The sequence below is a fragment of the Tamandua tetradactyla genome, chromosome 9, assembly GCF_023851605.1.
Source record: "Tamandua tetradactyla isolate mTamTet1 chromosome 9, mTamTet1.pri, whole genome shotgun sequence".
Lineage (NCBI taxonomy): Eukaryota > Metazoa > Chordata > Mammalia > Pilosa > Myrmecophagidae > Tamandua > Tamandua tetradactyla.
The window spans coordinates 97,365,662-97,437,750 of record NC_135335.1 but is presented as its reverse complement, the minus strand read 5'-3'; the positions used below and the strand labels follow the sequence as shown (position 1 = coordinate 97,437,750).

The 72,089-nt window shown below is 39.3% G+C and overlaps 1 protein-coding gene, 1 long non-coding RNA gene and 1 other non-coding gene across 4 annotated transcripts; 1 reads left to right on the top strand and 2 right to left on the bottom strand.

Annotated features, from left to right (window-relative positions):
- Positions 1-4,865: 4,865 nt before the first annotated feature.
- Positions 4,866-5,029, top strand: LOC143647416 (U1 spliceosomal RNA). Its single transcript, XR_013158043.1, has one exon. It is a non-coding gene; the product is annotated as a U1 spliceosomal RNA (small nuclear RNA).
- Positions 5,030-24,717: 19,688 nt separating this feature from the next.
- ISL1 (ISL LIM homeobox 1) lies at positions 24,718-36,247 on the bottom strand. The gene is made up of 6 exons (XM_077117124.1): positions 35,975-36,247; positions 34,957-35,146; positions 31,874-32,133; positions 29,657-29,943; positions 28,229-28,396; positions 24,718-26,220 (listed from the first exon to the last, which is right to left on the bottom strand). Exons 1-6 carry the CDS (start codon positions 36,000-36,002, stop codon positions 26,104-26,106), a joined length of 1,050 nt encoding a protein of 349 aa, XP_076973239.1. The 5' UTR covers positions 36,003-36,247; the 3' UTR covers positions 24,718-26,103.
- Positions 36,248-42,859: 6,612 nt separating this feature from the next.
- On the bottom strand, positions 42,860-48,717 carry LOC143647286 (uncharacterized). Of its 2 annotated transcripts, XR_013157954.1 has the most exons (4): positions 48,504-48,717; positions 47,498-47,800; positions 45,453-45,573; positions 42,860-43,080 (listed from the first exon to the last, which is right to left on the bottom strand). It is a non-coding gene; the product is annotated as an uncharacterized LOC143647286 (long non-coding RNA). The 2 variants fall into 2 exon arrangements; XR_013157953.1 differs by lacking the exon at positions 45,453-45,573.
- Between the last annotated feature and the right edge of the window lie 23,372 nt (positions 48,718-72,089).

The window sequence follows — 72,089 nt, the reverse complement described above, 5'->3', positions numbered from 1 at the left end:
AGACTACTTCAGTTAACGTGTGACCCACCTCATTCACGATTGGCCTTAATGCCATTACTGGATCCTTTAAAAATGAAATGAATACAGAGAGAAAGAAAAGGCCCCAGAAGTAGGAAGCTGAAAGCAACAAAACCCGGAAAAGGAAGGGGAGACCAGCCGATGCCGCCATGTGTCTTGCCATGTGGCTGAGAAGCCAAGGATTGCTGGTAGTACGTCTTCGAGAAGAAAGCATCACCTTAATAATGCTGTGATTTGGACATTTTTTTGTGGCCTCAGAACTATAAGCTTGTATGCTAATAAAATCCCATTGTTCAAGCGAAACCATTTCATGGTATCTGCTTTAAGCAGCCTAGGAAACTAAAACCTGCCATCTCATGAACCAAACCATCTCCAAACCATTTAGACATCAGTTTTCCCTTTCAAACTACCTTAATCACTGCTGTCAGATTAACTATTTTTAAAAGCACTCCTTTGAACCTCTCACTCTTCTGATCTCAATTCCTAAGTATTCATTCACTCAGTTATTCATTCAACAAATATTTACCTATTACCTGCTAGATATCAGCCACTAATCTAGATGTAGGAAATGTAATCTTTAAAAATATGTACCAAGTGTCTGCCCCACAGGAGTAAAATTCTAGGTCAAGATTTTCCACAACAGGGGTTCTCTATTCTGACTCCACACAGGTCACTAAGGGAAGTTTAAAATTACATGCTGAAAATAAAAAAAAATAAAAGGCTAGACCATGCTTTTAAAGCATGGTTATCTACAGAGAGAGGAAACAAACAGGGCAGATGGGACAGACTATATCACTTTGTTATAACTTGTTTTGTAGGGTTAACTTTGGAATCATACAAATGCTCTACATAATTATAAAGCAAAATTAAATTTATAAATTAACTTCTAAAATGGAAATAAAATAAAGCATAAAACCTTAATGTATAACCAACTGGAGGGCTCTTCAACAGAGGGACAATTCAAGGTAAATTAAAACAGTAAGTTGACTGTATCTCCTCATTGCATATACACTAAGAACAAAAAGAATTTAAAATAAAAAATTTGAACAGTTTTCAATAATAAAACTATTAGAAAAAGTTGTAATATTTTAATCAGCAACTTTGCTTGAGTATTGTGGAATAATGCAAATGATTATATTTATATATACCCATTCTAATATTCTTGGTGTTATTGAGCACTGAGATTTGGGAGAGAGGACCTTAAGGAAAGGAGATACTGATAAAATTGGAAACCCACTGTACTCAATTGAAAGTATCCATACGAATTCACAGCGTAATGACATCTTAAAAAATAACATCTTCCCTAGTTCTATCCATTGAAAAGTTCCAACATTGCCCAATAACACTGAGAATCCCTAGCATCCAGATTACTGTCTTGAAATATTGTCTCCTTCTAAAAGGAAACAGAGCTCCTTGAAGAAATAACTGATTGAAGATTTGGAGCAGAAAATATATAAGGTGATCCTGGAACATCTTCTCCTTCCTGAAAGTAAGTAATGTTTTATATATTTTCAGGGCCATGTCAAAAGAACTCAGGAGCCAAACTTAAGAGCTTCCCACTAGGAAAAGAAAGAATAATTTAAGAATCAATAAGGATAGTGTTACAATGGACCAGAATATCCTGAATATGTTCACATCCACGAATTCATAATAATACATGAATGAATGATATAATTGGTCCCTAATGCAGGATGTTAATGAAAAAATACATAATTTAAAAAATTGGCAAATGAAGGGAAAGAATCATGTATCCTGCCTTTCCTATTTAAACTGTACCAATGTTTAAGCAAATAGTAGATGAGAGGAAATTTCTTTCTACAGAAATATTCTAGCAAATAAATGAAGATAAGATAGAATGTCATGCAATTTCTAATAAATTAATTAATGTAGGTATTGATCATCAGTGATTACTAACATCACAAAAAAGAATATACGTATATTATGTATTCCTCCTAATGGAAATAGTCATGAAAAAAAAATGTACCCGAACCTTATCAAACTTTAGATCCAACTATCTAAAGATGACTGGAAAATGTGTTACATGACACTAAAGGAATGTAACCAGTAAAATGGAGATTGAGGGAAACTCTGTAGGACAAACAACCTGACTTCCTGAACAGCAATTATAAGAAGAATGAAAAAGGAGAGAAAGGGAAAGGCAGCAGGTGGTACATCTCAATCAGCCACCTGTGTGGACTTTGTTAAAAATTTGATTCACACTTTTCAAAAAATCACACACATGCATACCTACATCTATGAAAGAGTTCAAAATTAGAACTCTGACACTCTATTTAATGATATTAAAAATTGTTAACATTTGCAAGGTGTTAAAAATGAGACAGTATATGGAAAAAATCAATCAATGCAAGCTGGAGTCTATAGGTAACAGTAGCATTGTAGCATCCTTCCGGTAATTGCAGCAAAGGTAATATACCAAAGCTAAATGCAGTACAAGAAGAGAGGGGTCTGGAATTCTTGGTGTTGATGTTGTTTCTCTTTTTTATTTTATTGTATTTTTTATGTCTCACTCTTTTTTCCTCTTCTTCTTCCTGTCCCCCTTTCTCTGTGGAAGTACTGGGAATGTTCTCAAACAGATTGTGGTGGTGAATGCCTAGCCACGTTATACCGGGAACCATTCATTGTGGGTTGTATGGTGTATGAATAAAACTGTTTAAAAAAATAAACAGAAAGATACAAGTGCTGGAGAACATGTGGAGAGAAGCATGTACTATTCCCTATTCACTGTCAGTAGGGAAGTAGAATGGTGCAACCCCTCTGGAGGGCAGTGTGATGTTCCACAGGAGGCAAAATACAGGGTTGCCATATGATCCCACAACACCATTTTTAGGCATGTACTTGGAAGAACTGAAAGCAGGGACATGAATGGACATTTGCACACTGGCGTATATGGCAACAGTATTCATGATTTGCAGTGGATGGAGGTGGCCTAAGTGTACATCAACTGATGAAAGGGGTGTATACACACAATGGAATATTGAGTGGCAGCAAGAAGAAATGAAGTCGTGAAGCATGCAACTAGGTGAATGGACCTTGAGGACAGTATGTTGAGTGAAATAAACCAGAAAAGAAAAGACAAGCATTGTAATGCCTCACTTATATGGACTAACTCTAAACTCTGAAAATTGAATCCAAGTACATAGGTTATCAGGGGAAGGTTTATAGTAAAGGTTCCTAGATTGTAAGCTCTTATAGCAGGCACATCTACTCCTGAGTTGTAATGGCTATTTCTAAATTCTGAGATGCTGAGCTCTTTGTGTATAACCTGGTCAGTCCCTGGAACTCTGGTTATCTGTGCAACATCTGGAATGCAGAGCTAGAGCTCTGTAGCTATGAAAGTCTGCATTATCCCGCACAGCAACTGTTTTAAAAAGCTGAAAAAGAGATCAGACTTCATTAGAGATATGAGTGAAGCAGCTCTGGTTAGGATTAAGGTAAAACAGACTAAAGGGTAAAAGATATTGACTGTGTTTTAAAACTTCAATTTCTGTGTGAGACCAAAGGAAGCAATGTTTTATTTGGTGCAAAATTCATACTTTATGTAGCACACTACCTAATTTAACTTGTATGGTGAGTTTATTTGAACACTGTAATTACATGGAACCTTGAATAAGGAGTGGGATCTTGTTGGTTTGTACAGATTAGTATGATGCAGGCAATTTGGGAGAAGAATAAAAGTATTTGCAAAAGTCCCCTCTAGGGTATGGGGGAAATATGGAAATATTAAACTTCTCCACCTGAGAAGTTCTTGATATTCTTGTAAGCATTGGGGACTACCAACTTAATAGGCTGAGCCTGAGATCTTGGGGCTTGCCGTTATAAAACTTACTCCTGTGAGGGAGAAGCTACACTAACTTATAATGATGCCTAAGCCATCCTCAGAGAACTGCTTTTTTTCTCAGATGTAGCTTCCTTCTTAAAGCCATCTCAGCAGATAAACCCACTGCCTTCCTCACTACGTGGGACATGACCCCCAGAGATGAGACTGGAACCAGCATCATGGCCTTGAGAAAGCTTCTTGACCAAAAGAGGGGAAGAGAAATGAAACAAAATAAAGTTTCTGTGGCTGAGAGATTTCAAATAGAGTAGAGAAGTCATTCTGGAGATTATTCTTATGCATTATCTAGACATCCCTTTTTAGTTTTTAATGTATTAGAATAACTAGAAGGAAATATCTGAAACTGTTAAACTGTATTCCTGTAGCCTTGATTCTTGAAGATGATTTTATAACTACATAGATTTTATAGTGTGAGTGCGTGATTGTGAAAACCTTGTTACTGATACTCTATCCAGTTATGGATAGATGAGTAAAAAATAAGGGCAAATAAATAAATAGTAGGAGGGGTATAAGAGGCATGGGATATTTTGGATGGTCTTTTTTATTTTTATTTTTATTCTTATATATATTTGGAGTAATGAAAATGTTCAAAAATTGATTGTGGTGATGAATGCACAACTATATGATGACACTGTGAACCACTGATTATACATGTTGGTTTATAAGGATCATGAGTATATCTCAATAAAACTGCATTAAGATGATTGTTTTTTTAAGATTATGTAAAGTACTGTGCCATTTTTAAATCCTTACTTAGAAACACATGCTGAAATCTTATAGACAAAATGCTGTGATGTCTGAGATTTGCCTCAGAATATAATGGAAATAGGGTTGGGGGGACTGGTAGGAGTATAAATAAACAAGATCAGTCAGGAGTTTACAATTGTTGAAGTTGGACAATAGATACATCAATGTTCACTCTACTATTCCCCCTGCTTTTGTACATACTTAAAATATTCCATAATAAAAAGCATTTTTAAAAATTGAGGTGATACTTACCTGGCAGGGGAGATACCATGATCAAATACGTGGTTTTCCCAGGGCGAGGCTTATCCATTGCACTCTGGATGTGCTGACCCCTGCGATTTCCCCAAATGTGGGAAACTCGACTGCATAATTTGTGGTAGTGGGGGACTGTGTTCGCGCTCTCCCCTGGTTTTGGTCAATTAATGTGAGGATGACACATAAAAAAAAAAAAATTGAGGTGAAAGTGGTGCAAGGGTAGCTCAGTGATAGAATGCTCACCCGTCAGGCTGGAGACCAGGGTTCAATTCCCGGATCCTGCACATGACAGAAAAAGAAAAAAAAAAAAAAAAAACTTCCTTTGTCTGTTGTTGCTCAGATGTGGCATCACTCTCTCTAAGCCCAACTCTGCAAGTGAAATCATTGTCCTTCCCCTACGTGGGACATGACATCCAGGGGTGAAAGCCTCCCTGGCTGCGTCAGAGAGGACTCCTAGGGACGAATCCAGACCTGGCACCATGGAATCACAATTCCATCCTGACCAAAAAGGGGGAAAGAAGTGTGATTGGTGAAGTGGCAGTGGCAGGGAGAATTCAGGTGGAGTTGGGAGGCTACTCTGGAGGTTGCTCTTGCACAAGCTTCAGTTAGACATTGTTACTTGTCATGACCTGCCAGACTCCAGCCAGGATCATTCCAGCCAATCCTGAAGAACACGTAGGTCAATATATAGGATTCCCCAGGGGTTCCATGCACTAGAGTAACTTTCCAGAAACCTACATCCTCCAGATGGGTACCTGGCCAGATAAGTCCTGAAACCTACAGGGCCCAACCTCTCCAGAACATCAGATAGTTCCATCTCCCTACCCCATATTAGTGACAGACCCTTCCAACACGAGGGAGTTGGAGTGGCCGTGGCCCAGACGTCCCTGGAGGGGAGATGGAGGGATCGGGGTGATGGTGGAGTTGTACAGAGAGGATGGGATTTGGCAGATGAGTGTGATTGTTGAATCATTAGATTAATACCTCTTTTGGTCTCCAGTATCTTGGAACAGCTGGAGGTAAAGACCTAAAATTGTGGAATTGTAACCTGTGTCCAAGTCTAAAATATGTTCTACATCTGGTTGTGGTGCTGTGCTTTGAAATGTATTGCTTTTTTGTGTATGTGTTGTTTTTCACAAAAAAGAAGAAAGAAAAAGAGTGGATTGTGGTGTTAAAAAAATATGTAAGTCTTCTAGCCTCCTATATTCCAGAGCAGCTAGAAAGAAAAATTTGAGAGGATTGTGTGGTGGCCCATGACAAACCATGGGATCTGTCTTGTGGCTGCTTGTTGAAGAGTGTTTTGAAAACGATTGCTTTTTTGTTTCTTTACTTTATATATTTGTTATACTATACGATGAAAGAGTTAAAAGGGAAAGGAGAAAAAAAATTGAGGTGAAAGGTACATTCTCAAGAGATTTCAGCTTATGTGTCCTAGGGCTCAGGTAGTAATATTTAAAGAAAAAGAGAGAGGGGGAGAAGGAAAGGCGGGAGAGAGAGAGAGAGAGAGAGAGAGAGAGAGGCAGTAAGTGAGGGAGATGGTGTGTGGGTCTCCTTGTGATCTTAGCCTGGGCTAAGAACCATTTGTCTTTCCTGCAGCCATTCCATTACTTCCAGCTATTCAGCTGCATCAGTAGTTTGCAGTGGTTCTAAGACCACCAGCTTCAGAATTAACTGGGGTCTGAATTAAATATGCTAATTCCTTACTGGGCCTCATCCCGCAGAGATTGAAACAGACTCTTTGGTGGGAGTGGGGGCTGGGAATATGCACACTGAACAAACTCCATAGGTCTTTGCAGGTGTTTCTGTTGCAAACCCAAGGTGAAGGTCACCCACAGAGTGGGGCTCTGCATTGTTCCCTGCACATAGCCATGTGCTTCGGTTCATTTTATTCCCTCGTTCTTCTACTTGTAATATCTTCTTCCCTTTATTAGAATCATATCTACTCTATAACCGAGTTCAAAAATCACTCCAACCAGAAAGCCTGATCTCCAGCTGAAGTGATTCCTTCTTCCCGTGAACTCAGCTTGTCTCCTCTGATGGGTGGTTTATTTCTGTTTATATCTAATGCTGCAGCTCACCTACTCAACAATAAGATGCTTTAGGACAAATGCCCACTTTGACATATCTTTGAAATTTCACAAAATTTACACATTTTTAAGAGTTCAATAAATGTATGCTAAATGAATAAATCAATGGAAGTATAACAGCTGTTGGTGACCAGAACATTTGCCCAGTAAACTCTATTCTCTTAAGAACTAGTAAACACCCCATTCCAGCCTCAATATGCAAAGAAGTACCTCTCAAGGGAAGATGGTACTGAAGGGAAGACTACCAAAGATAAACTATCAACATTTCTCAAGGATCAGCTAAATTGACTATAAAACCCTAACTACTTTCTAAATCAAAATGCCATGCTTAACAATTTTACAAACGAAAGAAATTTGTTTAAAGGAAAATATTCCAAAGTACTATTTTACATATAATAACTGCGTCTAAAATGTGTTGTATATCCTAAGAGGTCATGTTTTATAAGAATACAAATAAATATGCCTCTATGTATAAATGTGCTTCAATTTTGTAAGGCTTCTCAAGAAAAGTGATACATTTTTAAAGACCTCTATTTCACATTCCTAAAGGAAAGGGGTTTAAAAACTTTAAAGCATTGACTGGAAGTTTATCATTACAAGTTAATGAATGGCACTCGTTGAGTACTTACTATGTTCAGCAGTTTCTCATGTGCATTCTCTCACTTAGTCTTCCTACCAGTATCCTCATGAGTTAGGATTATCTATGGTTTATTGAGAGCACTGAGATTTGGAGAGGAGGGTAACTGCCCAAGGTCACTCAGCTGGTAGAACAGGGACTCAAGTCTTCACATGCCTGATTCAGACCTTTGTTTTCTTAGCACTCAATTGTATACTGCAAGTTAAAGCCACAAGCTGTTGGGGGTGGGAGGGGGTGAGCAGAAGAGCGGATGAGATAAGAGGGAACTGAGAGCTTTGTGGTCAGACAAACCCAAGTTCACATCTTAATGCCCTCTCTATACTCAGCCACTCCCATCTTCAGCTTCCTTTCCCCATAATGAAATTGACCATTTGGAGCTATTATGAGGATTGTGTAAGCTAATGCATAGGAAGCACCCGTCACAATAAATGGAAGGCATTGGTGGTAGTAGCCAGTCTCATCAACTCTGATATCATCATGAATTGGGTGTCCTTGTACAGTTCTCATCACTGTGCTCCTCATCATCTAATTTGGTGACATGAACTTACTGATTTTTCACTCTTTACTGATTCTGCTGAAATCAGAGAGATACCGTCTAATTTGCTGTTGCTGTTGTTTTGGGGAGTTTTCTTATCAAGTATCTTAAAGCATTACACATAAAAGAGAATGTAAAACTTAAAATTCTCTTAATCCCAAATCCATGCGGGAAACTGCTCTCAGCACCCTCATCTCACACAAGCTGCAATAATGTTGTAATAATAATAATAATGATAATAATGATCATTATTTTTTTCTAGAGCAATCCTTCCTAAAGGCTCAGACAGGCAGGAGCGAATGGCTCTGAGGACTCTAGGGCACTCATCTTGCCATTCCACCCACTAGTAATTTTGCTCCTTCCTCATCTATCCCTTGCTAATTTGATTTGGGATTTTTTCCCTAAGTGTGTTTGGGTGTCTACATCTTAGGATGTCTAAGTCAGAAAAAATAATTGTTTTTATGGAGTTTTATGGAGTGTTCTAAGTCTACCGTTATATGCTGGGGTGACCAGATACTTAGAAATGCAAATTTTTATGTCTTCAAATGGGTGTGGCATTTGAGTAACTGAGTCAATAATCAGAGGCACCAAGAGAGAGACTGAACCTTGCTGACGAATTATTATCATTTAATTGATCAATTATAGCTATAGCAATCATATATAGAATATTAAAGAAAAATGTTTACAGTCTCTTCATTGCTTGTGCAAAAAATAAATTAGAATGAGACATGAACCATTTGCAATTTGCTCTGTTTGTGTGCACTATCTTCACAAGCATCTGCCTGGACCTGAATTGAAGAAAAAAGTCATAAAATTCAGTGCTAATTATAACTTAGAAATTCCTTTACAAATATTTTGACAGAATGATTCAGATACTCTTATTAATGAGAATAAATAATTTTTTCCCTGGCAAATGGTGGTTCTCATGTCTCCACAATGGCTGAAAGAATCTTGCTCTCTAGGGAAATCTTTCATACACTAATTTATGGAGATACTTTTATTCTCTCTTTATTCACCAACAGCTAGGATTGAAGAGCCTACCCTTTAAATGTAGTGCATTTGTCAAAACTTAAGACCATTTATATTTTTCTAAAAGATACGTTTAATGTTTACACTTTTAATAATACAGTTATTTTTCACATAAATACAGAAAACATAAGGCATAAATACAATGTTAAAAGGAAAATCTTGCTATGGAGCCAGCACTAAAACAGAATTTTTATTGTTAAAATCTTTCTGAGAGCACTCTGCATTTATGAGATTAAGCTGCTATGAAATCTGTTTTATCTATCCCTGAAATTATTTTGTCAGTCTCTTTAACTATCTAAGTATTTTTTACAGTTAGAACTAAAAACCCAAACCTATCATTAGAATTCTTATAAATCTTTAGTAGAAAATCTGTTTACCAAAAAAAACAGAAAATTTCTTCTTAAGTAGTAGATGCCCTACAAGCAGAAAAATGAATAAATAGTGGAAATTATGCATTTTGCAAAATTTGTATTGTGTCTATTAGAATGATATAGGGGGGGAAATTATAGCCAAATATGCAAGGAAAGCTTGGTCATGCTTCCTACAAAGGCTTAAACTTTCTTCCATGCTCTTGCACCATTCTGCAATGGTTGCTGAGTAACATTAGCATAATCCTGATTTATTAAGAAAATTAGAGGTCAGATTTACTACGCAGTAGAATTCAACCTATCTGAATCAGGCCTGAGAAGGTCGTAGCATTCCAGATGTGAGCCTGGTGATAGGTGTAAAGTGCACCACATGTGGTGAATGTGCACAGTAAGGAAAAAGACAAATTACCCAGAGCTATTACTGTCATTAGTTCCATCAGCTTGGGAAAGCCCTCCCACAGCATTTTCAGTGCAGTGTGTGGAGCCGGCCTGAGGCTTATCACATCTCGCAGGGGGTCGTCTCTTGCAGCATAGTCACATAGCTTGACATTTGAGTTTAAAAAAAAAAAGTCTGGGCCCTCATCTCTGTGCAGGCTTCTGTTTCCCAGCTCTACAACCGTAGCTAAAATAAAGGGAGCCAGCCCACTGAAGGCTGCAATCATTTATCTGATGGCAGAATTGCTAGCCTTTCCAGAGGTGCATACTGCTCACTCACATAATCAGTTTTAAGCCAGGGACAATGAGCCTCTGTTACTGTATTGTACCAGAAGCTCCTTTGGGGGTTGTTTCATTAACCTTTCTAATATTTTTGCCAAAATTAAAAGGTTAGGAATCTATGCACAAGGATGTGCAATGAAATAGGAAAACGCACACTATAATGTTAGATGGAATATTGCATTTAGACTGCGCAATCATAATCAAGAGGAGTTTAAAGGTCAATTGATAGAGCAAAACCATTTTTACAAGATGTTCTTGATTATGGAAATGCAGGTAGATGAGCCTATTATTGATATTAAATTTAAAAAGAAGAATACAACATATATGTATACTATAATAATAATTACGTAAAAATCGTGCTTGTGGCAAGGAATGTGAAGAAAATAAATGGGTTGTGTGAAATGAAATGTTTCTTAAAAAAATACCTGCTAAAATCTCTTTAATGATGTCACATATTCCCCTCAGTGAAAGGAAGCCATAACAATATATGCATACAAGCAATCTCATGGAGAAATAATAATAAAAAACAAATGTAAAAATGTGAAGTACCACCTCTCTGCCTGTGGCCCTACTTAAAAACAAGAAAAACATATGGGCTTGGCATCCAACACAGTGGGAAAAAAAAGAAAAAAGATTTTTAAACTATCAGGTAAATTCCATTAAAGAGAATTATTTCACCCACACTTAATAATAATAATAATAATCCCATATACAGGGCTTCTCACATAGTAGATACACATCAGTCTAGTCCAACAACTCTTTCTTACATATGTGAAAATTATGGATCAGAGAAGCTGAGTAACATGCCCCAAATCGAACAGCAACTATTCCTATCCAAGCCTGCCTGATTCGATGCCCATAACCACTGCTACAGCTAGCGCTCGCACTCTCTCTCTGCCTTTTATCATTTTAAATCCCCCCCATCATCTGAAATAGCTCTCTTTTCTATTTCCTACCTTGCCTTTTTCTCAGCCTTAATAAAGCAGTGCAGTCGTCATCTGACCTGATTTTGGTAGGTATGATATTCTCTTATTCTTTATTGCATATGGAACAAATAAATATTTGAGTGGCTACTATACACTGTGCTGATGCTGGGGATACAAAGCTGACCAAAATGGATATGGTCTTTGTCCTTTGGAAGCTGAAAGATAAGGGGGGAGAATACAGACATGCAAACAGGCAAATACCATCCGTCATGGGAGCACATGGCTTGGGCACAGGACCAAGGCTTCTTGAGGAACTAGCACCCGAACTAAGAAACTAAAGGATGAGACAGGGTTAGGCAGATGAATTGTGAACTGTAGGAAATAGTCCCTATAGAGGGCCAAAGGGAAAGTAGAGAACAAGGAGGGGAAAAGGAGGAGAAGAACAAAACAAAAGCAAAAAGCATAGTGCATTCCAGAATTTGAAAGTGACCTATATACTGAATTGGAGTACATTAATAACCAAAAATAATCTACTGAAACCAAAACAGTCACTTTTTTAAGAGCTAGAAGTTTGCTTTTCCAGAAAAAAAAAAATTACGAAGGAGCTCAAAAAGTAACACATAAAACTAAAAAAAGTTTTTCCCTGTTTGTACCAATAGTAAAAACTGCTTTATGATTAAGCACAACTAAATTAAGTTTTGTAATGCAAATTACCAATACAATTTATTTAATAATTGTGCTCATATCCACAAATTTGAGTCCTTGGGTAAGTTAACTCTCTCAATTGGGGTTACTTTTCCCTTCTGCAAAATGAATCCATCTCACAAGTTAGTAGATGAGAATGAAAACAATCTCAGATTCTCATCTACCTGACTCCTGTACATAGAAAACAACCATTAAATGGTAGCTGTGATGAAAGGGTTTAGAACACCCAGTGACCCCTAAGTCTCAATTTAGTGACAAGAGGCAAAAGATCCATTTTCTCATCTGCCTTAAACTTGAGTCTCATTCCTCACTGCTGTTCAAGTCTACAATTATTTCACCAACAGTGAAGTTGAGCTTTGTTAATTATTCAGAAGTTTCTTGCCTCTCCCTACCCCATATCCACACATATTTGACACAAGAATGTGTGTTACAGATCGAGAGCTGCAGGTCAGAACAGAAGTTTTGACCCATTCGAGATAAGACGTGTAAGGACAGTTAGGACAGTCTTAAGTTTAGGAAAAATTGATCCCCAAATTCTCATTCACTGCCTGACTTCTAGTCACCCATCTGGCTGATGTGCAGTTGGTGTGGAGCTTATTCATTTATTCCCAAGAGGTTGGGGTCCTTTGCAGCTATCACAAATTTATCCTCATATCGTTTCTTTCTGAAAACAATGGCATTGCGCTTTACAAAATCAAGACCTATTGTTTAACCCCACAACTTTCCAGAATATTTTGCTTATGAATTCTTGCTGAGAATAATGAAGGATTGAGATAGTGGTAGTGATGAAGAAAATGATTTTCATTAACACTCAAGTATAAAATAGATTTTTCACATTCATTTTGAAGAAAAAAGTTTTCTCTCTCTCTCTCCTCTCTGGAAGAAAACCAATTTTCTGAAAACAAATGTAGTTTGAACTGTTGTGGTTCAACAAAATCTTGATTTTGTCTTTGTAAAACTATGTAAGTAACATTCAGTCAATTCAGTTACAAAAAGCAATCTACTTTTCCACTATTAATATACTTTGCACATGATGTGCATTTTTGGAAGCAAATGCTAACTCAGAAAAAGAAATCAAGATTAGATTGGAAAATATTGTATCTGCTAATTCTGGAGTCACAAGTATTGGAATAACTAATACCTTTACAATTTTGGAGATGCCTTGATTTTATTGCTATATGTATCTTAATATAATCTCAAAATTGGAGTTCAGGGAAAATAAAAGATGGAATCTGTATCATTTTGAGGGGAAATGATGCTAAAAACAGCAAAGGAATCAGATGTTTTAAAACTAATATATTCAAATATACTCACTGAAGTATTTTTCTTTGTCTTGGCACACTTTGCTGTAGTATCTCTTATGCATTTACCTACCCATTAGATGAACTATTCCCTACTATTTCCTTTAAATTGTCTCCCCAAAAATCTTCAAGTAATCCCTTCTTTTTTTTCTTTCTTCATTCTGACCATTACGAAACACTTACATTTTGTCTCTTTCTAAATTATTTTGAACTACCAACCTAGAAGATTTAAGTGTACTAGATTAGTCTTTCTTTCCCCCTCAATGGCTTTATAGCACACAGGTAGTAGGACACCTCCTATCATTTCTTTAAGGCAAAGTAGAACTAAGAAGAAATATAAATTCTTGGTAGGCATCATTCCAGGAAATCAAATTATGGCAGATATTATTAACAATTTTTTCTTATAATGGACACTTCAGTGATGCAAAATGATTACCACTATATTCCAATGCCTTCAGACTGGCAGATTAGTAAATGTATGATAAGTCACAATATAAAATACTTGAGGACTTTGGCTACTTCAAGCTACCAGAATGTTTAGGGCCTAGCTGTTGTTTTTTTTTTAACCTCATGTGGTTTTCAAATCTTTTGCTTTGTTTTCAAAGTCTGTTTCAGCTGAGTTTTTAATAGGATAATGCTATACAGTGAAGTAATAATACATTCTGATGAAACAGCACATACTTTAGCCTGTTGTCAACAAAACTAAGCAAATTTATATCAGTACTTTTACAATATTCTAATAGGTCTTTCCCCTTAAATTTTTGCCTAGACTTTTATAATCACTGGATAACTAGCTTCTACACTCACTTTCTATGATGCCTGGTTCTAGCCTCTGAAAGTTTAACATCTACTTGGTTTCTCTCTTAGATTATGGAGTCTTTGAGTTTTCTGTTCAGCAAAGCCAGATGGCCAAAGGGGTTAAAAACATTTTGGCTAGTTTTGTCCTCCAGAGCCCAACTAAACAGATTAATAGAAGTACCAGCCTCTGGTTCCCCTTCGTCCTTCCTAAACCTGGTAACTGGACTCAGTAAATACTTGGTTATCAGAGTAGAGTCCTATAGAATCTCTGCACTCAATAAATGTCTAATAACAATGGTGAAAAGTTAGAGGAACTATATTTAAAATATTTCCCCCCTAAATCCCCTCCTAAATCTGGCTTCCATCTTTGCCTCTTTATGGTATCCAATGACCTCCATTCAGCCAAGTTCAAAGGCATTTTCTCTGTCCTTATCTTCCTTGATCTTTCTGATGTTTGGGGCACAGCTTTTCATACCTGTGCCTTTGAAGACTTCTGGCTTCAGTTCTTGAGACATTTCTATTGTCTTTTATTTTTCTTCATCACCATCCTGATCTCTTCATCTATTTCTCACATTTATATGTCTCCTTATACCTTTGCAGTTAGTATTTTTCCAATGTATTTTGATGAATTACTATGTTGCTCATGCCCTCTTACTTTTTTTATATATACACCTTTTATTTTCACTGTTACCTAGAGAATAACTCACAGATAACTCTGTAATACTGACCCATTTCCCTTTGTACAATCTTAGATACATCAAAGGTACATAAAACTCAAATATACAATTTCAATATAGAATTGAAGGAGTGCATACTTTTCTCATTTTCCCTCTCTGGAATGTTCGCCATCTGTTCAAAGGCCACCTCCTTGAAGAAGCCTTGCATGATCATCTTACCTCAAAAATCGCTATCCTTTTTCTGTGCTTGATTTTTCTTCATCGCATCTATTGCTCCGTTCATTATAGTATACAGTTATTTGACGTTGTTTGAGTGAACCACAATAATGTAAGTTCCATGAAGGCAAGAATTTTGTTTTGTTTACCACTGTATATCCAACATATAAAATAGCTCATGGCACAGAACAAGTCCCAGATAAATATTTGAATGGACTAATAAATGAGTGGATAAGTGAATAAATGCATGACTCATTCAGAATCTGCCATTCAGATTTGGAATCTTAGAATCATCCTTGACTTCCTATCTACCTCCGTGCTCTTGTCTATATCCAGTGTATTAAGGTTAAATCAGGCTAAGTAAGTCCAACATTAACACAGTGACTTAAGGAAGATAAAATTTTATTTCTCACATACAGTTTGAGGTGAATGTTTCAAGTAAGTGGGTGAGCAGTTCCATTCTGTGAAGTCATTTAGGATGTTGGTTATTTCTAGCATGTTGTTCCACCATACCCTTAGGGCATTGTCATCATCTGCCTGGTTAAAGCTGGACTTTGTGGTCTCCAGCAAATTGAAAGGAAAAAGAGAGCTCAAAAGAAGCACCTCCATGTCTGTGGTCTAAGCCTAGAATAACCCACCATTGTTTTGGCACAGATTCCTTTAGCAAGGATGTAGTCCTATGGCCACACCCAAGAGCAAGGGATCCTGGGCTACGCTGCCTATCCCTGTGTCTATAAAGAAAGGGATAACAAATTCTGATGGACAACTATAAGTCTCCTCCACACAAGTCAATGAATCATAATAACTCTCAAGCATATCCCTTCCTTTCTCTTCTTGCCAACTATAAAAAGTTCCATTCCTGCGCTTGAATCACTATGATCCTTGACTTATCTTCCCAGCCTTCAGTTTTTCATCTTCTCAGCCTCTTACCTTCCAAAAACCAAGTTATAACTGTCACTTTTAACTTCTTGTCCCAAAATGCTGTGGCTAGTCAAGTCTATGCTAAGTCCAAATTCTTTTTATGGGCTTCAAAGTTTTCTACAGTGTTCATCATTGCCCCAATTCCACAAGGTTAAGCTCTAAAAAACAAAGGAGTCCAGCACACTTTACATATACTAGTTAACATTCACGTATCTCTGTTTCCTAGAGGTTTTTAGAAAGGATTCAGTTATATGGTATCACAATAGTTTTCTTCTTCAATGCCCATACAAGGGGCATTCAGATCAGCGTTTGATGATGGAGTAAAGAGTCACAAAATAAAACTGCATCCTGGATTTGTCTTAAAAACAAATTTATTTCATTTGAGCATGAGAGTAAACAAGTAAATTCTTTCAAGCAATACTTTCTCTGTAATCTCTTTCTAAAAGCCCATTTTTAAGGTAGCAGATCTCAGTGGTGCTTTGGGACCTCTGGGGGAGCCCCAGAAACCTATTCAGGGAATCAGCATATTCAAAATTCTTCATAATAATGCTAGGATATTACTTGCCTTTTTAAATTTGCATTCTTTCATAAGTGTACAGGGAGACCATATGATGTGTGATATTGCCAGAAAAAATTAATGCAGAAGCAGATATAAGAATTCAGTTGTCTTTTATTAACATAAATATTTAAAAGATTTGCAAAAATTAAAAAATGCCACTCTTCTCACTAATGTTTTGTTTTGTAAACTATAATTAGTTTACAAAATATATTCTGCATGATTTTAAATGAATTGATAAATATTTCTGAATTGTCATTATCAATTTATCATACAGTTAATATTGATTAGTGCATCTAAAAAAAAAAAAACTCGAGATCTTCAATAATTTTTAAGAGTAAAGGGATCCTGAAATCAAAAAGTTTGAAAGCCACTGTTTTAAGGAGACAAATTATAATTTTGCTATATTTTATTGAACTCCCTCCTCCCCTATACCCTTCAGCATCTTCCCTCAATTCCTGGAAGTCAGGAGATTGGACATTACTGAAAATACAGAATAGTTTCCATGCTCTGATCTAATGCAGTCCTCACTGAAGTCACCAAGGAAAACTGATTGCTCCTTTGATGTTTTGCTCTTGCACATATGAATGGAAAGGAAAGGAACTTAGAATTGTGCTGAGAAACAGGTACAGAGGTCATTAGGAAAATGGGCTCTGCCAGCTCTCATGCATAACTAATGATTCTAAAGTGCTTTACAAATAGGAAAGTGTTATGCCATGGCAGAAACAACTACTGTGCACCTCTTGCTCCAGAAGAAGCTGACTCCTCTTCTTAAAATATCCTTAGTCTATATAGTTATTCTAGAAGATTTTAACTCAAATAGCCAAAACAACATTCATGGCAAAATGTTCACCATTTATGCTCTGAGACCATCATTCAATTCTGTAATGTTACAGATTCTATGCCAATAAGTGTCACTTAGCTTTGCCTTGGAGAAAACTCTGTGCCATGGCCAAAGCTTGCTGTAACACACGTCACAAATGCATTCATTTATCCATAAAAGCAGTTCCATTTGATTCAGCACCACTAAAAAAAAACGAAAACAAATAAACAAAGATCACTCAGATTACAGCAAATACTTCAATAGAAACAACTTTCTGTACAGAAGGCAAATACATCTAGTGAGCAGTATATACCAACTTTGGTCCTAGAGCTCAGTACTAGGGAAGCCATACCATTTGCAGGCAGGAAAATTTCTGAGCTATCTGTTGTGTAAGGGTTACTCTTAAAATTCTAGAAGTGGGGAAAATATTCTCAGGACTTCTTTTTCTATAATGCATTTGTCCTTAAAATCAATTTTAATCCTATCATTTCATGGGCTTATTTCACCTATGAGGCTAACATATTATCTGGGCCTAGATGTGAGCAAAATTTGTTTTTAGGTAGTTTTAGCTCTAGTTTATTTACTACAAAGACACCCCCCCTCCTTTTTTTTACATGACACAGAAGGACATTTCTCCTTCACATTAATGAGATTATTAGTCCATACTGATGGGATAATACAACTCAAAGGTGCATTCATCAGTGATGTACCATCCTTCGTTCAAGTGTTTAACTCCTGTAAATAGGTAGAAATTGGGCTGCACATAAAATTCAGAATTGCCTAGGGTGTTGGAAGTTGTAAAGACTTCAATGCTACATTAAATATTAAAATGAAAAATACTTCAATATAAAATATTGAAAACTAATTAGTAGTCTCCAAAATATTTCCATATATTACTGAGAAATATTAATAAATGATCACAGACTTTACGAAACATTTTTCAGAAGCAGCTATTCCATATTTTCCGCAATTAACCTTTTAGATATCAGCCATTTATTGTTAGCTGAAGTAAAGTATTATATTTCACAAATAAAGTCAACATTTTGTTTTTTAGAATGAACTCTTAAATGTTATCCAGGTTACCAGACAAATTTTATTTCATGTTTTTTTCATAATTCTTCATTATAAACCCCCAGTATTTCTTCTTGATTATTGGTCTTGCATAACTAAAAGTCTTGGATCACTAATATAAAATTTTAAATAACCATCAGTTATATCCTGAGAATTTAAAATGAGGGTTCCACTATTTGGGCTTATAAGTATTTCTTCCCTTATTACTTAATTATACAGTTTCAAGGTGCATTATGTACTTTTTAAAAATCTAACTCATTGTTTTCTATTTCTTCTCATTCCTCCAAATTCAGATGTAGCTTTTCTTTTGTTAAACCCATTTTAAAAGTAAACCTCCTCTTTATTACTTAAAAAAAACAATAAATTACTAATTGTTTTAATAGCTAATTATTGAAATTTGGGAGACAAAATATTTTTACAGAGGGATGGGCAAATTAAAAAAAAAGAATAAATAGACAACTTACTTAGAAATATTTGAGAATATAATTTAAATTATCCAAATAACTGCCGAATAGAACCTGCATCAAGGAACATCTTGGAAATCATACCCTTTTTGTGTATTAAACAGCTAGTTTACTGTTTTATAATACAGAGCTGTGAGAAAATTGACCTAACATGTTGAAGAAATATTAACTAAAAGGCGATTGGGAAAAACTAAAATCCTTCACAGCCCTTAAAAGTTAATTCCCACCATATTTTACTTTATCACATTCAGTGGCCTGCCTGGTATTATCTCTATATACCTGCTAAGTTTAACAAGTTTCAAACAACACATTGTATTTCTGACAGGTCAAAATAAACAGCAACTCTTACCCATGAGAAAAAGAAAAGTCAGTGCCTGAGTTCCTGTTAAGGATTCTTTTCTGAGGGGAAAAAAAAAAATCTCCTTACAGAGATCCTTTGATTTAATGAAACTGGGTTTCCTCTTGTTTTCGATTATTTTTTTTTTCCATCCTGATATGAAGTTGTGATGCAGGCAGGAAATACCATGAAGATGTGACGCCAAAGCTGGGAGATGTGGGTGTTTGTATCTACACCACAGTATGCTCATCACCAAATCATCCTCACCTACATTTAAGGTTAGTTTTCAAACCACCTGAGGCAGTATTAGCTATTCTTTGACAACACACACACACACCATGTTTGCAAACTAGAATAGTGACTAACAAGACGTCCTCTCTCCGTTTAAAAAAAGATTTGTTTTGAAACGAGAGAAAAAAGTTCACAGGGAAAGACCAAAACTATGACCCTCTTAATAATTTGAAATGCAAACCACATAATTCTTCACTATAAACCCCCAAGGTTGGCTATTTGTTTTCCCCAAAAGGGCACTGCAAGCAAGATGTGACATAGTTCCCCTTGCCCGCAAGTGGATGGCCGTGCCAGCTTTATCTGTGGGGGAAGCCAGCTAAGAAGGATCAAGAAGGTTTTCATGGTTTGTCCAGTGACGTGGTCGCATAAACACTGGAAGTCATGCCACTTGTTTGTGCTCGTCGGGGAAGAAAAGGCGCTCGGCCGCTCAGGGTCACCCTGTCCAAGATGGTGACGCAGCTTTCTCGGTACGTCCGGGGGGTGGGGAGGGAGGAGGAAGACGAGCAAGAACAACAACAAAAAACAAAAACCCAAACAAAGAAAGGAAGAAACAAACAAACAAAAAAGGCAGCTGATGACCGAACTAAATGTTTTTATTGATCGCCCTCGAGGCAGAGCCCACTGACCCCGCAAAGCCTAAGTAGATTTAGCGCAGAACTGTCACTTCCAGGCAGCAAGAGGAGACGTGGGATTAGTACCAGACACCTTAGCCCCGAGCTTTCTCCCACAGTCCCCCACCTCCTCCTCCTCCTCCAGGGATCGGAAGGAAGAAAAGGGCAACGGTTCGGTTTCCCGCAGGCGCTCGTCAGGGTGCTGGGGCAGAGCGGAGGGGACCCCGCCGGGGAGCGGTGCGCTGTGACCCCCGCGGACGGGCCGGGCGCAGGAACAGCCGGGCGCTGGCGCTCACCCCCCCACACACACCCACACCCACACACCCACACCCACACCCACACCCACACACAACAGCGTCGGGGGCCGCACGGCGAAGGGGCCAGGTCTCGGGGCGGCGGAGACCACTGTTTTGCAGCATTCCCGATTGAACAATAAAGCGAGGAGCTGTAAAGCCTCAGGTGCTGTTTGTAGTGCCGTCTGCGCCAGGCGGGGGCTCCCGGCCGGGGCGAGCCGGGCGCAGTGGGCCGGGGAGCGCCTCTTCGGCTGATCCCAAGGAAAGATAAGGAGCCGCCGAGCCACCAGCTCTGTCTAGACTCGCGACCTCACAAGTCAAGCGCCTTGTTTGGATTAGCCCTCCCGATTTGCCAACCTGATCAAGAAGCCTGAAAGAGAAGGGCCCAGCAACACCCTTTTCTCCTTTCCTGGTCCACAAAGTTTATCCTTTCTTCGGAGGAGAGAGAGAGCCGACTTGCCCGTGGGAGTCGCAGAGCTGGTTAGACTAGTGTCCGATCCCCATTCCTAACCCTCCCCCACACCCCCTCCGCCACCCAGGCGCTGCCGCCCTGCCCGCCGGACCTGGGATCCGCACCCCAAGGGTGAACCACTCCGAAGAGGGGCAAAAATACATTAGGCAACTCAATCAGATCCACAGATAACTTTATCCCGAAACGAACGCGAACTTTTGATCAATGGAATGGAGGTCTCTCAGCGAGGCGATAGCAGCTCTCGGACTCCGTGGAGTCTTCCATAGGGCTCTCGCCTAGGGCGGCACGTTGTGTCTTTTTTTCCCACCTGACAAAAAAAAAAAAAAAAAAAAAAGCAACTTTACCACATCTCTTCCCTAAATCTGGGTATCCCTTTCTTGGGGGGGGGGGGGAGTTGGGTTTTTTTTTCTTTTAAGAACGCGTTGTTTTAAGTGTTGAACGCTCTCACGGTAGGGAGGGAGGGATCATTAAGCAAATAGGTTTGCAAAATAAATTTTTAAAAATATGAAGACTTAAAAGTACTCTTCAGTGCAGTTTCGGGGAGAGCCGGGTTTCTCCAAGGCAGAGAAACTACCTTCTCGTAGCCCACAGCTTAAGCGCCATAAAATTAAAGGATGTGATAGTAACGATGCTTACAGCAAACACTCGGCAGCCTTCCCAACCGCCCCTCCCCCTCCTTCGCTCCCAGTGAACCAACTTCTCTGTCTACACTTTAGAAGTCTCCGGGAGGTGTGGAGAGATCCTCCATCACGACTTGGGACATTGTAAGCTGTGAAGTTTATGTTTGTGGCGCCTGGGCTCAAAACAGCCATTCAGTGGCTTGCTCTGTTATCAAGAAAACAACAATCAGAAAAGATCAGTAAACAGGAGCAACTGCCAGCGTCCTGAGTTAACTACTTCATGTTAGTTTAAAACACAGACTTATACTATATGAGTTACTCGATATTTTAAATAGTTAACACGAATTCAAGGTTTTGGACCACTTTAGGAAATGATACTTTTTAAATAAAGGGGCAAATATAATCCCTTCTCCCTTTCTCTCCCCAATCCCCAGAACAAAAACTTGCCTTGTGACTTAATTTTTAATTGTTCTTTAGCAGAGAAGAAGTAAATAGTGCTTAATGAATTGAACTCAAGCATAATTTGGATTGTAAATCTTTACAAAAGCTCAATAACCTGTTTTAGCAAATAAAGTTTTTTTCTGCCTAGAAAGTGTATTAGGGGTGAGATTAAAAGCACAAATTTGTGAGTTTCATCTAAATTTGGCTCTTTTGGTCGTCTGAACTCAGATTTTAACCTTTTTATTTCTTTTTTTAAGAAAAAAAGGCTAAGTAAATCCACATGGAATTTACAAGAGCTGTATTTCAATGGGATCGATTTTATAACTTAAAAATTCAAGTGCTAGGAAGCACAAAGTGCTTCTAGGTACCTTAAAAGCACATTGTCTCTTTGGCTGGTTGTCAAAAAGATAAGACCAGAAAAGAGGTCAACACGGTGAGTTTAACAAGATGATCAGGGTGAATAGAAGCAAAGCATCACAAAGCCATCTATTTAATCCTAAACTCAAAGTTTTGAATGGGCAAGTGGGTACACACACTCACGGAGAATCCCAAAAAATCAGAAATGCTATTCCAATGGAGGAAAAAAAGTCTTTAAATAAGATTCTGACTTAGAATTTTTTTTTTTAATGGGAAGAACAACTAGGTTCATTTGATGAAAGGGAAATAGAAGACTGAAATAAAAGATGTTATTGCTTTGATACAATAGGGGAAAATCCTTTCAATAAGAGTGTAGATCTGGCTAGGATTCCCTGAGTTAAGGGAAGCATCCTAGAGGTTTTTAGTTGCATTAAATTTTAGCTTGCAGAAGCTGGAGGAAATGAGTCATATTGTCCAGAAAGAAGAATCCAGAGTAATAAAGGGAAGGGAGGATCAAAGATAATAGCAAACAGGAATTTCATTAGAAGAGGGGAGCTTAATGCTCTGTCTCCTGAGGTGTATAGTGAAAAGCTGAGTGTTCAAGAGATGGTTTGCAAACAAGAAGACATCTCAGCCACACACTTTAGACCGCATGCTGAGGAGTCTAGAAGGGGAAGACACACCTTTCATATGAATAATACAAGAAGTAGAATGTCATCGACCCATCAATCCATTCTCAGCCATCAGGCAACCAATATCTTGACTCTAGCAAGTGAAACCAAATCACTCATCATCCCCTCTCCAATAAAAAACTCCTAAATTTGAATTCAAGCTAAGGACTTCAGAATAGACAGACAGACCTCTATATAAGCAAAGCATCATCTCCGACCTGCACTCCTCTAGTCTTAGAAATTATATGTCAAGATGAAAAAAGATCACAAATGTGTGCCTTACTTAATTTCCTTTGGTACACTCAAACTCTAAGGTTTTCTCCCTCCATTTCTGTGGCCTAATGTTGCCAAGAGTCCCTATGGCTGGGGAAGGTGGTTAATAGTTTCCACCCCAAGACCTGAGATCAGTAACTTTACAGGCATGATAGCAAAATTCACATTGGACCAATCATCGGTCCACATGCTTATTAGTTAACCATTCTAGGCATGATGACGATGAGAAAGGCGAACAGAAAAGGCAGACCAACAGACAGCGCAAAGGTAGAAGAGTCAAGTCAATAATAGATCAATGAGCAGGGAGACACAAGGTAAAAAGGTCTTTCCCGGAGAAGAACCGTGTGAGATATGGCATAACTCTTGTTTTTCTCAATAGACAACTACAAGCCGTTATTACCGTCGACCAAATTATTACTCCTCTGTCAAGAATTAGACACAACAATCAAAGTAATCAACGGGCACGTCTACTGCACTGTAACATTTTCAATGCAAAGTTTGTTTTCTCTCTGCCCCCCACATTAGAGCCTGTAATTAACCCGCTATGTAGAACGATACCAAACAAAAGCTAATTGAGCCTCGCTTCCCGACTTGCAGCAGGTTTGGAGCGGGTGAAAGCGGCAGGATCGCCCAGTCTCCAGACTCCGCAGTCCGGCCCCCGCCCGACTTCACGTCGGGGGTGCTAAGCGGTTCGCGCCACACTACACACGATGAGGGTACGTTAGCTTTTCGTATTCATTAAGCTTTGTCAGATATTTAAAACGACATCAAAGTCGCGCATACAAATGAATCCAGTTTCCAAAGTCAAAGCATCATCCTGGAAGTGAGTGAAAGGGAAAGGGGACAGGGTGGAGCCCTAAGTCCTAACCTACACCCGCAAGTGACAGACACAGCTGAGAAAAGCCTGGTTTCGGGCAGGACTCGGAGAGGGCACCGATTTCCTGCATCCATGAGTTCTGGCTCTCGCGCATCAACTCTATGTCAACTAAATATCAATGGAAAATAAAGGTCTGTCCCAGGGAACGACTCCACGTAACTCCGATCGCTGATGGCTGGACTGCGAAACGCGTGGTCCGAGTCCTCCACCCGCAAAAAGCGCGGTTCCATAACAGAGCGCACGCCGCATTGCACTGTGCCTTAGTCAGCCAATCCCTTCCACACAAGGTTTTTGGAATTAGAGTTGGGGGAGAACAGGTAACAGTAGGAAACAAGTTGGAGGTAGGAAGAAAAGGCAAGAAAACACACACACTGGTCCAGAAATTGCTGAGACTTTGCCTCCTTCCTCCCTCTCCCTCTCTTTTTCCCTATTGCCCCCCCCCCCCATCTGCCTATTCTTCCTGCATAAATACAACAGCATTTCTAATTCCCTGTTAGCGCCGCTGGTAAATAATAGTCATACTTCACTGGTTAGGCAGAAAGCCTCTCTTAAAGGAGAGCTTATACCTGAAATACAGGTCACTTCAACAACCCTGACAAGGCGACATTGGTATAAAGCACTCCCTCTAAGAAAATAAAATCGTTACTCAATCAGAATCCATTCTAAGCAAGACTTTCTTCCTATTTGAGGTGGGCTATGGCCTTATGTAAGAAAGGAGACCAGAAAGGAAAGGTAGGGAGCAGGCAGAGGATAGTGTCTCATTTAAAAAAAATAAAAATAAAAAATAACATTATCACATCCGAGTGCCAAAACTTCAAAGAAGCTTTGATCCCACTATTGAAACACAAACTTGCAAGTTAGACCTTAACTACTTGCAGTAAAATATCACACCTACTGTACGTCAGTTTACCCCATTCACATGCAATCCTTATTTTCAGACATTTTATCCGCTTGCTTGCAAACATATAAAAGAGGGACCCTGAATCATTGCATGTATTTATTTATCTATGCCAAACGTTTATTAGTGAAATAGTCCTGAAGATATAATTCTACATATGGCGCTTTGATATCACATGATATTTATGAAAAAAGACAAAACACATAGAATTAGACATATAATTCAAAGACCACGGTACAACCTTTTATCTTTTTTTTTTTTACTTCAGCAAACAAAAAATGTCCAATGACACGAAAAGTGGCAAGTCTTCTGACAATAAATAATAAATTACTTTATAATTTTTGCAATGCAAGAGCAAACAAAAAAAAAGTTTCCTTTTTTTCCTCTTTATTTCCAGAGAGAGAAAACAGTCATTTTAACCAATAACTATACACATCTTTGGGGGAAAAGTTCTTGGACAGACACAAGTCAAACACGATCCCGAGACGCTTGTGGCAAAATAGAGGTAACCTTGTTGCAATGCTTTATAAGTTGGTTTTCAAATCTGAATTCAAAAACCTTTAAAGTCACATCAGACTTCTTGAAAGAGGATGGATCTCAAAAAAAAAAAAAAAAAAAAAAGTGGGGATGGGAGTAAAAGTTAAAAAGAAACCAGCTATAGGACATGCTAAGAGACCCAGGATTTTCAATTAACCCCTTGTTAAAGTCAACTAAAAACATCGCAAACCAATGCAGCTCCACCTTCCTGAAAGGACTCTTTCAGCCAAGGAGGCCAGTTTCTCTTCCTGCTCATATGCTGGAGCTCCTGTTTGGCAAGGCAATGACCAATATAGAAACAGCACCATTCAGATTAGGATGGACTAGACAAATCTCTATATCTCCTTTTCTCTAGATGTGCAGTGAAATGAAAATGGTTTTTTTTTTTTTTTTTTTTGAGATCCTTGAATAGAAATCCTCTACGTTTTAAAAACGTCTTTTTTTTTTTCAGTACTCCTAAGGTCATTGGATAGCGTATGTTGGGTTTTAGGTTTTGTTTGTTGTTTGTTTCAATTCTAGTAAAATCCCATGATTGTCTTCACAGTGTTGCTACCATATCACCTTGTCATTAAAACAGACTTCGTGCATTTCATGGTGCATTCATTTCTCAATTCAGTTTTCATTGACTGGGTCGTTAAATACTTTTGCTTTGAAGTTCAACATTATAATTTCCCACTGTCTCCAACAGGGAAAAAAAAGACATCTGAATGAGCGGTCCTCATGCCTCAATAGGACTGGCTACCATGCTGTTAGGTGTATCTGGGAGCTGAGAGGACATCGATGCCACTTCACTGCCAGTGGAATTCGAGCCTGGTCCTCCTTCTGAAAAATTGACCTGCATAGAAGGTTGAGAAATGAATAAAGGAGGCTGTGATCATATTCATAAAAAGATTATACACTTGCCGTATGTGTATATGTATGCACACATTTGTGTGAAGGTAGACTGATCCACATATATAATTGAATTATAACAGGCTCAAACAAAGCCTACAAGTGAGAATAACCTGAGAAGAAATCCTCTTGCTTCCCTATCTTCCAAGAGATCTCTGTTTTAACTCAAAGTGGACTCACAACATTATGTTGCACTAAATTATTTAGGAATAAATGTGTTTCCCACCGTGAAATGGCATCGCAACTCTACCACGCATGCTCAAAATAAAATTATCCTGCTGGCTACATGTTGCCCTGGGAGCAGGCGAGTCCTGTCTCTAGGCATTAAAGGCTCTCTTCTCCAGTTGGAAAATCCATAACGCGTGCTCATATCCTGTGACAGGAGATTCAGAGGAGGCTCCACAGAACAATGATTAACTCCTCAGAGGGCCCACAGCCTGGGTTTTTTTTTTTCCCTCCTTGTAAGCCCTGCTACCATTTGCCCCCCTCCCCTCTAAATCAGGCTCTTCCTTCTGGGAGGAGACTCATATATTAAAACATCATCACATTATAACTATCTGGCTCTCTCTTTCAAGCTGAAAAGTATTGCTGTTGTAAACCTCTCCTCTACCCTCAACTTCCCCTTCACTGCCCTAATCTGACAATAAAGTTTCAGAAGGTGCAAATACTGGGTTGTCCTGCGCCCTCCCCTTCTATGTACCTTCTCCTCTACCTTCCTTCTAAGACCCTTGTTTTACTAGAATAATTCATCAATTACCCTGACTTCAAAATAAGTTTTTTTTTTCCCCCCGGTTTCAGTGTCTACCTTCCTTTTCACCCTATTAAACTTCCTCATTGTGAACTCAAGGGACTTTTCAAATTTGCCCAGCCACGTTGACCAAGTTAATCCCTGGCCAATTACCTAAAACTATTGCCATTGAGAAGGGAAATGCTTTCTGTGTAAATGTGATGGCAAAAAGCTAACCTCAATCTCTTCTCTAAAATTTTATTTCCAAAGGAAAGAAAAGTTTTTAGGATAACTCTTCATGTTTTACAGAATAAGATTCTACAGGGCTGCTTGCTCTTTAAGGGAAAAAAAAAAGAATACTATGTGTACTAATAACATTTTACAAATAATATATATTGAATGTTTTTATTTGTCTTGGTCCCTTAAACCTTTTGTAGAGGCAAAAGGTATTTTACTTTTCTCTTCTCTGAATGTCTAGGACACATTAATGCTAAAATAGTTTTTTGCAGACTAAATAAACACTGTATCTTTGAATGGTTCTCATGCTCCTTTTTGCTGCTATACGTGCAACACTGTAGGTGACTCTATATGACATTTGAACTCATACACTTCAAAATGTTTAAACATTTCTCATTTTAGATTAAGATATTCCCTGAAAGGAATATAGTAACAAAAGCATCAAACAACTATTCGAATAACTGAACTCCTTTCTTATATCTTTGAAAATTGCACCCAGGCCAGTCCCTGCTACCTGAAGACAATAATATTGACTATGTATTAAAATCACCTTGATATTTGTTTTTAAAAACACCATTCTCTAAATGCTGAGGAGGGAGTACATTTATTAACTGCTGATCAAAATGCCAAGGTGGACTTGAGAGAAAGTCCCTTCTAACTCTCAGCCTACAATGCATGATTTTGCAATGCTGCACATCTTCCTAACTGCCTATTTAGTTAGGCACCTTGTATTAATCCCTAAAAGCAGGCCTGACGGATAGAAAATTCGATCTATATGGTCAAATTATGCAGTCACACAGAAAAGACCCAACAAGAGGTTTGTTTTCCTTGCACTTGCCTCCCAGTCTTTTCACCACACCTCCTTCATCTCTCCCCAACCCTGAGGCAGGAGAGTCCGCCCCACCCCCCCATCTTTCATTGCGTGACAGTGAAACCAGAATCCCCTTTTTGTTGGGAATTCAGCCTGTGTCTGGGAGCTGACACTTACCAGTTGCTGAAAAGCAGGCTGATCTATGTCACTCTGCAAGGCGAAGTCACTCAGGACTTTCCAAGGCGGCTGGTAACTTTGCACCTCCACTGGGTTAGCCTGTAAGCCACCGTCGTGTCTCTCTGGACTGGCAGCCACCATGGGAGTTCCTGTCATCCCCTGGATATTCTGTGAACAGGCCCCCACCAATCTCAACATGTTAATGAGCAAACTCCCTCCCTCCGTTATCTGTTCAGGCTAAGCAAATAGACCAGGAGTATTACCTTATCTATACGGTGGCCTTTATTGACTCAGTTAATCTGCTGCACCCATGGATATTAGCCGGAGTTCAGTTTTGTTTTCTAGTGCTTTGCTTTTCTGCTTCTGTGGGCTGGACTATGGGTCTGCTTAGATCTCATGAAATAAAATTCTACTACACCTTTCTTCTTTTTCCTTTACATGATAGGTCATTCCAGTTCTTCCCAACTGCCCTCCCAGGCCACAGCATCCCAGAAGTAGAAAGCAGAGACTGGCTGGGCCTCCCTTTCACCTCTAGATGTAGTGGTTTTCGGGGTGGTTTTAGCCAGTTGCACAAAGCAGTTCCCTACTCCTGCCCCACCTCCCTACCACCAAGTGTTTGGCTCTGGCTGCTATTGTGCTTATTATGCACTAACCAACTTAGAAAGTGCCCTGGCCCAGTCCGGGACAGCCTGCCAAGTTTAATGACAGCGTGTTTTATGGCATTTAAAAATAGGGCCAAAGCAGTAAAAAAGCAAAAGAAAGAAGCTCTTTAGCTGAACTTATCCAGGAAAACTGCGGGGTGGGCACAGCCACGGATCTGGAATAATAGTGCAGGGGGCTGATGTCTCTACGGAGGTCTGGGCTTGACCTGGCACACAGGGTGCCCTGTTTGCACAGATCAACTTGGGGAAACTCCCCAGCATGGCCTGGAAGTACTGCAGTAGGCTGCCACTTGGGGGCCCCTAAGGTGACCCACCAATTGTGCCTCGGAACTAAACTGGCTACCAAGGTATTATCCTTGCCTCCGTTCCAAGTATGGGGGAGTACTGACAACCTGGACGTTGGCAAAAGGCAGGCCAGGCCTCCATGCGCCTGGCTTCGGAGGGAGCGACCGCGTCCTTTCAGTTTCCAGGCACACTGGAGTTTGAAAGTCACGAGCTACCTAAGCAGGTCAAAAGGTGCGCGCAACCGTTCAGACCCAAGCAAGGGGCCTTTCTAGCCTTCCCCGCCTCACAACCTAGTGGTTGCTTTTCCCCAGGGGGCATGGGTGGGGCGGGGGTAGGGTATGGGGTATCGCGGGTCGCATGCCCTGCTCCAGAGTAGGATCGAAAGCCCCGCGCCGCAGGCCACATTGGCCGCTAGGTACACTCTCAGGACGTCGGGGCTCTGTCCTCCTCGCTCACCCTGTCCGGCCCCAGGGCCACTCACAGTTTTGTCATTCGGCTGCTGCTGCTGGAGCTGCTTCATCATGATGCTTCGCTTCTTGTCCTTGCACCGCTTGTTTTGAAACCAGACCCGGATCACGCGGGGGCTGAGGCCAGTCATCTCCACCAGTTGCTCCTTCATGAGCGCGTCGGGCCGGGGGTTGGCTGCATAGCACGTCCGCAACGTGTGCAGCTGCTTCTCGTTCAGCACTGTCCGCACGCGGGTGGTCTTCTCCGGCTGCTTGTGGACGTGGGGCCGCAGGGCAGGTTGTCGGGCAGAGATGGGCTCGGCTGCGGGGCAAAGGGTGCCGTGAGCGCGGGCCAGGCAGCCAACTCGCCCGCGCCGCTCCGGGACAACGGCTAGTGCTTTGCAGCCTCGAAAGACAAAGCAGGGGGGGCAGCAGAGGTGGCGCGAGTTGGGTGGGGTGGGTGGGGGGGCAAAAGGGAGAATAAAATCTCGATCTCTAATCTGCAGAGGTCAGTGTTAAGTAATAAGGGCCCCGAATGCAGCCCCCACCCTTGCTTGTGTCAACAGAGTTAGCAAAGGGGCGTGCGTCTCTCCTGCCCCCTTCTTTGCAGCAGCAGCAGCAGCAGCAGCCACAGCCTTAGCGGTGGCGGCAGCGGCGGCGGCGGTGGCGGCGGCGGCGGCGGCGGTAGCCGCTAGGGCAGTTTTCAGCCTCCTATCTCCTCCCTCTAGCCTCTCTTCCTGCCAGACCGATCCAGGTTACACGGAATAGCATCACCTCGTTCAGATTCAGTGTTTCCTCTGGGGAGAAGGCCACAGAGGGTACCAGGGCAGGAAATGTACAAAACCCCAGCGTCAGCGAGAGGCACTACATCAGCTGGGACGTCTGAATTGCAAGGCCAAGATTTCTACCGGAAAACCTTGAACTTCAGACCGAAAGGACAGTCACCTCAAGGGGGTAAAGGCTGGCTTTTAACCACCTTTCAGTTCCTAGCCTACTAATAAATCTACACGGATATTCCTGAGATGGGACTTATCCAAAGCAAAGGAAAATGGGAACTCTGTTGAGATTTGGGCTCCAGATAACAGACTGCTGGGACCTGTTCTGTGCTTTACCTCCCTTCAACCCCCTACATTTCTGCCTCCTCTGTGTTTCCCACAAGCAGGGCCCTGGCTGCACTCTACAGGAACTACCAACCCTAGTTTGCCCCAGTGCCAGTTGGTCACAAATCTCCCAGGACAGAGTGCTTGGAAATACCAGAAAGCAGAGGGAGAGAACAGTGGTTTGCTCACCTCCGGGATTAAGTGAGAATTGATATTTTAAGAATGCTTTAAACACAGGGGCAGATGTATTCAAAACTGGTGAACAGGTTTGGAAACATTGTCTGACATTTTGCTGGTGGCACTAGTCCTGCCCAACCGTGCTTAGTTTCCACTCCCCTCCCAGGGGAAAGGAGCCTCCCATCTATAGGGTACAAATCCTATACCTTCCAGGCCCCCTTAGGGTCAGGCCTACACCAATGCGGTCAACTTATTGTTACAGGGACAGACCCTAAGATGAAACTCTCACCAAATCACCTACAATGAATGGTTTAAAGAAGCAGGATCCCTTTAAAAGGCAATTACTGCAGATTAGCTTGTTGACAGTTTTAAATTACAGTTCTGCGCAGCGGCTTGTAGTTATTGAGACTATCTTTTCAGGCCTGGTCTTCTCATAAAAGTATAAAAATAAATTTAAAAAAATGTTTTGGGATGTGAAGCAGTTTGCAAGGAAAAAGGACTGGGAAAGCTATGTGACTTACCGCCGCCCAAGCTTCGGGCACTGGCTTAAAGGAGGAAGCTGCAGGGGCCCAGGGCTCCACCCCTTTAATGAGGCAGCCGCAGGGTGAATACCTGGCGCAAGGAGAATACCTGGAGGGGAAGTGAAGCCCGTTTCCCACACGCTGTGGTTTGGAGGCCAAGGTGAACTGGAAGTACTCTTTGGGCGTGTACATACATGTATGCACCAGTGGTGTACGTTCACGTGTACCCGTATAGAGACACAATATACAGATGTGTCGGTGTGCTGCAAAAGGGCGCGGTACAGGGCAAACGGCGCACAGGATACTTCATTTATCTGCTGGTGGCCGCCGCTGCCGCAGCGACCACCCCGCAGCTTCCAGGGCCGCTTTGGCTGCTGGCGCGTACACGGGGCGGCGCTGGCCTAGCCCGGCGCCCGCCTCCCAGGGCCGTGCCTCCCTCGGGGCCGAGGAGTACCTGCCATTTGCAGCGGCCGCGCGGGGTGCAGGGGGCTGAGCGGATCGCCGGCGCCCAAGCTGGCCCTCTCCACCACGTCGTGGTCGGCGCGGCAGAAGAGCCCGTCCTCCCGCAACGCGAACTCGTCCCCCGGGATGAGCTGACGGCTGCAGGCCACGCAGCGGAAACACTCGATGTGGTACACCTTGGAGCGGGCGCGCATCACGAAGTCGTTCTTGCTGAAGCCGATGCTGCACTTGGCGCATTTGATCCCGTACAACCTGCGTGGAGGCCGGGCCCGGGAGGGAAGAGAAGCACAGGGAAAAGCCGTCATTTCAAGCAAGCGCTGCCCGGGTCCAAGGTCGCTGGCGAACCGAGTCGCGGCGCCCCGAGACGCTGAGCTCAACATTACCAGACAAGAAGGTGGGAATGGGGGTGACATAAATGATTAGGGCTCTCCTGCGTTTCTCCCTGTCTTCTCCTTCTTCCTTCTCTCCCTTTCTTTTACTCCCTCTTTCCGATATGCTTCGGTGTTTCGGACAGTAACTCTTAGTTTAGAAAACCCAGCCTATAACAAGGAAAATTTAGTGATGGATTTGTAACCACGGGTGCCGCTCTAGCAACCAGACCCAGCCAGTCCTTGCAGCTTTGAACAGGAAGGAGTCCCGGAGTTAGATGGTTGCTACCAGCCCCATACTTCTGTTTCTTTCCCCCCAATTTCTATTGCTAGAAGTTGTAACAAAAAGTCCTTCTGAAACAAAACAAACAAAAAAGAGGCTGAAGAAAAGGACTGTCACCCCACTTGGTTTGCAAGCATACACAAATGCACAAGCAGAATAAGAGAAAATGAAACCTCTGCTGGTTTCCAGATCCCATTCCGCACAACAAACAACGTTCTGTTTTTAACTCAACTACAGATTTTTCCTCAGGCAACTGTGCTAACATAAAGTTTCCTCTCCATTCTTCCTTTTAGTTTTTAATTTAAAATTTACTTCTGCTTCCACCATCTTTTTCAAATTGGTGAACCATCTACCTCTATTTCAGTTTCTTTGAAAGACATGATGCACATGAAAAATGAAAAGAAACACTTCTAAGGTCTTCCTCACGGCTGATCTTTCCTCATCAGGAGACAAACCCTATAGGTTCCATCTAAGGCTGCACTGCCCTGGCCCCTTCTCTGGCTATCAGTAATAACAGAGAAGGGGAGCATTCCTGCACACAGAGACTGTAAAGTGTACACACGGACTCCCAAAGGGAGAGAGAAAGGCATTCGGAAATCTAAAGGGTGTCTCAGTTGTGCTTTTACAACTAAGGATTTTAAAGGGGCACATACAGCAATCAACCAACAAACAAACATGCAAACGAACAAAACACTTTGAGAAAGAGTGGAGAAAAGAAGGTAAAAGCAAAGGTGTTCTTCGACAAATGTTATGTGCCTACAATTAAGCATATGCAGGTCTGTGCGCAATTGAGCAAAACACTATCTCCACAGGAGTAAAGATACCCCTGGAGGTGTGAGGTGAGCGCTCCCTCTCCAGAATCTTGAGTTCACACACCAATCAAGTAAACAATGAAAAGAGCTCATTTGTCAGAGGTTAGAAAGTAGATTCAAAATTTTCTCCCTCCGCCTACTCAATGTGAGATCTCCCATTTCATAGGATGAGGACTTAACTTTGCCCTGACCAACAATTTAGGAAACCCCTCCCCCTTTCCCATTTACCCCAAATCCCCTACATCCTCCCACTCTCCCCCCCCACATCAAACTATAAAAATTTTTTTTTTTGCACTGTTCAATTTTGTTTCTCAAGATAACACTGTCTACTTCAGGATTTTAAGAAAAGAAAAAAGGATGGAGACTGAACTGGACAAAATGGTAACTGCATAATTAAACCTTGGCCAAACTTTAATACTGATTCTCAGCTCCATAAATCCTATGACTTACAGATGCCAATTATTTGTTAATAGCCATTGGAGAATTTTTTTTAATAATATCTTTCTGTAGTCAATGTAAATAACAGCGAAAGATGTCTCGCCTGCTTAGCATTAAAACTAATAAAATTTCTTTAGAAATTCCACTGACATCTTAATGCAGGGAAATACATTTCTGACATATATACACTGGCCAGAGAAAAGTTGAAATTAACAAAGCCCAAAGTTTAGTTAATTTACAGAGTAAATTAACACACACACACATACACACAACTCAGAAAGTTCCTATGTGGTTTTAGTCTTGTCAGTAAAGGCAATTCACTTATTTTATCAGTTACCAGATTTTAATGTGAGAAAGGAAGCTGTTCAATTATCTAACTATACCAATTGTTTCTAGACAGATGATGGGCAATTTGATCTGCTCTGTCTAATTCATCAGCTCAGATAAGATAAGAAAGAAAAGACAGTCAGATGTCACCAAAGGGTTAATATTTTAAAAGATTAAATTTCCAGTCTTTTTGCAGGGGATATTTCAGTTAGTTTTGAAATTTTCTAGGAAGAAGCTCTTACCCTGAAATAAAAAGGGCAATACCTCTACTTGCTATTTCAAAGTGCACTTCTAAACTTGCTTAGGTCAAACTTTTATTTCACTTACTGTATTGACACCTCCAAAGAATATATATATGTTACTAATAAAATACAAATGTAAGAAATAAGAAAAAAAAACACTGAATAATAAAAAAACAGTTGACCGTTTTAAAGTTTAGAAACCCGAATTAAACCATCTTTAAATGTTTTTGGTTTGTTACCAAAGGAGGGGGAAAGAGGAAAATAATTTTAACAGCACAGATTCTAAGAATAATTTAACAAGTCTCAATACCACATAACTTATGAAAACCATTGTGAGTTTTTTTCCCTAAAACGTGAAATGAACAGCATAGCTTAATTTATAACTTAATTTATATAATATGCCAATTATTATCAAGTTATATGCCATAGCTTAATTTATATAATACACTCACAGGGTAACTTTTGCAGGCTCTTAGACCCCACTAAGGCCAAGTTTGCCAACAACAACAAAAAAAACACACCAAAGCTGTACCAAATAATAAATAATGGGTGGGGGAGAGAGAGGGAAATCTCACAACATTAACAAAACAGTATAAATGGCGTACCTGATATAATCTCTTTTACAGTAGGTTTTCCCATCCCTAACAAAGCACGTACAGCTCTCGTCCAAATACTGATTACACTCCGCACATTTCAAACATGCCGCATGCCATTCCAAATCCGGAGAAACCCTCAGAATATACTGATCGTGAATTTGATTGCCGCAACCAACACATAGGGAAATCAGACGTTTTTCTGAAATGAAAATAAATACATGATTGACTAACCGTTTACTTCCTACAGAGATAAACACACTTTTAGTGTCGTTCTCTTATAGGTTGTACTCTGGGAGTCCCCCCCCCCCCCCTTCTTTCTTTTTTAAAAAGAGTATTGCACTTTGGGATGGTAATTGAAGTGTGCCATCAAAACCTTGACTCATTTTTAAAAGGAGGTGGAATATATGTAAAATGCAGATTTGAATAGTCGACATTTGTAAGCCTAGCACGCGATCAAACCCGCTCATTTTGTATTTCTTTTTCCCCTCCTCTCTCTTTGCCATAATCATTGGGAAAGATTATGGATAAGTCAAGTCAAAGAAAAGGTTTTGACTAGAAGCGTTAAGTGAACGCAGGGATGTCTATATCTTCCGTGAAGCACGCTCTTAAATAGCATATAGGACTGGATATCTTAAGCAAGAGCAGGCATCAATACAGTTGTCACTCGTTCTCTTTTGCAAGTCTAATGCTAACTCACATCTCCGGGTATTGTATGTGCAGGCAGACCTTTGCAACAGAATAACCTTCTCCGAGAGCTCAGGATTCCCAAGCAGGAAACCATTGCTTTGCACCAGAAGGCTAGGGTTTTGCAGGACACACAAGCGAATTCAAACACAACGTACGATCAATTTCCCGAAGATCAGAATCGACAGCAAGCATGCAGGCGCGGCGGCAACAAGAAAAAGCCACCTTTTCTCTCTCTCCAGACAACGACTCCAACTGCGAAGAGTCCTTGGTACCCGAGCCTTAGAGAGACCCCCGCACAAGAACAGCACACCGAGCCCCGCAAGGTAAAATAGCCTCTTACTTTTTGGTGGATCTCCCATGTCTCCCATATCTGTAAGAGGGAGTAATGTCCACAGTGAAATGGTGGTTGTACAGTTGGTGAACAGCCCACAGAGAGAAGGCTGGAGCTGTGGCTAAGTGGGAAATAATGGCCCTTAGGGTTGCCAAGGCTGAGAGACCCGCTGCCCGGCTGCGCCGCGCCCTCGCGGATCGGGGAGTCCAATTTAAGCCGGCGGAGTCGGCGGAGCGGAGGCGCTGCGGCGGCGGCGGACTCGGCGCGGCTCCGGCACCTCTCTTCCTTATCTCTTACTCAAACTTCTCTGCTCCAACTCAGCTTCCTCGCCATTGGTCTGACGCAGCGCGCGGGGACGTCAGGCGAGCGCCGCGCCCATTGGCTGCGGGGCTCGCGGCGCAGCTGTTCTGATTATCATATTTCAGCTTCGCCGCCGCCGTGCGCCACTGACCGCTCGGCGAGCCGGCGGAGAGGATTAGGGCTCCTGAGACAACTTGCTCGGGGCTCAGGCCGCCTTCCCCCGAGGCTCGGGCTGCCCGGCTGCTCTGGCTCTTGGCCTCCCTCTCCTTCTCTTTCTGCCCCCTCCCTCGCTCCATTCCGGCCGCGCCGCCTGCGCTCTCGCCTTCTCTCGCGCTGCTGCTCCGCCCTGCGCCTCTGTGTCCCCGCGGTCCGGCCGGCCGCTTTGCGCGCGCGGGGCTTGCTTTTCTGCCGCCGGTAGCGAGTGCCTGGTGGGTAGATCTTCTTGTTCACGAGGGCCGTCCCGGGCTCTAGGAAAAGGCGAGACTTGGAACAGCCTGCTTGGCTCGGTTTGGCCCCGCGCTTTGGCGCACAGCCTCGGGCCTGTCTCGGCTTGGCTGCCGGGAGGGTGAGTTCCCGAACTAGCTGCGGGCTGGGCGCTTGCCTAGGAGAAGAACCCGGAATGGGATGATTAGACCCAGAGGAATGGTTTGCTAACTGCTATCCCAGTACCCCATCAGCCCCGACGTCAGCTCTCCAAAAAATGTGGGATGGGTGGAAGGGAGCACTTTTTGTCTTAGCGGAGAATCAGATTCGAAACGCACAGGTAAAAATCAAGTTGACTCCGCGAACGCCCTCTCTTTCCTTAAGACCCTCGAAGTGTGCTTTTCAGTTTCACTCTAGAATTAGGAAGCGCACTAACTCGAACCAAAGAGAGAGATGATCTTCCAATCGCCTGAAGTTTGTCAAGCGAGTAGATCCTGTATAATTCTTCTCTCTGCTGGCCCTTTGGTTTTAAGCAAACGTATGCAATTAGCTGGAGGCTTTTTGATAATTATAAGGACACGTTTCCATGTCTCAATGTAAAGACGTTTAAAGATGGTTTATTCTAAGGGGGTGAGTAAGGAAGGGGGTCGAATACAGAAGAAAAATAAAGTACCTATTTCGCTTCAGTGGGTAGTGCATATTCGATACCTTTTTTCCAGGGAAACTACCCGGAGAGAGAAGATTGTTGGTTACAATTCGCCGGTAAAGTTCCTCAATAAGTTCTTCAATAATTTCTTACATGTTTCCCATCATCTTTTACAGTTTCCCAAAGACAAAGTCACAGGAAGGCCACGAAGTGCTCTCACACCTCCCCCAAAGCTTCTAAATAGCTGTTCCTTATCTACTGTGACTGCCGGTTTTATCTAAAAAGGTTCTCAAACCCAAGCTGTAGAAGGCTTAACTTCGTGTCCTGTTGCCGCGGGAAAGCCCGGTGTATTAGGAAACTCCTTTCTTTGTATCTTGCGCCAGATCTAACCCTTGATAAAAACCGTGAGCCCTTGGCCGGCCTCAGTGGCTCCGTTTGAAAGGATATGCCTCTTCAGAGTGCAAAGAGAAGCTGAGATGCGTGAGTTTCCTGTGGACCTAGCTTGGGCTTTTCCAAAATGTATATATTTTTTTCCTTCAGGGAAGATTTCTAACTGAATCATTTTTGTAAGTTATTTTAATGCATGTGTCAAATCGAAAGTTGGGTAGAAATAGGTTGGTAAATTTACCAGTTGCTTTGTTTTTGTCCTTTTTTTTTTCGGTCAAATTTCTGGTATCTGGTATATGCATGGAGCCTTTTGTCAAACTGCATTTTCAGTGCTCATGCTGATAATGGCAATGGGAAGTAAATTTTCCCAGTATATGGGCTTTTTTCCTTATAGGTAACCAAGTTGACCCTACTAAAAACAAAAATACCACTATAACTCCAGAAAGTAAATACAGTTTAACCAATCGTATCCCATCATTCCACCTTTATAAAATTGAATTAAGCAACAGAAAATGCAAGAAGCTTGATGACTTATATTGGAGATCCACACAGTGCCCTCACTATTCATCCTTCTCCAACATCGCTTTTACTCTCTCACTGTATTTTAGCTCCTTAAACCAATAAGCTGTTACAAAAAATTATTGCCATGACAGCAGTTCCAAATTGACAAGCTGGTATGCGGCTTGGGGGAAACCCTTTAGTAATGGGCGATTTCACCGTAATGGAGAAGACAATGTGTTTTCTTGCTTTCAGCCCACACTATTATTGTAAACAAGTATTTTCCTAATAAGTTCCTCAGCTGATAGAGGCAAAGATCCATGTAGAAGACCCTCTTTCCTCCCAAGGGAGAAATTTGAGGGAACCCAGTAATTTTTCTGTTCCATGATGCATGTGCTCTGGAGTTCTAAGCATCTATTGCTAATTATTTTGCATTAAATCAAAGTTTAGACAGCAGGAATTATTGTTTTGCTTCACCTTGAACTGATCACTGATTAGTTCTTTCTTTAGCTGATTGCTACATATAGACTTAATACATCAAATATATCTGTAAATATTTTTTTAATGTTTTTATGAAATACACCAAACAGTGATTAGCAATGTTTTTCCAAATACTTGATCACAGGAGCGACCTCTTGTGTTCAAAGGGGAGATTAGACCCTTTCTTGTCAAAATGGACTCAATATTTTGACCTTTCTATATTCTGATAGGTCAAAAATTTATCTTTCAAAGCAGCAGTGGTATGCATCTCCTTGTGTGAACTCCTTTATTGAAGAGAGTAAAGACAGATTATAGGTAGTATGAATAGTTATAACACATAGTCCTCCCACCTTCTGATCACCCTAACACACTTTCGAGTGTCTCTGAATATAAAAGTTGCTGTGATTTACGTTCCGCTTGAGTCTGTGGCATCTGCCCATTTGTGCTTGTACACATTTTCCGATATGCAACTGTTACACCTAAGCTTCCTGGTGGGCTCTTATGACTGTTTTGCGTGCTGTTGCTTTCTTTCTCTGCTCTAATTAAAACTTAAATATTCCACACCCAACTTAATGCTGGGTGCAGATTCTTAGGAAATACAGTGTTCTCAAGCTGCTTTTCAAAAATTGAATAGGTTTAATTGCAATTTTAAAATAATATTGTGCATTTAGTATTTATTCCCCAACAATCTCAGGCAGATATAAATGGATTTTAAGTTGGTACTTTGAGAAACTATAAACAGTAAATGGAAGATCTGTCTCCTCCCCAACTAAGCAAGATTGGAAGGGAGAGTCTTTGAAATCAGCTTTCTCTGAGCTATAGATTTGCTTACTGCTTCTTGGGATCTTATTCCAGGGAGGTGATGTTTTATGTTTGGCCCACATCATAATCCAGTTAGAAAGAATAGAATCATAATTGGGCCACCAGTTTCAATGTGTAGTGTATTCAGACAGGAAAGAAAATAACTGAAGGATTTATATTTTCTGATATCCACAAGTGAAGAATTTGGAAGCCACATTGGATTTAACTATATTATTTATCTATGAAAATAAGTATGGAATATATGTATGTGTTCTGTTCTCCCTTCAGTTTTTACTTTTTCCATGTAGTCTCTTATGTAGAATAAGGCTATGCAAACTATCAGTATCTTCCATCACGTCCAGGGGTCAGATAAAATTATATGCGTGGTAAGGGAGCCATGATTAACCCCTTATATCCCAACAGGAACGGCTTGTGGGTGTTTAGAGCTAATTTGCCTGTATTCCTCTCACTGATGCTGGATTATTGAGTATAAACAAGATAATCTGTGCTATAGTTTCAGAGAAAAAGAGACAGAATCTGTCTCCATGTACCCTTGGGTATGAAATGATTTTGTTTCTTATGTATTTGTAATGCTAAGCAATGGTAATAAAGGCAGTTGTTAACAGCAATAAACTTAGTTATGGATCTCATTTTAGTGCTTTGGACTCCTGCTGTTAATGTGGTTTTGTTGCGCGTCAATTAACCGGTTAAAATAATTTGGTTGAATTAGCAAGAATTTTCTTCTGCACGCAGAGCTCCCAGCCTACGTTTCTGAGTTCAGGTAGCTGTTTCCATCACCGGCGCTCCTTGCATTCTTTCCTGGCAGCCGGCAGCCCGGTGGCCGCGCTAATGTGCGGTCTGTTGTGGGTTCTCAGCCGAGAAAGAATTCTTTGCTCCCGTTAGCGGCAAAGCCGCAAGCCTTAGGGCATTGCTGAGAACTGGAATTTTCCCCACCGCACTGCCCGGAACTGTTCGGCTGAGCGAGGTCAGAAATTTGCATCCTCCCTTTAAAATTGTCCTTCTGGAAAAGTGTTTATGATTTCTCAAAAGCAGGTAACAATGCCAGGTGAAATAGTTTTCCTCCCCCCCCCTTTTTTTTTTCATGTTTTGTTGGTTTGCTTGTTTCTTTTTGAAACCCCAAATGACTTAGAACAGGCGAGTTTTAACCTCAATGGGAGCTCTGCATGGAGCCCAGGTTGGAGCCAGGAAAATAGCGCTGACTAAGGGGTTTTGACCCGGGGACGCTCTGAACCAAGCATCGGGCAAAGCCGTCTTAAGTGTGTCATATTCTCGCCGGGATCGTTGGGTTCTGAAGCGGTGAAGAAGCCTTTAGTGTCCAAGTCTGGGCAGTTCGGTTTAAATCTACCACATCTGCACTGGATCAAGCTAAATATTCATGGGCCCGCCTGCGCTCTCCGGAAACCCGGGGCTAGTTAACAACTCAGTGGAGTTGATCGAATGACATTCTTTCTGAAAGAAGCGACACCCGTTCTCCACTGCGATCCTGTCCGATGAGCAGCTCTGAATTTAGAGCCAAGGGATTGATTTCCACCGTCTGCTGGAGGTTTACCGGGAACGAGCAGGGAGGGGATGCGAGGATACCTTGAAGGAGGTCAAGTAGGGGAGCAGCAAAAAATTGCCAGCCAAGGGGTGGGGGTGGGGGACGGGGAGGGAATTGGAAGCCCGGAAATCTCACAGGACGCCTCAAATTCGGAATTCAGTGCTTGAAAACTAGTCTCGTAAAATAGGTGAACTGGGCTGGAGTTCTTGGGTGGGTGGCCGATGCGTTGTCAAGAGTTACAGCCATTTTTCTATGAATTAAACTGTTAGCTAAAGTGGGTCAGGACCACTTAGGGCAGTTAGGGAGTGTAGGTGAGGGATCTTATTTAAGGGGGGTGGTGAGAAAGCAACCCTTGATGGCACCTTTTGAGTGTAGAAGGGAAGGTAGGTTGGGGAATGCCAAGTCAATGTGGAGGTAAAACTGTGGGGACAATTTTGGAGGTCGCTGGCTTCTCCGATTCTGCTGAGGTGAATGGGGTCCGGGTGGATGGGGGAAGGGGACGTGATGAGGGCGGGCGCATGTGCATTTAGAAAGATCTCCGCCCCCAAATCCTTGCCACGAAAACTAATCGAGTCTTTGCGACTTCAGATGGAGAGAAAGAATTCGCCCTGCCTGTCTCCCCGAAAAATACCAACTGAGAAGAGCAAACGAGCTCAGGACGCGACCCCATTCAGAAAGAGCGTCAGTTGATCAAGTCGCCAGAGTTATTAACTTGCTCCCAGAAGGGGTCAAGAAAGCTTTTCCCCTCCCCACCCGCTCACCCAGGCATCGCCTGACTTCACCTGGCTCTACCCCAGGTGGGCTCTAGTCGAGAGCTGGGCAACTCTAGTCCCACCGTCCTGTGGGGGCTCAGAAGCCCTAAGAACAGGTTTCTCTTCTTTCCAAGCACCCCAGCGGCCCGCGTTCATGCACACAGGCGGCTAGTGATTTGCCCTACCCTGAGGCCAGAGGAGAGTAACTCAAAACAAAGATACCCCCCCCCCCCCCCGCCCTCTCGGCCTTTTGGCCTCCCTCCCTCCAGATTTGCAGTTTTCCAGCATTCTCGCTGGACCAATTCATTTTTCCTATTCCATCTTACTTTTGACAGAGTAGAAACAAACATTCCTATCTTTCTACTCCGCACGTCCTAACTCCTGTTACAGTAAAATAGTAAGTTAAAGTCCCCCACCGGGTCCCTGGATGGCAGCATCTAAAGAGGCCACCTTCAGTTTCTTAGTGCGTGAATCTTTGCACTCAGATTCAGGATCAGGGCGCCCCGCACCCTCGGTCGCGCGTCTGCAGCTCCTTGTGCAGCCAGTCCTATTATTTGCAGCGCAGGTCACTAAAATAAGGAATCCCAGACTGCCAGTTGCCTGCTGTGGGCTTGGAGATCCCCCTCCCCATCACCTGGACGCTGAGAGCGCAGGAGAAAGTGCGACCTCGAGTAGCTGGTGGAGCTGTGCGACCCATAGGGAAGGTTGAACTTTTAGTCTTAGGTTGGCTTCTCTCTCTGATGCAGATCCAAAGATCCAACCTCCCAGCCACCCCCCCCCCCCGACTAAAACGAAAGTGTGGAAATGAAAGAATCAAGTTGCCATTTTAATTGCTTCAAACTCTTTGTCGAATCACTTCTGTCAAAGGTTCAACTTCGCTGACTACGTTCCAGAAAATTGTAAGGAGACTGTTTCCTTTGCCATTCCCTTGGTGGCAGCTCCAGGAAGTTATAGCAGCACGGTAATTGGTACTGGATATTTGAATGAATAATTTAATCCTAAAATTCACCCCCCCAAAATATTGAGATCCACAGTATTAGGTGGCTATTTTTTTTTTCATTTTATTTTATTCATTTTGCGTGGCAAATGTTTGAATGAGAAAATGAGAGAAGCACGCAGCTTGTATGCACTTCTGTGTTCTGAATGCCCTGCTTTCAGGCAGGGGACCCACTGATTACCCGAGGCACGTGCTCCTTTGTTGATTTAAGAGTTCACCGGGAAAAACGCAACAATTACCACGTTGCCATTCTCAATTGTCTTTGTCCATCTGGTAGGTGTGTATGATTTGATCAAAAAATGAAAGTAAATGTCATTTTCTTAAGCTAAAAAAGTGTAATGATGGTAATAGAGGTCCGTTTTAATTTTCACTTGCTTTGTTTATAGATTTTAAGTACCTAACATTTATAAATATATGAAATACGCCAAGAGCATATAGCATATCCTTTTTTGTATAATTATGTGTATTATATACTAATTATATACTAATGATAACAGTTTAACATTACAAGATAATTCCATTTTGTTTTATATAAGTTCATTTAAAATATGTATCTTACTACCTATTATTCTGAATCTCCAGGCATACCATATCAGCAGTAAAAACCTGAATAAATCCTAGAAAATGTTTAAGAAATGACTGTGCTTAACTTTTGTGGTTTGACAACATCTTGTTGATATTTACTTAAATGTACATATTAATATATTGGAATCAAAGTAGCTATGAATAACAACACCATCTCATAATTTATATGAAATTAATATAAAGTAAAGAGCAAGTATAACGAATTTCTATAATATCTAGTTTGGGTCCATTATCAAAATATGATAATAATAATAAGATTCATATGTATAACAAATATATAGCTTTCACTGTATCAGTGTTCAGTCTAGACATACAGACATGATATGTGCTATCACCTGAATAGAGCAAAATTGATGTTTTGCCATATGTTAATAATCCCTTCCCTCATGGATACTTGTAATGTCTTAGAAAGATCACAGCATCTTGAGCTATAATGCTACAACAGAAATTACATTATTACTCATAAAAAGCATCCTCCTGACTTTCACTTAAATATCAAGACCCAAATTATTTTACTTCTCACTTCAGAATGTGGTACAATGGGCTGTTTCAGCTTCTTGGTCCAGTCTTAAAATTTATTTTACCCTCTTCTTTTTATGGGTTGCACAAACCATTAATGACAGTAATGATAACCTCTGCATATCATCACTAACTTTGGATTCTCATATAATGTATGAAAAATATAAATCATATCTTTAGGTCTCACTATGTTTCCTCCAGTCCTGAGATGTTACTGCAGCTGACCCAAATGTCACATGCTTGTGCTTCTCCATTGTCCTATACCCAGGCCATCGCAGATCTGCTGATGTGATCTTTGGATATCATGTACCAGTGCAAATATGTCCTTTTGGATTATGCCAGCTGTGTGGAAGCAACATGAGTACAGTTCTCAAGGAAAATATAAGTGGATAGAAAAATCACATTTTTTAACATGGTGGTAGAGAAAGAGCTGAATGGAGGTGACTTTATCAGTCATCAAAAAAAAAAAAGACAAAAGTAGGTGTTTGGCTAAGATGAGAAAAGGAATCAAATTAGGGACAGACAGAGAAAACTCATTGAGGAAAGAAAAAGTGGGGTAAATGTTGAGAGCAACAAAAGAAAGCAATGGTGCTTGGAGACACAGTTCATCCTGAGAGAACATGCATATAAGGGCAAAACCCAGATCCAGGATGGGTATGTATTAGATGGAGCTTGGGGAAAATTCAACTTGGTGGTTATTTTAATCTGACATTTAAAGCTTATAAAGTCTTGTTTAAGTAAGTGTTTTTTTTTTGTAGAATATTTGGCAATAATTTTAAAAGGTATTGTATCTTTAAACATATTATACTAGAATGCTTCCCAAAAGTAAACTCACTATTGGTAAGCTGCATCAGCACAGAAAATACAAACTAGTCTAACTGCCATAAAATGGATTCCTATGACTTATGTAATTAGGTTCACTTAACAATAGAATTCAGGACTCAGGAAGGAGAGAAGACCAAATCTGAGAAAGAATTAAACCAGCCATTTCACTTTTTACATATTGGATTATACAAGAAAGTATAATAACAAGTATTCGGAATTGCTCATTTAAACCACAATAAAAGGTCTTGTGAAAACACTGCAAGGCAACTTGAATGGCAGCCAGCAAATGACTGTTAGGCTAGCAATTCTGACCAAGCTTTGCATTCTCCTAAACTAATTCTTATGTGAGGTGAATGTAAACCAAAGCCATGAGGGAGCAGTCTTTGTGCCATGTACTTGAGAAGAGTTTGAGTGTCCAAAATGTTGGAAAGGTGAGGTATAGTTGTTTTCGTTGAATCTATTCTGGAGGTCACAGTGTCAGAATGTCGTCTGCATATGTGCACAAAGTACCAGGCCCATAAAAATCTGATAGGAGGCAGCAGTGCCCCATCAAAGGTCACACCCAGCCAGCATCCAATGACATTTGAAAAGCATCTGCTATAGAGAAGAAATATGAAACTGACAATGCAGCAGCAGCAGAGATAGATTAATCATGGTAAAATACTGAGCAAAAGACAGCAGATTCTGCCAAGCATGAATATTTCTCTACTCACATGTTTCACAAAGTACACTCTTCAAAGTACAAGCCAATTGGCCAAGGTCACGTTGATCTTTGTTAGGCTAAAAGAAGTAGCCACCAACTGTATCCCATGACAGATACAGAACACCTAAGGACTGTGTAATGTGGAAAAAAGGGGAAAGCATTTGTGGTTCAACATTAGAAATACTTCTGATAATGTGGTCATCAAAATGGCATTCTCCCTCATTGCTCATGCAGTTCACTTTAGGATAATACTGATTTATAAATATTATTAGTTGCCATTAGCCTGTGGACCTCCAAGGCTATTTATTTTTAAATGTATATCCCTCATATTTTTAGACTTCATCTTGCCTCATTTCATAGTCTGTCCTCATTGAGATATCCTTTGTATAAACAAAACATGCTACATAACAGCTTTTGGAAACAGAAGAGTCTGTCACTAAATGGTGTGGTTAGAGGACTCCAGGCAGGGCCCCCGAGAGTGAAATAGCACCCCTAGTATCTGTCAAGGCACCTCGAATATTGATTTACTCCTTTTAAACTTGTAAAGGCTCTTTCCTTTTCAGGGATTTTAGTTTAGTTTTGTTTGTTGGTTTCTAATTCAAAATGCCAAAGTTTTCTGTAGTTCGTATTTTTTACCATTTCTTTACCCTTTTGAATCATTGTGAGAGCTTTTACAATAAATATGTTGATAATGAGAGAGGAAAAAGGAGGAAAAGAAGGCTTAAAAAAGGAAATAAAGAGAATAGATCTAAAAATAAGTGATACGCAGTGGAATATTACTCAACAGTTAAAATGCAGGTGCTATACTGTTGGTATATGCTGTAACATGAATGAACCCCAGAGTAAATATGTTGAGTGAAAGAAGTCAGACTCCCCCAAAATGCACACACTGTATGATTCCATTTATATAAAACTCTAGGAAATACAAACTAATGTATAGTGATAGAAAGCAGATCAATGGTTGCCCGGGGATTAGGGGTTGTGGGAAGGAAGGGATTGGAGGGAAGAATTACGAAGGTGCCTCCACAAAACTTTTGGAGGTGATGGATAGGATATGGTGATTGTTCCATGGATATATGTATATGTCAAAACTTGAATTATACACCTTAAAGATGTTCAATTATTGTGTATCAACTATGCCTCAATAAAACTATTAAAAATAAACCTCAAGAAAGAAACCGAGCATTTTGCTGCTGTATTGTTATTGTGGTTGATATTATTACTATCATATAACTTTTTACAATAAAGTGATAGAGAAAAGGGCAAATGAACATCATTGTAGAAAAGTCAACCAGTTAATTAGCTAATGTTATTTAACACCCAGATGCAGCGAAATAAGATGCCTGAAGGAAGAAAATAAGGAATTTACCTAAACTATAGGTCTAAGTGGTGTTTTGTCAGTAGTTACTCAGGCATGCCAATCTGAAATTAATATTGCCTAATCCTATATATTTTTAAATTGTGTGTGTATGTGTATATATTACACAAAATTTCCCATGCTAACCATTTTAATTGTATGCTTCAGTGATATTAATTGCATTCACAAGGTTTCATTACCATCACCACATCCATCACTAAGGTTTTTTCATGACTTGAAATAGAAATTCTACCTCCACAATAATTCCCTATTCCCCACCCCCAATCCCACATCAAGTCATCTCTAATCTATTTTCTCTCTCTATTCTAATCCTATAGTTAAGTGCTCTCCCTTCTTGTTCTGATATTACTATTAAAGATCCCAAAATACACTTTTAAGAAAACTTCCCTAATATCTTACTTTCCCTGAAGACAAATTAAATCTATAATTTCTAACACTACAAAGATATTTTTAAAATGATATATCACATTCTACTTTGTTTATGTATAGGTTTTGCCATCATCTCTATAAACTCTAAGTTTTTGAGAAAGAGTCCATACCTGGTCCATCACTGTAAACTATGATCCGCTACAAATCTTTGGTGAATTATTGAGAGGTGCCCCAGCCAGATTGTTGGGGTCCTCTTGCATTTGGCAGAATTTCCCAGATGTCAACTGCCAGCTCACCCACATACTCACCTGAGCAAATGTATCACTTTGTAGATATCCTGTTCTGTCTTCCCAATGGGTCCTGGAGTCAGCTTGATTCATGTCTGAGCTCTCCTACCCTTCAGGCACTGCCTCTGACACCTGGCTGCACCCCAAGTTTCTCCAGCCAGGTTCGCCACTCTCCTCTTTGTGCACCTTATGGATAGGTCTTCAGCATTTCCCTAGCTCACTCCTAGCTCATAAACTCAAGTTGCTCTTATCTGGTCTCAATATCTGTTTTTTAGAGAGTTGTATTGGTTCTATGTTTAATCACTCAGCAACACCCAGGTTTTTCTGAAAGGCAGAAAGAAATGGGAAAGAGAAATGATGTAAATGTGTGTGACAGTGCTTAAATATAAGATTTACGTCTCTCTTTTTTTCTTTTGGATTTGGGATTTGTATCTCACTGGCCAAGGAAAAGAATCAGACAGTTTCTTTGCCTGTCATTCATATTTAAAGATCTTTCCATAGGGCAGGACGTGCAACCAGTGGGGAAGCAAATAGCACTGTTAAAGACGGGAGAGTATGAGGCATTTGGGGACAGACGAGACAGAGCAAGGTAAGGAGATTTAGAGCATTAGTGTTAGCTAGAATTCTTATTTTGACTAGAAATATAAAGTTGGCTTTTCTTTTAATATACTTGTGTTTGTTTTAAGGATTCAGTTTGAAAATTTGCTCTTATTGGAAAACTTTTAAAGACATTGGAAGGCTCACACAAGGGTTTTCTTTTCCTCTTTTTCCCCTTCCAAATAAGAGATTGCAGTTTGCATGCTAAACGTCCATTTCTCCTCCCCTTCCTTTCTCCAGCCTTCTTCTTTACTAATAGAATCCTGTTTGCTTGTTTATTTTTTTTTTCCTACTGGCTATATCCCCATGAAAGTAGTCTTATTTCCCAGCTTCTCCTGTAGTTGGATTGGCCAATAAGGTCTAAGTGGAAGTTGATGTGTGGATCATCTAGGAAAACGGCTTTAAAGGGGAACAGATAACGGGCATGTACCTCTCTTGCTCCTTTTTCTTCCCTTTATTCTTGATTGAAACTTGGGCCTTGTGGCTGGAACTCCAGCAGCCATCCTGCTAATTTGGAGTCACCTTGAGGATGGACGCAGGTGCAGTAGGTAGAAGAGCAGATGGAGGGGTTGCCTGGTCTCTGATTATTTTTTAGAGCCATCATCCTGTCTCTGGGCTGTTGGGTTAGTTATTTGCTGCATAACAAATCACCACACACTTTACATCTGAAAACAACACTCATTTATTATGTCACAGTTTCCATGGTCAGGAGTCTGGGGTACAGCTTACCTGGGTGTTCTGATCAGGGGCTCATGAGGCTGCAGTCACAGTGTCAGCCAGGCTGTCTTCTCTTCAGAAGACTCAGTTGGGGGAGGAATCCACTTCCAAACTCAGGTTGTTGGCAGCTTTAGGATGAAGTCCCCATTTACTTGCTCCTTGTCAGCCGGACGATACTTTCAGATCCTAGCTCAGGTTCTTGTCATCTGGCCACCTTCAGAGGCAGCTCACAACATCATTGTCTGCTTCTTCAAGGACAGCAGAAGAATCTCTGTCTTCAGGAAGGACCCAGTTGCTCTTTCAAGGGCTTTCACCTGAGGAAGTCAGGAAACCCAACATAATCTCACGTTTGATTAACTTGAAATAAGCTGACTTGGTTCCTTACTTATATTTGCAAAGCCCCTTTAACCTTGCCATAGATCATAACCTAATCTTGGGAGCAAAATAATATCATATTCACAGGTCCTGTCCACACTCAATGGGCATATGTAGCAGAGGATGCGTGCCTTTGGGGTCATTTTCTTGCAGACAGGAATATCTGTAATGCTTATAGGCAAACACAATTCCTAACTGGTTACACTCTCCAGAATTGAAAATATGGTTATAGAGAAATAAAAGCCCTTGTTCAAACACCTCACATCTCTTTACTACCTAAGAGTTAATACTATTAGCCAGTATTAACTATCCCCCCAATCCTTTTTCTATGCATTACATATACACACACATTATATGTGTTTATATACACACATATAATAAATACATGTAGTTATACATTTACAAATATTCCTCAATGCATATTTTCTATAAATTGAATAACATAATAATAATCTGGTATAATTTTTATATATGTTAATGCCTTCCAGTCTAAGATGACCAGGAATTCCCCTGTAGTTGAACAAGTTGAATATATTTCTTACTGCAAGGAAGGATACTACACACCATGGACAATGGTGGAGTATCTTAGTAGGAAAATGCAAGAAAGGATTGAGAGTATTTGCAGGAGCTTTCCCTAGCTCCGGCCTGGGGTCTTCCTCGCAGCGAGACGGGGAACTCGGTAGCCGACTGGTCCCGGGGCTCGAAGGTCTGGAGGGCGCGCGAGACGAAGAACGACTCGTGGGAACTGGAGGAGCTGGCAAGGCGTGCGCACCAGAACATTTATTAGAGGAAGTACAGAGCTTTATATAGTGGCGAGGCGGAAATGGGGGGGGCCAGGGGAGGCGCGCTGCATGATTGGTGAGGAGGCTAAGGGGTGGCAGCGAGGGATTGGGTGAGCTGAGAGCAGAAAGATCCATTGGGATAGCTTGAATATGTTGCTAGGCAGAGAGCTAGAGGAACGGGCCGAAATTACATCCGGCAAGTATTTATACTTTAGTTGGATGATTGGGGGGGGGGGGGGGGGGTTCAACATATTGGGGGTTTGCTGGCTCTGGGTTAGGTGCTCTCAGGAAGCTGGGATAATTCTGTGATTGGGTATCTTAATCAATCTTACCTCAGAGGAGGGAGACCAGAGAGGGAAAGAAGCTGTAATTAGTAAAGAAGGTGCAATCATTGAAATAAACCGGTTGAGGAAGACGCTTCATATATTTATGGTTTGCAAAGTGACCTGGATTTTGCCTGTGCTTACACAAACTTTGAAATTATCTTGCTTTCTGTCTCACTTCTTCATGACCCTAGAGTTACCTTGTCTACTGCTGATGTTCTGTGAAATTGTTCCTTCCCAACCAGAGGACGCCAAGGCCTACCTCTGGAGGCCAGGCTAGATCCCAAACCACAGAGGAGGCCCAATTGCAGATGTCAGACCAGTTCTTGGATGTCAGGGCTACTTTCCCTTTTTTTCACAGAGAATCTCTCTAATGAGACAACAAAAAAAGATATTACACAGAAATTTATATATGTAGTGTAATGCAGTTGATAATTCTCACCTTTTTCGAACACATTTCAATGTTATCTTTAAAAACCTTATGTTGGGAGACTTTATTTATATTACATATATTATGCATATATATACTTTTATTTGGGGGGGAGGTGCATGGTCCGGGAATTGAACCTGGGCCTCCTGAATGGAAGGTGAATATTCTACCACTGAACCACCTGTGTACCCCATATATATATTTATTTTCCAGTGTCTGCCATGCAAAAAATATATATATGTATTTTTGCATGGGCAGACACTGGAAAATGAACCTAGGTCTCTGGCATGGCAGATGAGAATTCTGCCTGCTGAGCCACTGTCATGCTGCCCTATGTATGCTGTTTCTTAGATAAAACATTACTAACTATCACATTCTGGATCCCTGCAATATCTTGATTGGTCTCTGTTTCCAAATTGTGTAAAATAAACAACTAGCTGCTGCTGCTAATATCAACAACATTTTCTAAAAATATGTTGAGTATGTTGTCTCTCTAAATATTTATCTTTTACAAATAATCTCAATAAGCTATATTTTGGGAAACTTTTTGGGTGGGCAAATAAATACTTACCACTGCAACAAAATGAAGAACAGTTCAACTCTCCTCTAGCATTGAGATTCTTTTCTTTTTTAGTATTCTAAATACCTTTGAGCCAAAATAGACCATGATCTCTGATTTTGATTTTCGTTCTAAAGTTGGAGAAAGTAAGATTCTACATACTAGGGGAAGAGGTCATTTCCAAACTCATTCTGAAGTACCCAGTACAGCCATGTACACTTCTTACATTTCTAGTTTTTCCAGTATGTCATAAGCCTTGTCTACAAAGTAATTACAAACTTAACTGAAAGAGAATGTGAATTACTTGTCCAGATTAGTTAGAATGACCTGTCATTTCTGGGAAAAAAAGTCAGAAAGTGAAAGTTATCTCTGATTATTTGGATTGAATTTCAGTGTTCAAAGGACAGTCTTCTACAAATCTTTCCATTGAATGTAGTTGAAAGAGGTATAATATAAGCAAAATATTGCACCATCTTTCCTCTCTGTAGCTCCAGGAAAGATGCCATAGAATCAGGCAGTTTACATAGAGTCCTTGCTTGAGGTGAATAAGCAATTGCCATCAGCCTACTAAGCAGCCAAAAAGAGACCAAATCCATTATTCAGTTTCCTGGCCCTTGTTCTTGCCAGGCATTCTATCTACTTGCCTTCCGCAGTCTGTAAACTGAAATGTTGCTTCATATCCAGGTCATCTGGTGAGTCAAAAGAAAAAGGGAATTGGCCTTGCTGACTCTTGAAAAGAGTCCAGACTCTTGAGAAGGCAGAATCAAGAAGTTAGTCGGTTTTTTGTACCTCCCACATTCTTCTGATGTCCCCTATTACTGTCAGGTACTGTAGCCTCCCAGGACCCTACTATGGCATTCTGCCAACGGGTGAACTCTGTGGGGAGTAGAGTTTGAAGACCAGTGATAGTTCTGATTGAGTCAAGTGCCCAACATTGTGACCTAGGCTATCATACAATAAGGAGAGTTCTCAGATCTTGGTTCGTTCATTCTCCATTTGTTCTCTCCTTTGACCTGTCATTGAGATGCCTAGACTTGTCTCAGCTGATGCTGCTGACAGGTTGAAGCAGCCATACATCAGCTATAGTTTAATTGGTTTCATGCACCAACCCAGAAAAGGCATTTTACATGTATCTGCTTCAGATTTCATAAAGGCAGGGATGGAAATCTACTCCCAGAGGAGTTACAGTGTAAGTTTTAGATGCAAGAGATAGATGAGACTTATATATAAACCTAATTTTCCTTTCTTATCATTTGCAGAGCCCACCTTTAACTTTTAATTTTATAATTTAGTGTCATAAAGTTAATGTGAAAACAAATAGGATAATGATATGAAAATTATTTATAAATTATAAAACAGATCAGTTCAATAAGCTGTGTTGCTGAAGCAGGAGTGATAGCATTATAATTATCATTATTACCTCTATTATTATTTACTGGTAGTACTAATAGTAGCATTAGGAAGAACATAGTCATAACAGGTTCCTTCAAATGGTGACAGACTTATAGATGAGAAATACACAAAGGATTTAATTGCTAGTTAATCATTTGCTAATTATATTTATTTTAGCCATGTAAAAATATATAGATTTATTATTCTCTTAGAGATGTAGGGAAATATACTTGGAGGGATCTATAGCATACAAGTAAATACTAATGTGATCACCTCTTCATTAATTTTGTGCATATACGTATTACAAATGAGATCCTTGGTATAATGTACAGTATAATATCACAGCATTATAATGTAGACTGCACACGTACTATAATCTCCATGAAGTTAAAGAAGAGCTAATACCTCATACTCAAAGAGAGATCAATTATCATTTATATTAATTAGGGCCTTATCTTTAGTTCTGTTGCAAGAAGCAAATTATTTATTAGCTTAAATTACATGATTACAATATTGTGTAAAAAAATGTTAAATTGACCTTGGTAATGCAAGCATTCATATACACTTGTGCGTTTCAAGCACATTATGTATTATTAACAAGTACCAGTAATTCTAATGAAGGCTGCTCAGGGTAGTTCAAACAAATGATTAGTACAGATAATATTAGCATAAATCTTTCCTGCTCTGAATATGTCTACAGAAATAGGAATCTACTTTATAGTTAAATGCAAGTGCTAAAATTATAATTTTAATGTGCATATTTAATATATTAAATTGGTTTTATATTTTCACAATCCTTTGATTTGAGGCATTTTTAAAATACATTATCTAAAGAGTGAAACCTGTTCTTGTATCTTTGTTTCAGTGAGAATGTAGAACTGACACTATTGTATTTCCATATGTAAGACTCTTTGTTGAATTTCCAGAAGTATTAGTGTGCATTGAGTCATCCACAGTCTTCTGCTCTCCTTTTGACATTCATCCATGAATAAGGTAGAAAGAGGGAGTGGGGTTAAGAGTTAAAGTAGAATCTGTAGCAAAATGGTAACCCAAAAGAAGTTAAATTTATGTAGAAATCAAAAGCCCACTTGATGAGGGAACTTTGCTTTTATTTCCCAGATTCTTTCATCAAATACCTGTGGAGCATAAATTGCAGGGTGTGTGATATTGCAAGATGGAGGGAGAATTTCATGATTTGTAGGAAATATAATTACTTAACCAATTTGAGATGACTGGTGGAGGGTTTAGAAATTACACTCTATTATTACTTAACCTAATTTGACTGTGGTCCTTTTGATGAATTAAGTGTGTATGTTTGTGATTTGAGGATGTACAAAGGAAATTTCTGTTTACTGGCAACTTTGACTAGGGCTTTCTTAGGCATTATTAAATCTGTATGTCTGTATACATAGTATCAACAGAGCCAGATGTAAGGTGACAAATGTATTTTACCATTTTGGGTATTTATTTTCACAACATAGCAAATTTGCAGATGATTGACTGAGTTTTTCCTTTTAATCCAGGTAGTTGGCATTGCATTTATATTGTTTATAAAATCAGCCATAGTAATAGTATTGATAGACTTAATTGTGCTCCTGAAGGGCACATACATTTAAAAAATTAAATTCTATTTACTATTCATTTATTGTTGTATTGATATATGTTAGATCTGATTGACCCTCAAATTGCAGTGGCTTGGATTACTTCAGTGAAAAATGTTTCTATTCTTCTTTCTGCCTTTGCTAATCATTTACAAATTACCGAAAACACTTTTGATTTTTTGCTTTTAAAAGATCTGTTTGGTTGTGCATTTTGTAAAGTTTAACTCGTCATATGAATAGCCACCGTATTTTTTTCCAAATAGGGGAGCTTTCCGTTTGAAAGGTGAAGAAATTAAAATTTTAATTACCATTTTAAGTTGAAGACCATTTAACTGTCTTAAAATTTTCTATGCTTTTATGCCTTTGGAGCACCTCAAGGAAATGTTAAGACTCAATTAATTGGGTCTGAAATGAAGACTTATGAAGAAGATCTTCGTTATCATAAATCAGTCAGTGCCCTGGCAGTGGCCAGGTGGCACAGTCAAAGGTTTTGATTGGAGAGTTTTTGACGAAAAGATTATTTTTGGAAGTATGGGAAGAGTTAAAAAAATTAAAAGGGTTGAAGCAACCTGGACTTGCACTGGTGGGGAGCTATTGCCACCCTAACTAGCATCCTGGAAGCTGTAAAAGGAATGGAGATTTTCCTACAACAGTGGCTGCAGGAAAACACCATCACTGCCAAATCTGCAGTGACTTGGGCTCTCTTAAAGATAAGTACCCCAGTCTCTCTCTTCCAGCATACCAGTTTCTTGCCAGCGTCACCCAGGTGGTGACCCTAGCTAGAAGCCACAGCTCAGCCTTCTCAGGCATACAGCAAGAAAGAAAAGCATGGGAAATGGATCTGGGAATTCAGAAGGAAACAATCAGTTCAGATCCTGTATTGCTGCCATAACAAATTACCACACATTCGGTAGGTTAAAGCAACACAAATTTATTATCTTACGTTCTGGAGGTCAGAAGTCCTAAATGAAGGTGTTAGCAGAGCTGTGCTCCTTTGGAGGCTCTAGAGGGGGAGGCTTTGCCTTGCTTTCTTTCCTTTTCTAGCTTTTCCAGGCCAGCTGCATTCCTTGACGTGTGGCCCCTTCCTGGAGTCATTCTGACCTTGGCTTCTTTTTCAGCTCTCCTTTTATCACCCTGACATTCCTGCCTCTCTTTTATAAGGACCCTTGGGATTATATTGGGCCAAACTGGATAGTTCAGGAAAATCTCTCCATTTTAAGATCTTTAAGTTAACTGCACCAGCAAAACCCCTTTTGTGATGTCTGGTAACATATTCACTGGTTCTAGGGATTGGATGAGGACATTTTTTTTTCCCCATGGGCAGGCACCGGGAAATGAACCTGGATCAATGAGACATTTTGAAGGGCCACTTTTCTGTCTCCCACAGACCCCAACCAGCTATTGATATGAAAGAAGTTGATGTTTCTGCTATAAGGGGAATAAAACTTGAGATGCTGTTACAAATTGCACAATCAAGAAAGATTTGCTTTTAATAATTTGAAAAATATTTTCTTTTTTGAAGAACATACAAAAAAGTTAAACTAGTATTCCATTTCATTTAACAATGTGGCACATATTTAGGCCTTTATGTTTTAAACACCTTCTGAATTTACAAGTTTCCAAGTTTCCCTCTCCATGTTGCATGTCAATCATACTTTGACACTTTTCTTAAATGAACTATTTGGAAAAATAGTAATAATATCTAAGATTTATTGAGTTGTTATGATTTACCAGAAGTTTTCATGTGTTATACAATAGCCACAATATCCTTGTAGGAAAGATATTTTTAATTAACTATAATTTAAAGATGATGAACAAGATGCATAGGTTAAGTAACATATCTCAGGTAATATAACGATGAGTGAGCATGTTGGTTATCATTTTCTGTTTGCTTCCTCAGATCAATTTTCCATTCTTTACTCTGCTCTGGGAGACTGACCTTTTCAAACTACATCATCTAGATGCCCTTATCTTCTGGATCCTGGTTGGCTTCAACCAATGGGAGATAGCAGCAGAAGTCTTAAGGGTGAAAGAAGTGAGGTAGAGTTATTTTTCCCTAGGCTGCTGCCTGCCTTGCTGCATAAAGGATCTGCTTTCTCTGTGGATGTAGCTACTGTTGAGTACTGTCTCCACTCTCACCAAATTCTGGCAGCATTATTTATTGAGTTCTTGGAGGGTAGGAATGACTTTCCATTTCTGTGAGTTCCTGGGTCCTTCATCATTCCTTGTTGTTCATTCAACCTTCCCACACTTGTGCAAATAATCCCTGCATCAAATTATTTTCAGGCAGACCATTCTGTGTGTACCATGTTTCTCCCCACCCCCCATTCTTTAGAGGCTAGCTGGAATTTGAGAACTTGAGTTCCCAATCATTTCAATATGCTTACTTTAACAAAATCGTATCCCCCAGGCAAATGAATTTATAATGTGAATAAATTAGTTGCATTGATTTAATTGTTTATATACTTATTTTTAGTTATTGATAGTAAAAACATTCAGTCATGGAATTAAGCCTTTTTTATAATTTTCTAATGTGAATCCAAACCTACCTTATGTTGTGTGTAATATGTGTATTATGTAAAATATGTCTGAATATTAGGACAGTTCATCCTTATTATTTTGCCGAAAGTGAGCGTTGTTCCAAGTATTGTATGTGCTGTGCTCTGATTTAATTCTTTGCAGTGAGTTTGGGTTAGATTCATTAACATTAGAAACTCATCAATTTGTCCCTCAGAGAAGGAAACTCATACCCACCCCAAAATACATCTGTTCTTTCACAGGATTCTTTTCACCATTTCCTAAGTGATGCTGTCTGCTTCCTTGACAACGAGGTAGGGTAAATGCTGAAATGATACAGAGTGCATGTCAGGTGTATTCATAAAATGACTTGTAGTTGTTCAATGGAAATTTATCAGAGCAACCTTGTCTTCTTTTGTGAGCAAAGATGCTAATAAAGTTACTTCACATTGCTGTTGATTTCCATGGAGTTGAGGGAGTAGGTACATTTGATTCTCAACACAGGCATATCATATTTTTGCTCTTGTTTAATACTGTATCCCTCCTCAGTTCTTCAGTCACAATATTGATCTAGTAGGTTGTTTTTTTGATATTCCAAATTATTTTATTTATCTTAGTTTGCCTTAATGTAGAAAAATATATGATTGGAGTAAGTTTACTGTTGATAAGTATGATGGAAATGGTGTTTTATCAGAAAGATTGTTTATCCCTAACAGTTATCCTTTGTTCCGACTCTATACTGAAAAAAAAACACCTCTTTATTTTGAAATAATTTCAAACTTATAGGACAGTTGTAAAAATAATACAAAACCAATACAGAAAAGTCCAATATACCCACTACCCGGATAACCAGATTTACAAACTTCTAATATTTTGCTTTATTTGTTTTATCTGTCTATCTATATCTATCTATTTAACTATCTATCTATATCTTCTAAACATATGAGAGTAGGTTGCATACATCATTCTCCTTGAACATTTAATACTTTGATGTATATTTCCTAAGAGCAAGGATATTCAAATAAGTAATTTTATTAAGCATAGTTCTCAAGTTGGACACGTTTAACATTTATGTAAAGCTATATAGTCGATATTGCATTTTTTTCAATTGTCCCAGTAATGTTCTTTTGGGTGTTTTCTCCTCCATTATTAGATTCAACCCAGGATTATGTATTGGGTTTAATTGCCATTGGCAATTAATTAATTAATTAATTAAATTGTAAATACAATACAAAGTTTCCCATCTCAACCACTTCCAAGTCTTCAGTTTGTGGGAACAATCACAATCACGATTTTTGCTACTCTCAAATTTTCCCATCACCCCAAACAGAAACCTACTCCTATTATGCTTTAAATTCCCATCCCTTCTTGTAACCTGTTTTCCACTTTGTCTCCATAAATTTGCATATTTTGATTATTTTATATAAGCAGAATCATACAATATCTGTCCTTTTGTGTCTGACTTCTTTCACTCAGCATGCCTATAAGGCTCATCCATGTTTTCGTGTGTTTCAGAACTCCATTCCTTTTTTTTTTTTTTTTTTAATTTTTTTTTTTTACATGGGCAGGCACTGGGAAACGAACCCGGGTCCTCTGGCATGGCAGGCAAGCATTCTGCTTGCTGAGCCACCGTGACCTGCCCTCCATTCCTTTTTACAGCTGAATAATTTATTCCATTGTATGTATTTTGTTTTTCCATTATCTGTTGATGGACACTTGCATTGCATCCACCTTTTTGGCTATTGAGAATAATACTGCTATAAATATTGGGATACAAATATCTGTTAGGTCCCTGCTTTCAATTCTTTTGGGCATATAGAATCTTGATCATATAGTAGTTTTATGCTTAACTTTTTGAGAACCACCAAACTGTTTTCCACACAGGCTCATCATTTTACATTCCCATTAATAATATACTAGGATGCATATTTCTTTGCATCCTCACCAGCACTTGTTATTTTCAGTTTTTTTTTTTTTGTTTTAATAATAGTCATTTCATTGTGGGTGAAATGGTATTTCATTGAGGTTTTAATTTGCATTTCCCTAATAGTTAATGATGTGAACATCTTTTCATGGGCTTATTGGCCATTTGTATATCTTATTTGAATAAATGTTTATTTAAGTCCTTGACTTATTTTTATTTATTTGTCTATTTATTTGATGGTTAACAAGATGGGTGAGGATGCCTGAGGATGAATGCATCTACCACTGTAGGGCTGTTGTTGTTACAAATGGAAGATCATTGAAAAATTCTGTAGTGACTTTGGAACATGATTTGTACTTTTATTTGAATATCAATAGAATTAATATGTTTATAACTATAATGTGTTACATAGAAGGAAGAGGTCACAGGCAGGGATGATTTTGGCAGAGTTAGCAATGAGACTGGCTTCCTCAACCATCTCTTGGGAGTATATGACATTACTTCCCCCATCACCTATTTTTCAATGGGGTAGTTTATATTTTTGTTTTTGAGTTGTAAGAGTTCTTTATATATTCTGGATATTAAATCATTAACAGATGTATAGTTACCAAATATTTTATCTTATTTAGTTGACTATCTTTTGAAAGGTTTGAGAATATTCTTTGATGCTCAAAAGTTTTTAATTTTGATGAAATTCCAGTTATCTATTTTTTCTTTTGTTGCTTGTGCTTTTGATGTAAATTCTAAGAATCCATTGCCTAATACAAAGTCCTGAAGGAATTTCCCTGAGTTTTCTTTTGAGAGTTTCATTGGTTTAACTCTTATATGCTGATATATTTTGAACCACTTTTTGTATATGGTGTGAGGTAGGGGTTCAGTTTTTATTCTTTTGCAAGTGGATGCCCAGTTGTTTCCAGCACCAGACCAACTAGTTTTTAACTTGAAAGCCAAGCAAACGACTGGTCTATGCATTTGAATTGTGGGATGCAGTTAAGGGATACCATGATGTTCTATGGTATTCTGTGATTGTAGGTAGACTATGTGGTTCAAAATATGTTATGATAGCATAATAATTATTTTGTGACCCAACAGCAGACTGATCTGAAGTCTCCATTAGAGGTTTTTCCTGCAAGTCTGTTACAATGTTATTTAATGTCTATGTTGCTAAACCTGAGATTTAACAGGATCTTAAAATGATCTTTGAATCATTAAAAAATTAGATTTTTCATAGTTATATGAATATTAAATGCATATTGATGTGCTCTAATGATTTGAAAATTGGTAATTCAAGCATAGTGCATGTAGACTCTCCATTAAGGAGAATATGACTAACCAATAGATTCCTTTACCTGATCATGACAGATAACATGTTTATTCTATTTGAGTAATGCTCTTCCTGAAACCTCTCAGATGCTCTGGTTAAAAGTTAAATCATAACTTTTGATTATATGTTATATAAAGTTCACTATATGATGTGATCTTTGGCTGTAATCATGGGATATGGACATTAAGGCTTTGTAACTCGAATTCTCTAACTCCAGTACTAATACATTTTGTGAACATTTAAGGATGTTATGAAATGGATATATCTACATTCCTATTGGAGAAAAATGGCATTTTGTCCAGAGAAGTCATGCTTTTCCATCAACTGAATACATTGATTATGTAACTAATTATAATAATATCGAGAATTTTCTTCACAGATCACGGAAGTTATATCTGTTTTAGCTATTAACAAAAGTTTATATTATCCACAAATATCTAATTCCCTCATTGTTGTTAATGCCACATGTTGGGTCTTCTGGGAAGCATACTTTAAAATGGAAATTAGTATGTAGGGAGTGTATCATGGTGTTCTTTGAAAAGGAAAGGAAACAGGATTGGGTAAGGGGAGAATTTGGGCTGTGATGTAAATACAGCAAAGGCTTTATCCACCTCCCTCCTCCGAGAAGCACTGAAATTGGAATGGCCCTTTGAAACTGTTCCATGTTAGCCTTTTTACCCCACCTTTACCAGTCATTGAGTGTAACTTTCTCTGAGAAGTAAGGCAGTGCTTTTCAACTGATGGTAATTCTCCTAAAAGAGTGAAAACTGAGAGTGGAGAGCCTTCAACAACCTTCCCAGAAGCCTGAGAATCATTTCTTCAATCCAGAATGGGGGATTTAGGTGAAACAGCATATCATTCTTGAGAATCCAACCCTTAAGCTGTTTAGCTCCTCTTGCTTTAAATAAGTTCTGCGAGGAACTCCTTTAGAACTCTGGTGCACCTCTTTTCCTCAGGTGAACAGGTAAGTGAAAAATTAGTAGAATGATCTATAGCTTCTGATGCTACAGCTTTTCTCATATCTACCACTTGTAGTCAACGTCTTCCTTATTTACTATCTCTTCTACATTTGCCTCATCCTCATTAACAATTTGGCTGGTCTAGATAGCATTTCTGGAAGGGCAACCAAGAACCTCATACCTGAGAGTCCAAGCTCCTGGTTACCATGCTCTTTTGAGGCTGTGGCTACTGCATTTGTCCAAGTACTAATAGTATTTGTCAAGGAGTGCCAAGAGACATTCCAATGTGGGTGCCAAACATATTCCCCCTTGCCTTTATTGTGTAAGAGCAGCCCCACTTCTCTTTCATGATCTTGATTAATTACTCCTTCCAGAAAGATGGTTTATCTTCTTATCTGTTGTTTCCTTGGCATAAGGAGTTCAGATTCTCCAGGAAATCTGAGATACTTTCTGTGTTCCCTGGTAAACCCAGAGTCCAGAGTTACAGGTTGGAAAGCACACATTCTTCATGTGGGACACAGAGAATTAAGGTAAGCAGGGCCACTCCTATTTCTATCATTTGTTTCTCAGACCCATGTATTCTATTAAATAGGCTCTTAGCACTACATACTAGCCTTGGATGTAGTAATTATAAAGTGTCCTAAAAGATGACACTCATTTGCAGGGTATCATCTCCAAACTGGCACTTCAGCAATGCCTGTAAAGGCTATTCCATGCTGCAAGGTGTATGGTATTTAGTAGGACCAGTCCATGGTCATGTGCTCACTATCACTCCACCATTCTGTAAAGTGTTGTTGAATGCACTGTTATGGGGAAGGATGTCTCCATGGATCAAACATTCTATATTGTCTTGTACAGTGATGCCAGTTGAGGCTATGTGGATAGTGAAGCCATGCCCACATTTGCAATATGTCTTAAGACATTCCCAACAAAACATATCACTCCCCTGCCACGTATAGATGGAATAGTCTTGCCACCAAGTGACTAGTTGGTTTCCTCAAGAGAAAGTGCTTTATTAGGTGCTCAACACTGATCTCTGTTGTGAGCAGGATGAATTTGGCAACAGAAGTGGCTATATCAACATTTTTTTTAGTGAGAACCCATGTAGTTAGGCCCATGATTAGCTGCCATCCTTGCCAGTATGGCTGCTCCATTCATGTGCCCATTGTATTAGGACCGTGGTGGTGGATGGCAGATGCTAATTAATGTCAACTGACTGAACTATTCTGTCCAACTCTTCACTTTTACAAGGTGGATATTCTCAGAATCAACACTTGTGGGGGAAGAGAAGGAAGCAGCATTGGGTTGAATGATGAGTTGGGTTGCAGTGCTGTCATGAGGATTCAGCTCACACTATGAAGAGCTCTAAAGCTGTAATAGTCCTTCAGCGTGGCCTGGACCTGAGAGAGCAGAGCTGGGCCATGAGATTACCACATCAACCTGTGATTGGTTGCAGGCTACCTTGAGAATGGACACATCACTTGAGCAAGATGACTCTCTTTAGCCAAAGAGACTTCCCAGAGAGGGATGACAGCTGAGAACTCTTAGCTTTCAACCATCCCAGCAACTGAGGGAATAAAGCCTTCAGTCCCAAAGCAAGAATCTGAGCAGTGTAGCACAGCAGCCATGACAGTAAATGTGATAATTCTAAATGCATTAAATGTAATATAGAAATATAGACTAATTTCATGATTGTTAAGAGTTCAAAAGAGAGTTAATATATAATTTAGTCTACTGAATTTTTAAAAGAGGAATTAACAACTACAGAAATGTCTCCTGGAGTTTACATACTAGGCAGAAAAAAATCAGTGTAAGCACCAAGTGTGGTGGTTGCCAGATACACAAATGTTTCTTCTGGACTCCTATGTGTTTAACAAAACTTAATTTCTTTTCTTCCCAGGTACACAAGGAAACTGCAATTCCCAATTTTCTGCAGTTAGATATGGCCATTTTCCCCCCTTTTAAAATTATTTATTTATTTTTTAAAACATAACAACATGCAAACATGAACATTCTTAATATATGAACATTCCATTCTTGGTATATAATCAGTGACTCACAATATCATCACACAGTTGTGTATTCATCACCATGATCATTTCTTAGAACATTTGAATCACATCACAAAAGGAAATAAAAAGAAAAAAGGAAAAACTCATACATACCATACCCCCTACCCCTCCCTCTCATTGACCATTAGTATTTCCATCTACCCAATATATTTTAACCTTTGTCCCTCCTATTTTTTTCTACACCCCTTACTACTCCCTTTCTTTGATCACTAGTATTTCAATCTTCTCAACTTATTTTAACATTTGTTTCCCCTATTATTTATTTATTTTTAATCATATGTTTTACTCATTTGGCCATACTGTAAATGAAAGGAGCCTCAGACACAAGTTTTTCACAATCACATAGTCACACTGCAAAAGCTACAGACATGGTCATTTTTATGTGGTTTTAGCCAATTGAATGTGAGCAAAGTAATGTGAGCCGCTTCTGTGCCTAATTCATAAAGTTTCCACTCTCTTTTATCCATTAACCAGTAGAATGGAGAGGATTTCAAGAACCTAAAGGAAGGAGCCATACATGGAAAACCCTCAAAATAACACCAGCATTGTTCTGTGACATGAACAAGAAGTAAACTTGCGTTGCTTTAAGCCATGGAAAATTGGGGAATTGTCTGTTACAGCACTTAGTATTATCCTAACTATACACCCTTGAGCATCTGATTCCAAATAAGTGTCTGAAAAAATTAGCTATAGTAAATTGACAAATTGTTTTATTATTTGGGCCGCGGTGGCTCAGCAGCCAAGAATGCTTACCTGCCAGGCCAGAGAATCTGGTTTCGATTCCCGGTGCCTGCCCATGTAAAAAAAAAATTGTTTTATTATTTATTTTATTACATTTTTACCCAAGTTATCAAATAATTTACCCCAAATGAAAATATTCAATATTTTTTCAAACTTTATGTTTATATGCAACTTACAATTTTTAGAATAATTGTGACATGTAAATTTTCAGTGATTTGTGTGGTAAATATGTGACATTGTGACACATATTTTTGTCATGTTGGTTATAAAATTCTCTGTTGTTATGAATTTCAGTGACCTCTGTTTAATGAGAATACATATAATATATATAAGGAACAATGTTGTTTACCAACTTTATTTAAGAATATAAACCAATAGGCAGGTTCACTTCTGTGCTGTTTTCCATATATAAATCAGGATTGAGCATAAGCCTTTCATTCTCTTTCTCTCAGAATAGCTTTGATTTGTGAGAACTATAATGTTGTTCACGCCAATTATAATTATAAGCACTATGAATTTAAAATAAAAATGGAAATATATTCCTATGAAGTCTATTTCAGCCTAGGTATTACAGCCAACTCTATGGAGGAGGGTTGTCCTTAATCTAAGATCCCAATTAAAAATTTTCCAATAGTTATATTTCAATAACCTAAATAATATATTTTCCAATATACCCTATGTATTAGTTAGGGTTCTCTGGAGAAACAGAATCAACAGGGAACACTCGCAAATATAAAATTTATAAAAGTGTCTCACGTGACTGTGGGAATGCAGAGTTCAAAATCTGCAGGGCAGGCAGTGAAGCCGATGATTCCGATGGAAGGTCTGGACAAACTCCACAAGAGAGGCTCACCAGCCGAAGTAGGAAAAGAGAGCCTGTCTCTTCCGAATCCTCCTTAAAAGGCTTCCAGTGATTAGATTAAGCATCACTCGTTGCAGAAGACTCTCCCTTTCGCTGATTACAAATGGAATCAGCTGTGGATGCAGCTGACATGATCATGATTTAATTCTATGAAATGTCCTCATCACAACAGACAGGCCAGCACTTGCCCCACCAGACAAACAGGTACCAACACTTGGCCAGGTTGACACATGAACCTGACCATGATACCCTATAACCAATATATATAATTTACATTAGCTTGATATATTCATACAAATTTGGTTTATACAGCTGTAACCAGTAAGACACTAACGTGTGTTTTCAAGAAAAACCTATTTGTACTACTTGTTGTTGTCATGGCCATTGTGTAATGCCAAAGTTCCTATATTGTCAAAGATCCTGTTGCCAGGACTCTTGCCAATTCCCCTAGGGTGGTTGCATCATGAGAAGAAAACTGTGACCAGGAAAAACCTGAGAATTCTAAGGAATTGTTTGCACCAAATTAACCTTCTTACTTGAATTCCAAATCAACCTGGAGTATATACCCGATTATTCTTAAGTAGATGGGGTTGCAGCTTCTTCCACCACAGACAGGGATTTTTTTTCTTTTTTCTTTTCCTTAAATGGTCCACACAAGTTATATTAGGAAATGCTCTAGTCAAAATATAAATTTTGTGCCAAATAAACACTTTTTGCTTTAGTCTTACACATAAGTTAAAGTTTTAAAATATAAGCTACCATCTATTTTCAACACTCTGCAATATTGGCATTCCTTTGTTCTTCCTCATGCAAAAACATTTTTTAATTTGTACATTTAGTCACTATCATTGTGCGCTCTAGGCATTCCTAGATTATACCATCTCAATATTTATCTTCTGTCTTTCCTTCTGATTTTATTTGTGCCCCCAGCCCTCCTCCCTCTATCATTCTCACATTCAGCTTCATTCAGTGTACTAACATTATTGTATCATAGTTAGGTAGTATTGTGCTATCCATTTCTGAATTTTTAGAATCAGTCTTGTTGCGCAAATCTGTATCCCTTCTGGGATTTGACTAAACAGGCCTGAAACTTTTACTGTCAGATATCCTTTGGGAATTAGGCCCATTTGAAAAGCTCAAGTTGCTAGCAGTAAAAGATTAGCTTCCTGCATGTGTAGATTCACATACGTGGGGAGCTCTCCCAGGTGCTGCTTAAGACCTGGATCAAAGACATCCTTCTCTGTTTGACCATCTCTTGAATATTGTTAATCTGTTCTTCCTCTAGAGTATCTTGCTTAAGAGATAATCTATCTTGCTTGCCCCCAATCCCACCAGATCTCTTGAGCAATGCATGGTGCAATTGTTAACTGATCTGTTCAAAACTTATACCTAACTCTAATTAGTTAGTACCCAGCACAACCCAACCAATGGCTTCTCCAATTCACTCACACTTTGCTATCTTATACAATACAAAGACTTCATCTATTTAAAGCTAAAGTTTTATGAATTTTTATTTTGGAACCATTAAAATTAATTTGATTAATATTCTGGACAGTACAGAGTTTGGGTTATTAAATAAAACTTGAAGATAAGAATGCCTGCTGATCTCTCAGGTAAATAATTGTTCAGAACTTTACAGAGAAGGAAAAGAGGCTAGAATATCAAAGTCATACAGCAAACCAAGTGAGTGAGAATTAGGATATATTAGGAAACACTCTCTTCCCTCCTATGCCTTATCCTTCCTTCAGTTGTATAAGGATAAAGAGAAATCCTGAGGGGTGGGGAACAGCTGTTGGTTGATGACTATTATTTCCTACTCTTTGTGGTTTGTTGAGTGTTGAACTGTGTGGACACCAAGTTCTACTTTGTCAGTATCAGCGAGGAGATAATTCATAGCTTATGTACCATAGTCATTTAAATAAAGTAAAAGCTATAATTTTATATAATACTTATAATTTTGAGGTAGAGATAAGTCAAGAATAACCAGCATAAGTATAATATAATACATACTATTTGAGTAAGGAGAAATTAACCAACTCATCTGTTTAGGAGTATAAGAGAAGGCTTCATGAAAGTACTTATCTAGTTTTTGGAGAATGGATATGATTTCTGAATGTGGGTAATATTTGGTGGTAATTTTTTTTTTAATTCTACTGGTTATCAATATGGATTTGGCTCCCTACCTTGTCAAGTGAATATCCATTGCTCCATATACATGTCTCTAAAATACAGATTTGAAGATATTTTCAGATTGAGGAGAACTGCTTTCCTGTCAAAGGTCTTCAAATTTCCTATACTTTAATACTAGAGTGTTGAAATACTCTTGATGATTTGACATACATAGATGGTGGAAAGGCATGAGTCTAGGAAGAGAGGTCAGAAAGCAACAGGGCGTTTTGGGGATAAAGTGAGTAGAGATTATGACTGGAAAATCAGATATTCAGCACCCTACTGGGACAAAAGGTAAGGAAGATAGAGATTGTGACAAGAGCGTTGCAGGCCATAAAGCCTAAGACAATTGCAAACAAAAGTAAACTGATTCCTCAGGAAGAGATGCAGCATTAGCTGTGGCAGTGGAGAAAGTGGAGACACTAGAAGCATAACTCTGGTTAGAAACTGTTATAACTTCTAGATATGCAATTTCTAAGGTATAAAGTAGGATGTTGTCAGTAAAGATGGAAAGGACAGAATCAGTGGGAAAGACATTTAGGAGTTAGAAATAACAGAACTTAGTGAATTATTTTAAGGCAGACTAGGGGTTCATGGAAGAACAAATCAAAGAAGATAAAGTTTAGCCTGAGAGACTGAACACTATATGAGTGCCCATTGATATAAATAGGACTATCAAGAAGAATTTGATTTGGAACCTATGGCATTTTAAGTGGAAACAAAGCTTCACGCTGGAATGTGACCCAGGCAGTTGGAAATATAGGCTGAGAGTTGAAGAAAGAGACTGGGAGAGAAGATTAAGATTCAGTTATGAACAGCATAGAGACAACAATCAAACTAAATTATGTGAAAATGAAAGTCACTTGGTCTATTTGTCTTGAATCCATCTAGGTCTTGGTATCATGTGTCTGAAGTTTGAAGGAATTTCCACAAGGTGGTGATGCATTCTTACTCAGTAGCATAGTCTTCAGACTTCAAAATAACAGGAATCCAAAGATGCCCCCTTTTTGGTATCATTCCAAAGACACTTTTTTGATATATTAAATAAAATGTTGCAAAATATAGCTAAATAATTTACAGAACTCTTTTCTGAGATATATAAAGAATGTATATATCATTTGGAGTAATAATTAAACCAATCGTAAAAATCTAGGACCATTGAAACCTTCTTAACTTTCCATGTGAAGATAAAAACTTGACTGTTATCATATGTTTTGGCATAATTCATTATATAATCTCTTTTTTGTTTGCTTTAATGGCAGCCCCCTCCCGTCATATAGTCTTCTTATTTTTTAGATTAACTATTCCATTCTTTTTTGCAAAGTTCTCATATTTTTTAAACATATATAGTATTTTTCCTGGTTTTGGAAGAATTGTTCTACCCACATTGTCTAAAAATTCAAATCCTCTTGACACTCTCATCCCACTCAAACTTGCTTAAAAGTCCCGATAAAAATGTCTTCTCTTCTCTTGGCAATGAGTCATCAATGAATCACATAGCATTGTTAACATCAGGGTATCTCTTGTTACCTGAAATCCTAACCAACATTCACTATCATTACTTGTAAAATTTTCTTCCATATTCATGATCTGAATTGGAAACATAGCGCAATGTGCCAGTAAAAACACTGAAGTTGTTTAATAGTCTGAATGAGAAGATGTAGATTGTATTTCAGTCATAGCCTAGCTCTTCTTCAACCAGGATCATTGTTTAAAATTTTTGTGCATCATCTCTTGTCTTCGTTATATTATTAGGTAGAAATGTCATCTAAGAAATTAGGCAAGCCTAAAGACCAAGTGGTTCAGAAGATTCAAGATCCATGCAACCCTATCTAATTTGAAGTTCACAGGTGAAACAGCTGCTGCTGACACTGAGACTGCAGGGGTCCTCCCCAGTGAATTGCAGAAATCTATTTATGAAAATGATATTATGCAAAGCAAGTTTTCAATTTTGATGTAATTGTGTATCTTTGGAGATGAATGGGATCATGTAGGTTTATTCCAGAAAACTCAGAGAAAACAGTTCCAAACACCTGAGCATCCAAAGTTAACCAAACATTGCTTTTGGTAGAAATGATGAGGTACTGGTAAGGTAACATTTTTGTTCATGAATCACTCCCAAACCATGAGGCCCTTAGGAAACATTGAAGAGAACCTTATGAAGCAAGCATTGAATGATTATAAGAGGTATAATAAAAAACTTTTTTTCGATAATAGATAATATTCCCAGACATTCCTCTATTGTTATTAATTGATTCTATTAGAATGGTCTTCTTGCCTCTACTGTTACTGATTAGAAAGATCTTATCTATGTGGTATTTTTTGCCTGTCAAATAGTATATGTAGAGTCTGGTGTGGCACTGCTCCAATAAAGGATTTATGAAATATTTTTGACATTTACAAGGTACTGGAATTCATCAACCAGGCTCTGAAAAAAAAAGTGTCAAAACATATAAGAAACAAAGTATGGAAGACACTTGTCCTGTAATTTGTTGCTCTTTTCCAAGATTTAGGAAAATGATTGATATAAATCAAAAGATGTTAGAGCTTGCAAAGGAAGAAATTGAAGAAAATAGTGAAACTATCAAAGAACTGTTAGCTTTGTATATCAAAGAAATTATCAGAAAGGAATTAATTTAATTTGATCTTCATTATTTTACACAAGAAGAATTCTCACACATATCCAACCCAAAGTCTTCAAAATAAATTTAATACCATGTAGGCAATGATTATGGTTGAATGATCCTGACCCTGGCACAAGTAGAAGCATCATATTAAAAAGACAAATACAAGTGCAGGCTCACATTATCAGGAGCTTCATGATTGCAAAGCAAAAGGAGCACAATCAGATGTCTGTTTTGATTTATTATCTGTTTATTTTTCATCCAATGCATTCATCTACCTCTTGGAAGGTGGTTCACAGCTATCCACTTCTAGAGTTTAGGATACCAAAGAAGAAAAAAATTTCTGCGGTATTTTGGATTTGAACATGCTTGAAGTTCAGGTTTTTACACTCCTCTTGCCTTTTTTTTTTCTCCTTACTTTTACTTACCACTGAACAGCACTCATGGCCACAGCTTCTGTTCCTTTCCCTCACCGTCACCAACCCTCACTCAGGCAACTCTCTACCCTGTTAGTAACCACTAAAACATTACTTCTTCAGATTAGTTTGCTCATTGAAATGTGAACTATGTATCTTTAAATACTTTTTATGTTTACAATATATTGCAGTGTAGAGGGAAACAATTTACGTATGAGATTGCAAAGTACTGTATTTACGCTGTACACAGTCTTACTGTCAAAATTCATTTAAAAGTTGGCATTTTCAAATAAACTCACTATCCCCCCACTCCTGACATGGGACATGACTCCCAGGGGTGTAAGTCTCCCTGACAATGTGGGACATGATGCCCAGGAGTGAGCTAGGCCCTGGCATTGTGGGATTCAGAATGCCTTTCAACCAAAATGGGGAAAAGAAACAAAATAAAGTTTTAGTAGCTAAGAGATTTGAAATAGAGCTGAGAGGTCATTCTGGAGGTTATTGTCTTATTACACAGATACTCCTTTTTAGTTTCTCGTGTATTAGAATAGCCAGATGGAAGTACCTGAAACTTTTGAACTGTTATCCAGTAGACTTGATACTTGTTGATGATTGTATAACTATATAGTTTTTATTATGTGACCGTGTGAGTGTGAAAACTTTGTGACTGACTCTCCCTTTATCCAGTGTATGGGCAGATCAGCAATAAAATAAAGACAAACATAAATAAATAATAGGAGGAATAAGAAGAATGGGATGTTTTGGGTGTTCCCTTTAATTTTTTTTTTTAGTAATGAAAATATTCTAAGATTCATTGTGGTGATGAATGCACAACTATATGATTATACTGTGAGCCATTGTTAGTGTACTTTGGATGGATTATATGGTATGTGAAAATACATCAATAAAATTTCATTTAAAAAAGTTGACATTTTAAATTCTTCTATTATGCAGAAATTCTTGGTGAATTTTTATAGGTTTTAAAGAACATTGTAATTATATTTACAAGGAATTGGCTGGGTTTCTTGGATGATATGGTATTGCATATTTTTAAATCAATAGAATGTAAGATTCCATTATAAATGATCTGTAAAGTGTTTTGAGAAATGGATCAGATTTTGATAATAAGGTATCTCTATATATCATTATGCACATAAATAGACAAAGGATAAGAACATAGAGTTTACAGAGGAAAAAACTCAGAAGAGGTAAGAAGCATGCGAACTGTTTTAATAGTGAACAAAGAACTGTAAATTATCACTTTATATCCAATAGACCAGTAAAAATTAGAATAAAGTAAAAATCCGATAGCATGCTGGTAGGAAACCAGACTGGTTTGGGCAAATTGAAGAATCAACTACTTTGTGAAAATGAACATGAGCATAACTTATGTTCCACTTGCGTGTATACAGTGCAAAGAAATTCTTATTCAGGAATGTAAGGGAAATGTCCAACATTGAATGTGGGTGTTAGAGAAATCAGACACCTATTTAGCACCCATTGCCTAGACCTCACCTACCCCCACCTTCTTCTCTGGGGAAGTCATAAACATGTGCTAACTGGTCATCCTTGGCCTTCAACTACCCCCACCCCCTTTTCTATCATGTGCTATTCCACCACTTGGTAGAGACGTTAAGTCTATTTAAAAGTCCTGGTCAACCTTAAACTCAAAAACCAGGAATATACAGCCCCAGATATTTATCAGAACAGGAATTCTCAGTGACAGAGCTCCCTCTCCCAAGGTAGATAGAAACCACTCCCAAACAGTGTAGGTTGGTCTTTCTTCTCCATTGCAAAGTGGGACATGCAGAGTTGCCATTTATCAACTCTAACCCACAGCAGTTTTTTGCCAACTGGTGAGACTGGCTGTAATGGACCTTCTTCCACTGCTCTTTTGGAATCTTTGTGTTGCATAAGTGACATGGAGATTATTTTCCCTTTTTGGATTCTTTATTCTGTGCAAGTAATAAAAGGTTCACTTGCTGAAAGTTTGTTGTGTCCTCAACCTAATTTACCATGACACAGCATTCTAGCAACTCACTCCACAATGAGAGGAAACCATATGGGTATCCATCAAAAAATGGATGCAAAATGGACAGAGACAAATGAGTTTCTATCATGGATATCCATAAATAAAATGCGATGAATGTACAAGAGGACTATGCTGCAGTTAGAAGCAATGGATTTAGGAATATGTTCCAGTTACTAAAGTTGAATTTCAAGTTCTCC

Excerpts from the sequence above, each read along its gene's own strand:
- ISL1 (XM_077117124.1), bottom strand. The coding sequence starts at position 36,002 with ATGGGAGACATGGGAGATCCACCAAAAA. Across the intron at positions 35,147-35,974 it reads CATGGGAGATCCACCAAAAA|AAAAACGTCTGATTTCCCTA; the intron begins GTAAGAGGCTAT and ends TTTTCATTTCAG. Across the intron at positions 29,944-31,873 it reads GCGGCCGCTGCAAATGGCAG|CCGAGCCCATCTCTGCCCGA; the intron begins GTACTCCTCGGC and ends TTTGCCCCGCAG.